The following is a 62366-nucleotide window of genomic DNA, read 5'->3' on the forward strand; positions in this document are numbered from 1 at the left end:
ATATACAGACAAAATAGAACACTATAAACTGTTTAAAACTCAATTTAAAACATTAATAAATTCACTTAAACAGAAAATTACTCAGAGAGCACAAAATTACAACACACACAGCAGCCATATTTCTAGAGAGAAAGCACAGGAAAAACCTAGCTACCAGGAACAGAGCAAGCTTCTTCAGTGTCGATGTTACGGACACGTCACCAAAAAAATTATAAATTACAAGTTTAGAATTCACATTTTATATTTGTTCTCAATAAAACTTTATTTTGAAACTGTTATTTTAATTTTTTATATATCATCTCTATTTAAATAAACCATTTATCTTTTTAATTCTGTCAACCCAGCCTCGGTGACACCATGGAATATGCAACACAATCATTTACGATAAATTCTCAGTCAAAAAGTTGTCCGTAATCGATGACTCTAATATTTACTATAAAGTTTTATAGATCTCGAATTGAAGATTCGATTCCAATCGAGAAAAAATGTAATATTACAAATACCCCCCTCTTGACATAAAAAAATTTTACTGTTTGAAAATTGTTGAAATTAAATTTGAGAACAGTAACAATTTTTTCTATAAAAACATTACATGTCAACTATAATTGAAAATTATTATAAAAATTCATCAATAGCATTGTTATATGTTTCCAAACAATATTTCAAAGTATCAAAATTACTTTTGATTTAGCTTTATAATTTAAAGGAAAATATCCAACAGAAAGTTTAATATGTAAAGAATAGTTTTTTGAAATTGCACATTAATTTAATAGATAGAAAATTTAATTTTTTATTGCATAAAAAAATTAGTATGTTGAATAAAAAATTTATTATTATTATTTTTTTTAAATGAATTGATGAATTGTTACATTTAATTTTCACATAAAATTTCAATAAATCAAAAAATGTTCATTTCTTTCACTATTGACGCAGTTGATTTATCGATGCACATTTTGGAAAACAGTCCGTTAAGGCACTCAGTATGATTTTCAGTTAAGTGTGACTCCAGTGTGATGACGTTAGTGTTGGGCTGATCCGAATACTCGTAGTGTTGGGCTGATACTTGTAGTCGACTGATGCATATCAAACTCCATACAGGTGACATCTCAGTTAGCATTGCCTCATGCTTGTAGTAGACGGCTGCATACCAAACTCGATACAGAGTCACGTAAATTTTGTATCATATTGTAATTATACAATGTACATTTCAGGCTTGAAATGACAATGTAATTCGTTTTTTGGAAAAGAGATAGACGCTGCATACAGGATTAATTTAGATGAGGATTAATTTAGGTAAGGTTTGGTTTTTTGATATTTTCAGCTTTCAAGGTTTAGAGTTCTGCATACAGGAATAATTTAGGAGAGGATTTTTGAATCAATTCTTTCATGATACTGTGACTGTTATTCTGAATTCAAAGTTGCGAACGTGAACATGGATGGCAATTACCTCCAGGTAATGTAGTAGTGTTGAAGTTTGAGATACAAGGTCAGCAATAAGCGTTGGCATTGTCATTGGCGTATGCTTTGTGTCGGCATTGGCATCAGCATTGGCGCAGGCATTGGCATCGGCGCAGGCATCGGCGTAGATTTTGGCATTGGCATCAGCATTGGCGCAGGCATTGGCATTGGCGCAGGCATTGGCATCGGCGCAGGCATCGGCGTAGATATTGGCGTTGGCATCAGCACAGGCATCGGTGTAGTTATTGGCGTAGATATTGACATCAGAGCAGATATTGGCGTAGTTATTGGTGTAGATATTAGTGTAGATATTGGCATAGTTATTGGCATTGGTATTGGTGTAGGCATCAGCGTAGATATTAGTGTAGATATTGGCGTAGTTATTAGTGTAGGCATCAGCGTAGATATTGGTGTAGATATTGACATCAGAGCAGATATTGGCGTAGTTATTGGTGTAGATATTGGCGTAGATGAGTCACACTAGTTCGAAAATCACCCACACTCTATAATCAATACACTCTTCATGGCGTTCACTTGTTGCCGATTTCGAGATTCACATGATAATTATTTCAATGTTAATGTCTGTGCTGTACCTGTTATCTTAAAATGCTTATAACTAAAAAGAAAATTTTGATTAGGCTATCAATACAATCTAATACACATGAAAATTATTTTTAAGTATATAATCAATATGAAATTGAAATTTGTTAACATCTTATTATACAGTCAGCAATACATAAATTGTGAAATATGGATATATCAATTACAAATTTCAATAGAAAAAAAATAATTTCATTTCCATCTATTCATTGTTCAAATATTTTATAAAGAGCAAATTATTCAATATTATTAATCATTGTTTGTTGGATACTATAGTTTATTTCGACTTTTCAATGTTCTAAACACAAACTACATTTCATGACAAAACTTTACTATCAATCATTAAACAAGAAATCATTCAAAACATCAATAATATTTGCTTCAAAGGCAATCAATATTCATAAGTAAACAGCATCTATGGCAATCAACATTATTAATCATTATTTTGCATCTATGGCAATCAACATTATTAATCAACACAAAAAAATATCTCATTACTGCCTCTCTAAGTCATAACCTCTGTTATTCCTTCTTTAGGCAATAATGGGTTTCCATCTCAAAAAGCAATCACATACCAGCAAAATTCTAATCAGCAAACCCCATTAAAATTTACATACACTCCAGCATCCATTTCAAACGATAATCAATCATATCAAAATTTATAGAACAAACAGTTTTAAAATTTAGAAAAAGACATCAATTACAAAAACTTTAGAGAAATTTTAACCTTTAACTCATTTCAATTAATAATATAACAAGACATTTTTATTCAATGAAAACATTATTATTCAAGTTAACTTTCATTAATACATCACATATATATGGCTACACAATTCATTAATACTTTCAAATTTTGAAGTTTTATTATTATAACAAAAGAATTTATACATAAGATTAAATTTCAGCATGTTCTAAATTGTACCATTTATTTTGTAAATAATTCATAATTTGAAGATTGTATAATAAGTACAAACATTTCAAGATTACAATACAAAGACGATCAAGATGAATAATGGGTAAATAAGTTCCCTAAAAAATACAAACAAGAGAAAAAGAAAATTGGGTAAATAAATTTCCTAAATAATACAAAGAAGAGAAAGATTAATTAGAGCCTATCCTACATGTCAGTACTGAACTTTCATAAGGAAGTATATTTAATAAAATATACTACTATGGAATTTTGTAAATTCCAAGTATGACTCTAATTTGTTATAATTGTGAGCTATCACTCCCACAAAAACAACTGGTGAAGGAAAAAAATGTTGACTATTGTGACTGGGTGGAGAGTTCCTAGATGTCTGTAAGGCAATGTGATAGCAGACTCTAGTATCGGACCACAAAAACAAAAGTATGCAAAAGTTTTTACAAACATTTGATGTTGCAGTCTCAAGGTTTTTATATTGCAAACAAGTAGGTCAGATAATCGAGTCCAGCCATATGTGGTTCACGCCCACACCTCTAAAAGAATCACACCTACTTGTCTACCAAAAATCCAAAGTATTGGACAGCAAAAAAAAATAAAATGCAAAATGGGTTAAAAGCCCAGAAGAAAACTATAACCTAATTACATATGGCTTATGGCACGATATGCAATGAAAGATGAGAACATGGGACATAATTTGCTCTGAAAAACCTAATTACCTAATATGATACCTGAAAAAAAATAGACATAATTAAAATATGTAATACATGATGAAAAAATATACCGCAAGCAAACAATATTTACACTACAATGGATAGATTTTAGAAAAGTTAAGTTTTATCAACAATTTAAAGATTAGGAAAATAAGCTACTATTTTAACTTCTAATATTATTTCAGAAGAATACAATTATGGACTCTTACCATACACTGCGTAGCGATTATGCTATTCTGAATCCCGGCATAACACAGGATTCCTAATCATTGTGTGCTGGGAAATACCCTTTCATCATGACTGTGATTCACAGTCATCATCTTGTAAATAAGCAACTTGAAACAACCTTTGAATACTAACACATCAATGGTGACTTTGTGTTTTGTTTTCTCCAAGAACATAATTTTATTCATGGGTTCATTTGTTTCAACAAAGCCATTTTGCTTACAAAAGTCAGTCATGTTCACTAGATAATGCTTGCATACACCTTTTCAATTTTCAGTTGAAAGTTGAATTCATCAACTTGATTCAAAGCAAGATTCATTTTGTTTACATTGTTCCTAACCTCTACAGAAACCTGTCTCATGTAAACATTCACTTTACTTACTGTTTTCCTAACTATCAATTGGCAATACTACTTTCTTTACTGTTGACTTTCAATAAAGACAACTTCCTACCTACTACATTACTCAATTCTACTATCTCACTACGATTTACTTTTTCAATAACAGTAACTAAGCCTACATTATCTGAAACTTGAACTAATTGATCTTGAATCTCAACACTACTATCATCCTGCTTCAATTTGTTTTCATCTTCATGATTATCACTCAATGTTTCATGTGCATTTTTCAATAGAAGGTTTATACTAACCTGCTCTAGTCTAATGCTAGCAAATTCTTGCTTCATATCATCAAACCTAGCATTTTGATCTTGTTTCAAATTATCAATCTTAGCATTTTGCTTATCAAACAGTTGTGTTAAGGCAGCTATTAACTCATCATCATTTTAATATTTTTCATATTGTATGCCATTTTGCTAGTCTGCACAGATAATATATTCATTAGGACTTGATCTCTCTTGAACCGATTTCCCACTCAGCAGTATACCATTCATAACCTATCAATATATCTATCCTACTAATAATTTTTCATAACCAGGGATTCATGGTGTACCATTTGGGACATATTTATTTTGTAATTCGGTCCCACCACAGGGGTAACATTTGCCATGCTACCAATTTTTCCTAAATCGGTTGGATAGCATTTCACACCTATTAACCTAAGGATAGTTGTCGGCTCCAATGTAATAGATTCTTGATAAACTATGAATGGATCTATCACCTATGAATGAGAAATCCAGTTTTCAGAGCAAATGAACTTATAATCTTCAGAAGAATTTTGGCAATATACTACACAAATACACAAAGAACAGTATCTTACAAGCCTAAGCATCTAAAGTCACTACGAGCTAAGTACTTATCCAGTTTATATAGTTGAAAAAACAGTGGCTATTGGCTTGTATACACAATAAACAATATACAGACAAAATAGAACTCTATAAACTGTTTAAAACTCAATTTAAAACATTAATAAATTCACTTAAACAGAAAATACTCAGAGAGCACAAAATTACAACACACACAGCCAGCCATATTTCTAGAGAGAAAGCACAGGAAAAACCTAGCTACCAGGAACAGAGCAAAGCTTCTTCAGTGTCGATGTTACGGACACGTCACCAAAAAAAATTATAAATTACAAGTTTAGAATTCACATTTTATATTTGTTCTCAATAAAACTTTATTTTGAAACTGTTATTTTAATTTTTTATATATCATCTCTATTTAAATAAACCATTTATCTTTTTAATTCTGTCAACCCAGCCTCGGTGACACCATGGAATATGCAACACAATCATTTACGATAAATTCTCAGTCAAAAAGTTGTCCGTAATCGATGACTCTAATATTTACTATAAAGTTTTATAGATCTCGAATTGAAGATTCGATTCCAATCGAGAAAAAATGTAATATTACAAATACCCCCCTCTTGACATAAAAAAATTTTACTGTTTGAAAATTGTTGAAATTAAATTGAGAACAGTAACAATTTTTTCTATAAAAACATTACATGTCAACTATAATTGAAAATTATTATAAAAATTCATCAATAGCATTTGTTATATGTTTCCAAACAATATTTCAAAGTATCAAAATTACTTTTGATTTAGCTTTATAATTTAAAGGAAAATATCCAACAGAAAGTTTAATATGTAAAGAATAGTTTTTTTGAAATTGCACATTAATTTAATAGATAGAAAATTTAATTTTTTATTGCATAAAAAAATTAGTATGTTGAATAAAAAATTTATTATTATTATTTTTTTTAAATGAATTGATGAATTGTTACATTTAATTTTCACATAAAATTTCAATAAATCAAAAAATGTTCATTTCTTTCACTATTGACGCAGTTGATTTTATCGATGCACATTTTGGAAAACAGTCCGTTAAGGCACTCAGTATGATTTTCAGTTAAGTGTGACTCCAGTGTGATGACGTTAGTGTTGGGCTGATCCGAATACTCGTAGTGTTGGGCTGATACTTGTAGTCGACTGATGCATATCAAACTCCATACAGGTGACATCTCAGTTAGCATTGCCTCATGCTTGTAGTAGACGGCTGCATACCAAACTCGATACAGAGTCACGTAAATTTGTATCATATTTGTAATTATACAATGTACATTTCAGGCTTGAAATGACAATGTAATTCGTTTTTTGGAAAAGAGATAGACGCTGCATACAGGATTAATTTAGATGAGGATTAATTTAGGTAAGGTTTGGTTTTTTGATATTTTCAGCTTTCAAGGTTTAGAGTTCTGCATACAGGAATAATTTAGGAGAGGATTTTTGAATCAATTCTTTCATGATACTGTGACTGTTATTCTGAATTCAAAGTTGCGAACGTGAACATGGATGGCAATTACCTCCAGGTAATGTAGTAGTGTTGAAGTTTGAGATACAAGGTCAGCAATAAGCGTTGGCATTGTCATTGGCGTATGCTTTGGTGTCGGCATTGGCATCAGCATTGGCGCAGGCATTGGCATCGGCGCAGGCATCGGCGTAGATTTTGGCATTGGCATCAGCATTGGCGCAGGCATTGGCATTGGCGCAGGCATTGGCATCGGCGCAGGCATCGGCGTAGATATTGGCGTTGGCATCAGCACAGGCATCGGTGTAGTTATTGGCGTAGATATTGACATCAGAGCAGATATTGGCGTAGTTATTGGTGTAGATATTAGTGTAGATATTGGCATAGTTATTGGCATTGGTATTGGTGTAGGCATCAGCGTAGATATTAGTGTAGATATTGGCGTAGTTATTAGTGTAGGCATCAGCGTAGATATTGGTGTAGATATTGACATCAGAGCAGATATTGGCGTAGTTATTGGTGTAGATATTGGCGTAGATGAGTCACACTAGTTCGAAAATCACCCACACTCTATAATCAATAACACTCTTCATGGCGTTCACTTGTTGCCGATTTCGAGATTCACATGATAATTATTTCAATGTTAATGTCTGTGCTGTACCTGTTATCTTAAAATGCTTATAAACTAAAAAGAAAATTTTGATTAGGCTATCAATACAATCTAATACACATGAAAATTATTTTTAAGTATATAATCAATATGAAATTGAAATTTGTTAACATCTTATTATACAGTCAGCAATACATAAATTGTGAAATATGGATATATCAATTACAAATTTCAATAGAAAAAAAATAATTTCATTTCCATCTATTCATTGTTCAAATATTTTATAAAGAGCAAATTATTCAATATTATTAATCATTGTTTGTTGGATACTATAGTTTATTTCGACTTTTCAATGTTCTAAACACAAACTACATTTCATGACAAAACTTTACTATCAATCATTAAACAAGAAATCATTCAAAACATCAATAATATTTTGCTTCAAAGGCAATCAATATTCATAAGTAAACAGCATCTATGGCAATCAACATTATTAATCATTATTTTGCATCTATGGCAATCAACATTATTAATCAACACAAAAAAATATCTCATTACTGCCTCTCTAAGTCATAACCTCTGTTATTCCTTCTTTAGGCAATAATGGGTTTCCATCTCAAAAAGCAATCACATACCAGCAAAATTCTAATCAGCAAACCCCATTAAAATTCTACATACACTCCAGCATCCATTTCAAACGATAATCAATCATATCAAAATTTATAGAACAAACAGTTTTAAAATTTAGAAAAAGACATCAATTACAAAAACTTTAGAGAAATTTTAACCTTTAACTCATTTCAATTAATAATATAACAAGACATTTTATTCAATGAAAACATTATTATTCAAGTTAACTTTCATTAATACATCACATATATATGGCTACACAATTCATTAATACTTTCAAATTTTGAAGTTTTATTATTATAACAAAAGAATTTATACATAAGATTAAATTTCAGCATGTTCTAAATTGTACCATTTATTTTGTAAATAATTCATAATTTGAAGATTGTATAATAAGTACAAACATTTCAAGATTACAATACAAAGACGATCAAGATGAATAATGGGTAAATAAGTTCCCTAAAAAATACAAACAAGAGAAAAAGAAAATTGGGTAAATAAATTTCCTAAATAATACAAAGAAGAGAAAGATTAATTAGAGCCTATCCTACATGTCAGTACTGAACTTTCATAAGGAAGTATATTTAATAAAATATACTACTATGGAATTTTGTAAATTCCAAGTATGACTCTAATTTGTTATAATTGTGAGCTATCACTCCCACAAAAACAACTGGTGAAGGAAAAAAATGTTGACTATTGTGACTGGGTGGAGAGTTCCTAGATGTCTGTAAGGCAATGTGATAGCAGACTCTAGTATCGGACCACAAAAACAAAAGTATGCAAAAGTTTTTACAAACATTTGATGTTGCAGTCTCAAGGTTTTTATATTGCAAACAAGTAGGTCAGATAATCGAGTCCAGCCATATGTGGTTCACGCCCACACCTCTAAAAGAATCACACCTACTTGTCTACCAAAAATCCAAAGTATTGGACAGCAAAAAAAAATAAAATGCAAAATGGGTTAAAAGCCCAGAAGAAAACTATAACCTAATTACATATGGCTTATGGCACGATATGCAATGAAAGATGAGAACATGGGACATAATTTGCTCTGAAAAACCTAATTACCTAATATGATACCTGAAAAAAAATAGACATAATTAAAATATGTAATACATGATGAAAAAATATACCGCAAGCAAACAATTATTTACACTACAATGGATAGATTTTAGAAAAGTTAAGTTTTATCAACAATTTAAAGATTAGGAAAATAAGCTACTATTTTAACTTCTAATATTATTTCAGAAGAATACAATTATGGACTCTTACCATACACTGCGTAGCGATTATGCTATTCTGAATCCCGGCATAACACAGGATTCCTAATCATTGTGTGCTGGGAAATACCCTTTCATCATGACTGTGATTCACAGTCATCATCTTGTAAATAAGCAACTTGAAACAACCTTTGAATACTAACACATCAATGGTGACTTTGTGTTTTGTTTTCTCCAAGAACATAATTTTATTCATGGGTTCATTTGTTTCAACAAAGCCATTTTGCTTACAAAAGTCAGTCATGTTCACTAGATAATGCTTTGCATACACCTTTTCAATTTTCAGTTGAAAGTTGAATTCATCAACTTGATTCAAAGCAAGATTCATTTTGTTTACATTGTTCCTAACCTCTACAGAAACCTGTCTCATGTAAACATTCACTTTACTTACTGTTTTCCTAACTATCAATTTGGCAATACTACTTTCTTTACTGTTGACTTTCAATAAAGACAACTTCCTACCTACTACATTACTCAATTCTACTATCTCACTACGATTTACTTTTTCAATAACAGTAACTAAGCCTACATTATCTGAAACTTGAACTAATTGATCTTGAATCTCAACACTACTATCATCCTGCTTCAATTTGTTTTCATCTTCATGATTATCACTCAATGTTTCATGTGCATTTTTCAATAGAAGGTTTATACTAACCTGCTCTAGTCTAATGCTAGCAAATTCTTGCTTCATATCATCAAACCTAGCATTTTGATCTTGTTTCAAATTATCAATCTTAGCATTTTGCTTATCAAACAGTTGTGTTAAGGCAGCTATTAACTCATCATCATTTTTAATATTTTTCATATTGTATGCCATTTTGCTAGTCTGCACAGATAATATATTCATTAGGACTTGATCTCTCTTGAACCGATTTCCCACTCAGCAGTATACCATTCATAACCTATCAATATATCTATCCTACTAATAATTTTTCATAACCAGGGATTTCATGGTGTACCATTTGGGACATATTTATTTTGTAATTCGGTCCCACCACAGGGGTAACATTTGCCATGCTACCAATTTTTCCTAAATCGGTTGGATAGCATTTCACACCTATTAACCTAAGGATAGTTGTCGGCTCCAATGTAATAGATTCTTGATAAACTATGAATGGATCTATCACCTATGAATGAGAAATCCAGTTTTCAGAGCAAATGAACTTATAATCTTCAGAAGAATTTTGGCAATATACTACACAAATACACAAAGAACAGTATCTTACAAGCCTAAGCATCTAAAGTCACTACGAGCTAAGTACTTATCCAGTTTATATAGTTGAAAAAACAGTGGCTATTGGCTTGTATACACAATAAACAATATACAGACAAAATAGAACTCTATAAACTGTTTAAAACTCAATTTAAAACATTAATAAATTCACTTAAACAGAAAATTACTCAGAGAGCACAAAATTACAACACACACAGCCAGCCATATTTCTAGAGAGAAAGCACAGGAAAAACCTAGCTACCAGGAACAGAGCAAAGCTTCTTTAGTGTCGATGTTACGGACACGTCACCAAAAAAAATTATAAATTACAAGTTTAGAATTCACATTTTATATTTGTTCTCAATAAAACTTTATTTTGAAACTGTTATTTTAAATTTTTATATATCATCTCTATTTAAATAAACCATTTATCTTTTTAATTCTGTCAACCCAGCCTCGGTGACACCATGGAATATGCAACACAATCATTTACGATAAATTCTCAGTCAAAAAGTTGTCCATAATCGATGACTCTGATATTTACTATAAAGTTTTATAGATCTCGAATTGAAGATTCGATTCCAATCGAGAAAAAATGTAATATTACAACCTCTAAAAAGCTCCCTCTGCTTTAAAAATATTTTTATTATTTTGAAGAGAGCAATTAATGAACAATTTTTTCAGTCTCATAGATTTAGTATAGGCCTAATGGTGAAGTGCGATGTATTAATTTCGTTTTTCATCTGGTTTAATTTTTCATCTTTTGCTTTATTCACTCATTCCAAATAAAAATATTGTGTTGACCATTCACATTTTCCTGTTAAAATTTTGATTGAATAAAAATATCATCAAAATTCATTGAACATCTATTGAACAAACTTCATTGAATATCTTAAACTAGAGTTATCAAATTGTGATACCTCTGACTCGTATTGAGAATAAGGCACACTTCAATTTAATAAATTCTGTAAGCAGACAACAAAAGCCTGATTTTTATTATCAGCGTGGTTAAATCAAGAAAATTATATATTTTTTTAGAGTATTGGAAAGTAAAAATCTAGATTCATCGCAAGTCAAAACAATAGACGAAATTGATTGTTTCGAGCGCCATAGTGTAAATAATATGCAATGTGGAAAGCAGTAGTCTACTATTACTGTTTACTATGGTGAAGAGAGTCAGCCGCTTCAGTGGAATTTGATTAGTGAAATTGGTTAATTTTACTGAGATAGCTGAAATGTTTGATTCTGTAAGTTATAGCATTAGTAACATTCATCTCAAACTGTCAGTTGGAATGAGAAGCGTGTTATTTATAAGAAATGGGGATAATTCCGATTATTCCAATTCCAATTGTTATATAATTCCAATTCTTATAATCTCAATATAGGCAGAAAAACATTTCTGAACTCATGTTCACAGGAACTATTTTGACCAATATTTGGTGGGGAAAATCAGACAAAGTATATTTCAGATACTTTCTGAAGAACCCGGTACTATTATTATGTTTGTTTCTGTCCATAATGTGAACCTGTTGGATTATGCTAATAATAATACACACTTTTATGAAACTCACATTTATTGAACTTGTAAACCACAACCAATACAATAAACTGAATAAACATTATTAGCACAATCAAAATACATCAATCGCCATTTTCCTGCAAAGTGCAATTTAGAAATACGTTTTACTTCTGGTACCCTTACAAAAACTCTACTGCCATACAATTTCAAATATTCAATACTGGGCTTCTTACCAAATACTATTTCATATGGAGTTTTATTTTCAATTGTGTTTGCTAAAGTTCTATTTTTAAGATAAGCAGCAGTGCAAACTATTTCAGGCCAAAAGCGTTTATGCACTCTAGCTTCTGCTAACAAACATCTTGCCATATCCATGATAGACCTATTATAACGTTCAGCTATTCAGCTATGCCATTCAATTCATGAACATATGGTGGACATACATTTATAACTATGCCTTTCTCTCTAGCTACTTCATACACTTTAGAATTTATATATTCGGTCCCATTGACACATCTTAGTTTCTTAATTTTCTTTCCAGTTAAGTTTTCAATTTCGTTCATGTATCTTACAAAACAATTGTATACTTTACTCTTCGATTTAATAGTATACACCCTACCTAACTCGATTGGAAAATTTTGATCAAGATAGATGAGTATTTTTATATATTTTTAAATTAATAAATAAAATTATGTGTTTGTAATTCAATTGATAAATAAGAAGTTGAAACAGGTGGGAGATATATAAATCTGTTTGCTGCATATGTTCAGAATTTTACGCTGACATATTTCATCAATAATTTATTACTATAACAAGGTTAACAATGGATTTATAAAATTATTGAATTACATATTAAATTTTACAGTTCAAACAATCGAATGTCGATCTAATTGTCCCATTTTTTTGAAATTCACTAATTAACAGCTGAAAGAAAGCGACCTAGTCAAGTGACTTCATTTAATGAAGAAGTTGGAATTTTTGCGGCCTTTTTTCAAAAATCTGGTGTGGCGCACTCACAAATTTCCTTGCCGTTATGAAAATTGATCACCTGACGCTAGTGTTCACGCGCATCTTAAGTCTACTATTCAAAGAGTTGAGCCAGCTGGTGACAGGGCAATAACGCTGGAGACACACATGAAGTCTGCTATCTCTTCATAGTGAATGATTTAATAGAATCAACAATAATTTGCAATTGAATAATCACATTTTCTCGAATTTAAAGCTTATTTTCAATTTTAGGTGAACATTAATTGTAGAGATTTTCATGCTTAATCTACTCCACTTGATTTTTTTTTGTTTAAATTGTATCTGAAGCCTGATAATTGGGAATCTAAAATCGAACTTTGCATTGATGGGGCGGAGCTCCTGAAATTTTTACAGATATGGGACTTGCGGCAGTTGATAGAGCTTATCGATGTCTATATTAGGTATGAATGATCAATATCGTTGGAGCCGTTTCCAAGAAAATCACGAAAAACCCTGTTTTTGACAACATTTTCGCCATTTTAGCCGCCATCTTGAATTGCATTTGATCGAAATTGTTCGTGTCGGATCCTTTTAGTGAAAGGACGGACCTTAAGTTCCAAATTTCGAGTCATTCTGTTAATTTGGAGATGAGACATCGTGTACACAGACGCACATACACTCATACACACACACACACACACACACACACACACACACACACACACACACACACACACACACACACACACACACACACACACACACACACACACACACACACACACACACATACAGACCAATTCCAAAAACCACTTTTTTGGACTCAGGGGACCTTGAAACGTATAGAAATTTAGAAATTGGGGAACCTTAATTTTTTTCGGAAAGCAATACTTTCCTTACCTGTGGTAATAGGGCAAGGAAAGTAAAAACGTATGATGATAATTATAAGGAAACTTGATTTGCTGGAAGAGTTTCTTTTCTAATCAATGCAAGTGATGGGCAGTTGCAGGGTTATGATGGGAGTGATCAGAATGATGATGTCACTCCATCATCGGGGCGCCCCTAACAGCGCCGACACGCACCATTCTCTATGGCCGACGGCATTAGGGCGGTGCGATGAGAGGGGACTCGATGGTTGCCTTAATTTGATGTTATATCATCTAATTCTGGATGAACAGAATTCCGGCTGGACATTTGACCACATTTGCAAGACACCGGAGAAATAACAAAGGTTTCCATTCACAGTGTTGTTGTCTTTTTACGGGCCTCACCCAAACATGTGGCAGATCGTCGGTGACTAGCATTATTTTCAGTACGGTAGCAATTTTTCATTTGTGAATCGGATGGTTCTGATTAACTAGCATTTAACCTGAAATTACTGAACAAAGTATTTTTAGTACAAAATATTCGAATTGATAATTCACCCTCAAAGTGACACCAGCAGAAGGGTACACAAAAATTACAGCAATACAATTTATCTACAATAGCTAAAATTAGGTTAGAGAGACGATAATCTATTCAACGATGGCTAGAGATGCGTATTGATCAGAAAAGATATTTAATCTGCTGTTTTAGCACATTTGGAATTCAGACAATATGAATGTCATCCAACAACAATGTCTGTCGTCGTCGAAGTCAGCAGTTTACTCACAAACCAAAACCCACCTTACAGTCTCACGCGCCACAAACACGCACATTTCACTTTTTATCAGCTGATTCTAAGTATGTAGATGCCTGTTATATCTGTATTTGTGCAGAGACAGTAATATTAAGATACTAGCCGTCAGGCTCGCTTCGCTCGCCATATCCGTCTAGCCAGGGGGCTCCGCCCCCTGGACCCCCGACTGGATCGTCCAAGAATGAGATCAGCAGGCTCGCTTCGCTCGCCTGCATTTTTCATTCGAGATTTTTTGTCATATGTTAGGACAATCCAGTCGGGGGTCCAGACTAAACGTCTGGCTAAACGGATATGGCGAGCCTGACGGCTAGTAATATAATATTCCCAGGATTGAAGTAACAGTGCCCAATCAATTTTTCCGCGATGAATGCATTGAAATCTTCAACTTGGTGCCAACCTAACAAAGTCAACTCAACTTAATGCCAACCTGACAAAATTATTAATTTAGTTGCCAGTTAACAACTGTTTCGAAGAGGTACTCTATCTAGATTATAGTTCTATAGTAACATATGATATATGATATGGAAATTTCAATTATAATTAAGAGATTGGGAGAAGAAGAATATACATGCTAAAACACGAACTTTAAACCCTTAAGAACCACCCTTAGAGTTAAAATATTTCCAAAAGATTTCTTAGTGCGCCTCTAAAGGGCCAACTGAGCATACCTACCAAATTTGAACGTTTTTGGTCCGGTAGATTTTTAGTTCTGCGAGTGAGTGAGTGAGTGAGTGAGTGAGTCAGTCAGTCAGTGAGTGAGTGCCATTTCGCTTTTATATATATAGATAGAAGATATATAATAAGCATCAGCAGACGAAAAGTGAAATGCGTGTTCTTGGAGCGTAAGTCTGTACGCATCTAATGGTAAAATAAAAATAATTGGTATCGAAATTCCAGTGCACACTGGAATTTTTGATAGGTTAGGATTTCTAATTTACTTTTCAAAAAACTATAGTGTATGGTAGAATGACCCGAAAAGCAATGACTTGATGACTATAGTGAGGTTCATGTTGTAATGCCAGCAGCATTCAATTAACATTGGCGTTGCTATCGTTGTCTATCATTCGACAAAGCTGATACTGATGTAGGAATATACTTAATTAACAAAATATTTCATCTCTATTATGAACATTTATTATTCAATCATTGAAAAATAAATTTTCTAGTCAAATAAAATATAGCCTAATTGATTATTTAAAAAAATTCAAAATTCAAATTCAAAAAGTTCTTTATTTCTCATAAAAAACAAAACAATATGATTCACAATCTGCTGTCAGTTCTGCATACCGTACTTTTAAAAGAACTCATACATAAGAATAATATTTTTTTAAATAAAAACTCAAACAAAATAGTTGAAATTAAACCTCAAATAGTTGAAAGTGATCCTCAAAAAATCGTAATCCTAGTTTTGATCATGATTGAGATTCATAACTCATCAGGATTGAATTCATCAGGGAAGATTTGTGGACCGACAGTGCTTTCATTCAGGAATGATCTTCACATGGACCTGAGGTCTGTGTGAGAAGACTAGTTCTTCGAATTGCCAATACGCTCGGAAGATTCTGAGGAATGATTCAGATTTTTATAATTCAAAACATTCATGTGAATAAGGATAGATCTTTTTTAGGGATAGATAATACAGTAAATGTGAGGGGTGTTGATTAATCATTGATACTAGATATTAAAAATTGCAGTTGTTACAATAATGTTACAATATTATGATGATGATAATGATTGTGTTTAATAGCACAATGTCATAGGGTATTGGTACGCAGACCTTTTGTCTGGATGACGATGACTGATCCACAAGAAACAGACGTGGGCCCTAACAGATTGACCGATTAGGGATATTGTAGCCTAATGGTCTCCAGTTATTGGATATAATAATATAAGGAGGATTTAGAGTGAAGAATGAGTAAATTAAGAAAGTAATATGTAGTACAATGTGTAAAGATAATGTAAAAAATTTATAAAACACGAATGAACAGTTGATATACCGGTATCAGCTATCCTCTATAGAAGGCAGTGGCAAGATAGATAATCGGCTTCGCTGTTCTATTTTTCTCCACTACTATTATAACCCTCACTATATAATTATATTGAGCAGAGACAGTGCAGTCATATTTCAGCCAACAAGAGAATACAGCATTACATTTCTACAAAGAGATGTTGTACATTCAATTACTTCGAAACAAAATAAGCCTTAATTCGTACTGAAATTGATACTCTTTTTGAGATATTATGAAACAATTAACATTGATACTCACTCAACTCCTGCATGTGTCTCATTCTTATTTCCATCATATCCATTAACCCTTGATCTACAACAAACTCCAATTCTTCGGATTCATTATCTTCATGAATTTCGGGTTTGACCTATAAATAGAAATAAATTTATATCAATCACAAGAGCGATATTAGTTGATATCAATTATATAGATCTTAGAACGCTTATTATTATTATCAAAACCACATTATTTGATATTTGTAATATCTAAAAATAAAACTAGGAACTGAATACTAATGCAAAACTGTAAGCTGCGTTTACACCGGAGTTATAACAAAAGTCATTAAAATATTATGTTAATAACATTTTCTTTAATAACTAGGAATTTTCTGTTAGAAACACGAGTTATTAACTTTTGTTAAGATAAATTTTTGCCGATTCAGTCAAGTTAATAAGTTTTTTAAAAAAAACTCGTGTTATTAACTCCGGTGTAAACGCAGCTTAAGGAAGTTTTAAGTCTAGCTTGTGTTATATTGTGAATAATTTTTTCGTCATCAACATTTGGCTGGATTCATGTACAGTAATTGGTTAATAAGCTTCATTTTCTACGTCATCTGCAAGAAGTCAAAGCGGAATACTATGGTAACCTCAAGCAGTCAGGTGAGGGAATGCCGATTGGTAGGGCCAACGATAACACAAACATCTCTAAGGCTCCTCATCAACAGAGAGCTCACTTTGATTGACTTTTTGCGGAAGGTGTCGCTGTGTCGAGTATTGATAGCTCACAAAATACGAATTTTTCAATCAATGCTCACAACACAATGGGCGACGCATTATAAACATTGTTGGCAATTTAATGTCCACATTATTATTCAAGCAGTGAGTTGCAACAAGAGCTCAGTAAGAAATTATGAATTAAAATATGAATTGATACATTCATATGTATCTTTCATTTTGTACCTACTATAATCAAAGTTATAGTAGGTACAAAATTACTTTTGACTTGGAGGGACATGCGCAACAGAGATAGGTAGGAAATACAGATCCGCAATGTTACCGTTCTGAACCGGCCAGCGTTCTCTACTTTCTAGTGATTGTTTATGTGCTCATGCTACTCATGGAAAGTTACCTGTCTAAAAGTATTCAGTCGACTGAGACTAATCAACGAATTGGCAACTGAGCTTCTACCTATGACTGTATTCATCACTGTAATTGACCAATCTCCCACCATTTCTCTGCGACGCATATTGCTTCAAATCAAAAATAGTTTTGTAAGGAATAATACTGTGCTGTTCTACTCTAATCAAACCTTTGGACTGAGTACCATAATGATAAATGTCTGAACCAGTAATCAAGTCAATTTTCACTCTGCAAAGACTGTTAAATTGTACACATACAGACTGGGGACCAATGAAAAAAAAATTTAATCGATCTCTTACTATACGGTACCGGTAAGTAATTTTTTTAATATCTCAAGGTAAGTTACCAGTTTCGCAGTACAGAATAAAATACACCGGCTACATGGTACCTAGATAGCCTACTCTACTAAACAACATAAGAGCCAGCTTAGTGTCTTCCTTATTTTCTTTCCTTCTGAAAAGGCTACATTTTATATCAGTATCACAAACATCATAATCAACAATAAAAACTGGATTGATTCTATCAAAATCATATCCAAGTCAGGTTCATTCTAAAGTCCTGAGTAAGCTCATCAGGGGTGCCCACAAGGGGGGGGCATGGCGCAATTTGCGCCATCAACATTTTTGGGGGGGGCATGATTTTTGTATATTTTATGTCAACATTTTGAATTATGATTAAAAAATCAAGGTATTAAATAGAGATATCCTAATGTAGTTAATTTTTCTCACCTTTACAATGTTATATTTTGCTAAGTGTAACTCAATATAAAGCATAAGCACAATTGATAATATTTGTATGCAGGGATTTTAGTAATTTTTAAGCCTATGAGTTTGAAGGTAAATCTTTGACAAAAATAAATTATAACTCCATCATCCACTATTATTCTGATTTCCTTTGCTTCATTTTAATTTTTAATGGTCCTGTGTTTGAGTTTCCTTGCTGTTGCAAGAAATATGCGATATTTTCCTCATTTTCACAGTCTCGCCAGTTTTTCGATATAACAGTAATGCAAGATCAATTTAGGGCAACTCAGCTTATAGAGCATGAAATTTTCTCTCATTTAAGACCAATCGCAAGTTTCTATCATGCATTGTACTCATTTTAGAGACTCTTTAATAACAGTAAAATCGCAAGAAAAATGAGAAAATAAAGATCATCATTCAATTGGCTGTAACTTTTGAACGGTACGTATTGAAAACAGAAGTATATTTCATGGGAGTGAAAAGAGGAGAAAATTCATCACAACCTCGACCACTTTTTGGATTTTGCATCTGAAGTGTTCCACAAGATACGCAACGTTGCATATGCCAGACTGTGAAATGGGGAAAATATCACAAATTTCTCGCACATTCAAAGTTGCGTATCTTGTGGAACACTTCAGATATAAAATCCAAAAAGTAGTCCTGCGCGACCACTCAATTCATTGGAAATTTATTATCTTTAATATTATATAGAGAATGTTTTTTCTCGAAAAATTCAAGGTTCTCGAGATTAAATGGAAAACTTAAAAAAATCCAAAATTTTGGGGTGAAGTCGCCTTCTGGTGTGTCAGCAAATTTCAGATTAGAATTCAGCGACCCAAAATATATATAGGACCATCGAAAAAAATTATTTCGGGGCTGTTTCCTGAAAAACGACCATTTGACTGGACTATAAGTTGTTATCCTATTATAATAGCGAGCAATTTATGTACATCTGTTTATATTTTTCTATTTCTATATCTGGCTATCTGGTTATTTATGTTCAACGGATCTCGGAAACGGCTCTAACGATTTTCACGAAATTCGGAATATAGTAGGTTTATGGTATCAAAATTCGATTGCACTAGGTCTCATCCGTGAGAAAACTCCCTGAAGGACATGAAAAGGATCTTGGAAAAACAGATGATGATTTCGTCTGTGAATAAATCACAGACGAAATATATTTTTCGTAGTGAATAAATCAAAATTCGGGTAAGTAACAGTTTTGGGCTGTGCCTGTTAGTACTTCCCCAATCATTTTAAAGAAATGATTATCAATGAAATAAATCTGTTTATCAATGAATAAATAACGAGCAAAGCTCGGTGCCCCGATATTTGGTATTAATAGATAGAATTACAAAATGTACTTGTTCAGATGATATCTTTATTCCAAAAACCAAACCATTTAAAGATACATTTTGTTCGACTTGTGTTATTTACTCCTGTAATGTTAAAAAGTAAATACTACCAACACACAACATCAGTGACAACCTATTCCAATTCATGATAAATATCGGGGCACCGAGCTCCGCTCTAGAGTACCTACAAAAGCATATACAAATTATTACGAAAGAAGAAATTATAATAAATATTCATAGTTCATACAGAAAGGTTCTATCTAATCACAGTGGATTGAGATTAATTCGCAGAGGAATACAAAAATTTCTCTCACAAAAGCATGTTAAATTTTAATCCTGATTCATGTCACGTGAACCAAATCACAGAAGACCATCTCAAAAAGATAGCTTATCTGATTGGTTCTACTGGAATTAATCAGGATTAAAATTTAACCGGCTTTTGTACAACTGTCACTAAGTACCTGATTGAATTATGTACAAAAGTTCAACAGCTGAGTCATATAATTACCCTACATAGGGGAGGTTTCACACAGATTAGGGAATGTGATCAAGAAAGAAGGACTACAAGTATCTTTTAAAACGGCACCTTTACTCAACTCACTGTTGAATTCTTCCAAAGACAACTTCAACGACTGGGAGAAGAGTGGAGTGTATAAGCTGAAATGTAGTGATTGTGATGCCAAATATGTGGGCCAAACAGGTAGATCTTTCCAAACAAGGATTACAGAACACTTAACTGCTAGGAGGTTAGGTAACAGTAATTCAAAATTTGCAGAACACCTCTTAGACACTGGCCACAACTTCAATCCAGCTAATGATGTAGAGCTCATCCACTTCTGCCAGAAAAGTAAACTACTGGATGTATTAGAGGCCATTGAAATCCACAAATTGGAAAAGGATAACTCAGTCACAAGCCTGAATGAACAAACCGAATTCGTAAATTGTAGCATAAGTAGAATAGTTGAAAACCACCTATAAGTTAGATTTACAATTGCTTAACATTATCCTACAGTTTTTAAATTTGGAGAGCTTTAACTTCAGTTTATCATCCCATTATAGTCAAGAATAATCTTTCACTGATTGAAAGATGATACAATAGTAATATTTTTGTTCTTTTCAAAAACTAGTTTAGAATAATCATGTTTGAATTTTCCCAATAGTAATTATTAGCCCTGTATAGAGTATAATTATACAGTATTTTGTTCAAGTATAATGAGCACCAACACATTTTAACATCAATCTCATGAGAGTTAATTTAGGTTTTGGCTGCAGCCCAACTTTATATTATTTTTCCAATATTTCTGCTCGTTGGAGGTCAGTATGAATAGGCACACATAACCATTAGCCAAAAACTCGATAAAACTTTGAACGATTAGAGTAGTCTTGATCAAACAAACCTTGTTTTAATGGTATAGGCTACTTCCAATTTTATTCTCAAGTTCCTCATTTTTGTAAGTAATGAGCTATTGTAACCTATATGGCCATTCTGTATATTTTCCATCTTATTTCTCAAGGTTTTCTGGTACATAATATAGTATAACCAATATAGGACTGTTGTATTGAATTTTAGGACATTGGTATTCAACTTATTTTTATCATTGAAATTTGTGTTATACTTTATTTTGCTGTAATTTTTAAAGGTTTGAAATATAACCTTTCAAGTAAATTTTTTCTCAAATAGCCTATAGATTGTCAAGCCAAATACCTCAAGTCAGAGACAGAGTAACAGACCAGCTGTAGCTGTACAGAGTGGTAAAAAAAAAAAAAAAAAAAAAAAAAAAAAAAATAATAATAATAATAATAATATCCCCTTTTTCTAAAGTAAATTTAATTTTTTACCTAGAAAATAATTACTAAGGTGTATATATTTTGATATCATGTATAATATTCATTAATTTCATTACTTTAGTTATTGCCACCCAATTATTTAGGAGCTCTAGACTGCTAAGATTAGGTTAAGAATGTTTCTGTATCCTCATTCCTCAGTACAGCTGATGATGCGTTGGTTAACTACGTGAAACCATGGTTCTGTTTTAAAGTTTTTAATAAATTTTCAGTGAAATTTGACAATATCTTTGTTTTCTTATTAGCTGAGTCATAATTTTGTCTCAGTCCCACACACATGCACTCGCTCACTCACTTCCATCATCAACAGACGCCGAAATTATCAGATGTTTTTCCAAGGATGAATAAATTCTTTTAATGTCCTTCAGCGAGTTTCCCCAGGGATGAGACCTGGTGTAATCGAATTTTCATATTATAAACCTACTATGTTCTGAATTTCGTGAGAATCGTTAGAGCCGTTTTCGAGATCCGGTGAAATACAAACATATAAACATCTAAAAATTTAAACATCAAAACAGAAATTGCTCGTTTAATAGTATAAGATTTAGAATACAGTACCTAAACTTGCCGACATTATATATTGTATGAATAAAATCGTTCCAAATTTGTATGAATGTTTACCAAGATTGCTATGCAATATTCTTTTGCAATAAAGAATTATCAATGATATTATTATTCAACTTTTTATAAGTAACCTTAACATTTGAAAAGCAAAGCCTCCCTTACTTATCTTTTAATATCCTATTAAAATATGTGTCATGTAGTTTTTCCTGATAGTTCTTCATGTAGGTAGTTCTTTCTAGTCCTCCCGAACAAGAACGGGTGCACTGCTAGTCCCAAAAATAATATCAAAAAATACTTTATTTCTATTTTAAAGAGATAAGAAACGATGGTATATATTTTTACAATATTATGAAAACAGAAAGAATTCCTCACAAGACCAAAGGTAAATAATGTCCTTTGGAAGATTAGAATGTAGAGGTGCGTACAGATATACGCGCCGCGAACATGAGCAATTCACTTTCAATCAGCTGATTATATCTGTATTTTTACAGAAACGGTAAAATACAGATATAAAAAGCTTGGCATCAGCTGATTAAAAGTGAATTGCTCATGTTCGCGGCGCGTATATCTGTAAGCACCTTAAGATGTGAATTTTATTGTCATACACTGACTAATGTTAAAAACTAAAGAGTTGGGAGTTGGGGTACTTTGGGGGGGGGGTCATTACACATGGATGGGGGGGGCATAACACTTGAATTGGGGGGGGGGGCATGCGCCATTGGCCTTGGGGGGGCTGGGCACCCCTGAAGCTCATGTCCTTATAAAATCAATCATGTAATAGGTACAAGGACTAAAAGTTTTCACTTACATTCTATAGTGTGATGAGTAAACTTGTAACATTCAACATCTTGTTCGAAGAGAGTAAAATAAGGGTCATCTTTTATGTCAAAAATTATTTATTTTTTAAAGATGCAATTGATGTTGTTTTCTATAACAAATACTCAACTTTTAAAAAATAGTCTACCTGACAACCGAAAACCGATATCATCAAATAATCAAATAACCGCTCAAAAAAAAAATATATATAACCTAAATACTTATCAGCCTGAGAAGTGAGAAGAAAACAAAAGTCCGTACATTCTCAACGGCTTCAACATCAATATTTTATCATAACATAAATATTGTCTTATCTTGCATGAATTATTTTATTGAAAATTATTATATATAATATTCCACAAAATATTGTGAATTATTTTATTATTGTTAATCATTTAGTATGTTGGTCACACTTTCATAGATGTATCACGTGACTTGTCAAAAGACCATTATTTTTATAGAATAGACACGCTAAGAAGTCTAGCATCTGAAGCCATCATCTACTGCCATATCTCCAAATCGTGACGTCATCATCGGATAGAAAACTTTCAGATTGTGTTTATTTCAGAAGGATGTGAATTATTATTCATTAAAATAAAAAACTCCAGCTGTGCTCCCGCTGAAATAGACACAATCTGCTATAGTGTGGTCCACCTTATAATGGCAGTGATTAAAGATAGAATAGCGATGCCGATTCTCTGCATTAACTAATTATATCTCCACACTGTCAAAAACATAATTGTCATCATTGTGGACCTAGAAAAGGATAGTACCACCGTCTTTGTCGAATGATGGACAAGGATAGCAAAACCAAAGTTGATCAAATACTGTCATTATAACGTGGACCTCACTATTATCATAGATGAAGGATAAGTAAGAGATTTATTAGAGACTTATTAGACTATATTATTCTTGTCTCTGCTATTATATTGAAAACAATGTAAACAAACTCTACAGAAAAGTTTTCTTTCTGATGCTGACGTCACGATTTGGAGATATGGCAGTAGATGTTGGCTTCATCGACTTTCAGTATGAATATACATAGATAGGCCTTGTCTATTCTATAACTGGTCTAAGGGTTTTTCGATGCCTTAGACCTGTTATAGAATGGACACGGCCAATTGTATATTCATAGTTCATACTAAAAGTCGATGAAGCCAAAATCTACTGCCAAATCCACCCATCTTGACGTCACAACAGTGACGTCACACATCGTTTAGACATTGTTAAACAATGCATTTTTGTTAAACATAGCTTGTTTTCCATAGCAGATTGTTATTTATTTATGTAATTATTATGAAAATGAAAATTGTAATCTCCTGCGCAGCATATAATTGCACTGAAATTTTTAGGAGAAAAGTGGAATATCTTTTCATGTGTAAGTTGAAATTTATACACATAAATATTGTAAGTTGTAACTGTAATATTATCCTTGGTTATGATGTAAGTGAACTCATTGCAGCATGACAATAAATAAGTTTTGTAGGCTACCATACCTTATTATTTTCAAAACTCATTATAACTTACTTTGGAAAATACTTACTTTGGATACTTTGGAAAAGCTATTAAATTCTGAATTTTGGCCTTCGGGAGCTCTTGTGCTCCGATTCATACCCTACAGAAACCGTGTTAATTCCCGTGTTTTTCTAGGAAATCAAGCATCAACCACTACTCAGGTTTATAAATGATAATACTCAAAAGAATACAAAACTAATCGTGGGTCACTGGAATGCCCAGAGCGTGAGAAACAAACAGGGCTTACTTTCATTGTTTGTAGAAAATGAAAAACTTGACATTTTATGTTTGAATGAACATTTTTTGAGTTATTCTGAAATTGATTTCTATATGAAAATATCAGACCTAGTTCTTGCTTCAATTTTTTGTAGATGTGTGACGTGATGTGGGGGATGTGCCCTCTATGTTCGAATTGACCTTGACTTCAATGTTATTGATGTAACCCCTTTTTGTTGCGAACTTGACCTTGAAGTGGTTGCCATTTCAGTGCCTAAATTAGTTGTTATAATTGTGTCTTTGTATCACTCACCTAGTGGGAATTTTGTGCATTTTTGTAAACTTTTTGAACGGCTATTGATATTTTTAACCAAGAAATATGATTCTGAAACTCTGATTGCTGGTGATTTCAATGTTGATTTTATCAGTGATGCTCCAAAAACTCGATCTGTTATTGAATTGCTAAAATGTTATGGAATGTATATCACCTGCACTGAGCCTACAAGAGGAAGAGCTTGCCTTGACAACATTGCAGTTAGCCTTCAGTCTGGAATTTGCAGCACAAATGTGATAGAGTTGCATGGGGATGACCACTCTGCTTTGAGGACTGCTTGCATCCTCCCGAAAGCGGCTGAGGCACGTGTCGCACGTGTCGCATGAATCCACCCTTGAAAGTTTAAGAGGTGTCTTGTCCAGTACATCCTGGAATGATATTTTCCTCTCCTCAGGTGGTACTGAGTTGTTTGCAGCTTTTTTTCAATATTTTCGTGACAGATTCGATTTCTTTTTCCCTGAGACTGTCAGGCCTCACTGCCCCCAGGCACTAAGGAGGAGACCTAGACATCTGGATGGCCACAGGGAGGCTGTATACTGATGATCTGGCCAGACTTAAGGGACTCATGCTCGCCCTCAAGAACCGATGTGAGGATGGTGATGCTGACAGCTCTGCTAGATATAGAAACTTCAAACAATTCTACAAGAGGAGGATCGAGCTGGCTAAGAGGTTGACAACTGAGCGACAGATTGAGGATGCACCTAACCAATGCAAAGCTGCCTGGCTCTCTGCATCTGTCAATGAGTGCTTGAGGTCTGGAAATTTTTCTGATTTCTTGAAAACATCAAGAACTGTCCCAGTCTTCAAGAAGAGTGATCGTGAGAACCTTCGTAGCTTCAGGCCAATCTCCATAACTCCTGTCTTTGGCAAGGTGATTGAGGCAGTGATAAAGCCTCAGCTGGAGGCTTTTTTGAGGAGAATGGTTCTCCAACATGCAGTTTGGTTTCCGAGTTGGGAGATCAACAGTGGGTGCAGTCGACCATGTGGCTGAGCGGATTGATGCTGCCTTTGAGGATGGTGAGTCTCTTGCTCTTGCTGTTTGTGATCTGAGCCGAGCCTTTGACCGCGTGGACCATGGCATTCTTCTTAGAAAGCTGAGCTTTTATGGTCTTAGAGACTCTGCCCTCTCCATCTTGGGCTCTTACCTTTTGGGAAGGACTCAGCCGTTCCGGTAACTTTTGGTGTTCCTCAGGAATCGGTGCTGGGGCCTACACTGTTCCTTGTCATGATAAATGGCCTCGACGACCACAGTTCCTCTCTGATGTTCGCGGATGATGCATCTCCACTGTCATCAGGTGCTGAGCTTCAGTGGGTTTTAGAGGCATCTGCGGAGCATCTTCGATCTGCCACTTCTTGGTTCCTGGCTAATCGATTCCAGCTGAATGAGGACAAGACCCAAAGGATCATCTGCAGCTTGTCATGTGAGTCGCGTGACCCTCAGAATCCAGTGAAGCTGCTGGGTTTTGTCTTGGACAGCAAACTAAGCTGGAACAGTCATATACAGCAAGTAACCAGTGGACTCTCCCGCATTTGCTTTCTGCTGCTCAAGATGAGGGGCCTGGTGACTGAGAAGTACCTGATAATGATGTATCACGCGCTCTTCCATTGCCACATTACCTATGGCTTGCTTGGGGTCATTCAGCGGGGGCTGCTGATGTGCTGAGACTGCAAAAGAGGGCTATAAGAATTATAACAGGCAGCGATCATCTTGCCCACTGCAAGCCCATCTTTGCTCGCCTTGGTGTACTGACTGTCTTCAGCCATTACATCCTCCTGTGCTTGGTGTATGTCAAGAAGATACAGCATACTCTAGCTGCCCGTAGTGACATCCACCGCCACAACACCTGGCGCAGTGAGCTGTTGGATATCCCAGGAGACGCCTCCACCGATCACAGGCCAGTTACTGGATTTTAGCTCTGAAATTCTACAACAAGCTGCCTAATAGTGTGAAGCAATTGGATGAGGGCGCCTTCAGGAGAACCGTCCGGAAGCTACTGTGTGTAAAGGCATACTACAGTGTGAACAAATTTATGGGTGATGATTTGAATTTTTATTGAGAGCGTGAGCGCTGGATCACTGCCATCTGAACTGTTACAGTTTTTTTCATGTGTTTTGATTTTTTGATGCCATCGATCCCGCAATTGTGGGTAATGGATGAAGCTGAAGGTATTATGGTAACTTTGAAGCTGATATCACATAACACATTATAACAACCGATATCGTTTTTGCCCATAGCTAGAAATAACCTAAAAACACCATGAATCTGAAATAGACATAATCTGAAAGTTTTCCATACGATGCGTGACGTCACTGTTGTGATGTCAAGAAGGGTGGATTTGGCAGTAGATGTTGGCTTCAGAGGCTAGACTTCCCAGCGTGTCTATTCTATAACTGGTCTAAGGTCGATGCTATGGTGGTTGTTCCCCTTCTTACAGCGCATCAGCACACTGCATTGCCAACTGCCCACTGTAACCTAAAACCTAACCTAAAAAAGCAAACAACTTTCCAGTAAGCCAGTAACTTGAAAATTATACAACATAACTTAGTACATACAACTTACTATTAGATAATTCTATAATGATGCTTTAAAATTTTGTTTCAAAAATCATTGAAGCAGGCTATTAGTATTTTTATATGAACAACTTGCTTTGAGAAATGGGATCGTGTCAGGTAAGTAACAAGCACTGTAATGTGATCGTTAGTTGTTTCTGAGTAATAGATAAATTACTAATAGAATTATTATCTATTTTTAGTAGGTACTTTTCCTTGGTAATTGAAAACATTTAAGTGAATACACATAAAAAATGTACATTTTAAGAAAGGGTTATGTTTTTAGAACTTACTTACTTGTTACTTGTCCAGTCTTCTTCCGCAGAAGGGACGGATTCAAGGATCCAAAGGTTCAAAAAACCCCACACTTCAATCGGAGCTTATTGTGCGTCCTAAGTATGTTAGTACGTTAGTCCTTTACAAGATCCAGGAGTTTTTCCCTATAGATACTAAAATCCCATTCATCACCCGGTTGCTTGCAGCCAAACAGAGCCCTTCTCCTTGCCTCTAGTCTCTTGCAATCCAGAGTGATATGCTTGGAAGTCTCTTCAGACTGATTGGACATCGTGTCCTACGTGAGTTCTACTCCTGGTCTTTTTTGTAGGTCCTTCCGTTGAGGGAGGGGTCGCCAAATTGCCTCTAGGGCGCCTGGTACCTGGACACCCTCGACTCAGCATTTTAATCCACATTTGTGCCTGGAGTTTCAATAATCTCTGGTCTCTTGTTTTTTTTTCTTTTTACCTCTCCAAAACTTTGCAGAGTCAAAAGCCTCACCTCCCGCAAGAAGATTTGCCTGAATGACCGCCCTTCTTTGAGCAGTGGTGAGGTTTGGTCTCTACACCCGCAAACTGCTCTATTGCATCCTCAGGCATTTCTGCAGATTCTTGCTTTTCTGGACTTCTGAGAAGCTCATCCTCCCTCTGCAGTTGGGATGGTTTTATTCAGCTTAAGTAATATAACATGTCGTGATCAGTAGAAGCCTTCTCAATGTTCATAGCCTCTACATAAGAGTGCAACAGATCCTTTTGTGTTCCTGAAGCACCCATTTTAGATTCAGGAACCTGCCCTGATGGAGCAGATCCCGATGAGTCTGAAGACAAGGCAATTTTTGAAGTTCCCTTGGGGTTTGGTTTGCTCATGTGGTTCCCATGAACAGCTAGGGAAGTGGAGTCGACCCAGTTAGAACCCCGCAAGGCTAAATACTACAGGAGGGCGCCTGGTATCCTGCAGGCACCGTTAGAGCCACCAAATAAAAGCACCACCCATCAGCACAGTCCACATCGCACTTTGGGTTGGCCAAAGAAGAAGTTAGAATATGGCTAAGGAAGGCCGACAGATAGAAAAACAAAGAAAGAATGACACAACGCTCAGACAATGGAAAAGTGCCATTCTAGAAATTAAAAGTTCCAAAGCATATTAAGGTGTAGAAGAAGGGCTTTGGAAAGGGGGTCCCTTTTAGTCGCCTCCTTCGACAAGCAGGAATACTGTGGGTGTATTCTGGTTTTCAGCAAATTCTTAAGTACGATGTTTGACTCAACGCTCCCCCAACACACAAGGGGCAAGAAAGAGTTAATTAACTATTTATGTACATCAATTTATGGATATGGTAACTCTAAATCTTCCAAACATGATTTAATTTAATATGTCTAAAATTTGTTTTCGCCCCACTTGGATGTAATGAGCTGATTTTCGTGCGTCATATGGAGGCCGGAAATGATTGTTTTCTGACCAGGCCGGTAAAATTTTTACGGCCCTAGGGCTGTAAAATAACCTTGAAGTCAGCTGATTCTGATTTGATGTGAACATGTTTACAAAATAGTTTATGAAACGGAATCAGTTTATGATTCTAGAATTGAATAAAGTATTCTGCAATAAGATACTATCATTTTATTTGGATGAATGAAATACAAATAAGATATATTATAAACTATTCAAATTCAATTTTCAGAGTAGGATAGGACTTCTAACCTCAACTTCCGATAACAAGCATTGTTGACATCCAGATCGTCCAAATTTCAAGTGCGCTGAAACAGTTGATCCAAAAAAAATTTCATTATTTGTTTTTATTATTCAAGAATCAAAACATTCATAATATTATTATCTTATTGATTTGAACGAATAAAAAAGTAGTATAAACTCTCCCTCATTAAAATATAATTGAACATAATCTTTCAGGTTCTTTAGACAAATTACTAGCTTAAGTACTGCGTTTACTACTAAACCTGGTGGATAATTTTGGAACTACTTAAAACAACCTATTTTTACGGACATGTTATTCATTATAAAAATTGGGAACAGAATAGTTTGGGCCACGCTTGTTGTTCTTTCCCGATCATATTTATATGATATGTGATTGTATTCACTGAAAATGAAAAAAAAAATACTTGGAGAATTTCCTGATATTCAGATTACCTTAGATTTGCTAGAGCTATGACCTTCTAGTTTTGCTTTCGGAAGTGCCTAATAAACAATTATTCTCATATATTTATTGTTTTATTATTTTTTTGTGGCGAAAAATAGCGTTCGCACCACGGGCAAAAATGTTTTTCCGGCTCTCAATCTTTTCTAGTCCTCGGCCTATGGCCTCGGACTTGAAAATCGATTTCGAGCCGGAAAAGTCTCATTTTCGGCCCTAGGTGCGAAATATACTATTACATATTTATAAATAGTAATCACTAAAGTGGTAGTTACTTTACTTTACTTTATCCGGCTCTACAGTCCTGGGTGGACTTTGGCCTCCTCAACATAGCGCCTCCATTCGTCTCTATCCTGTGCACTCCGTCGCCAGTTTGCCACGCCCAGCACACGGAGGTCTCCAATCGCGTCGTTCAGCCATCTTGTCCGTGGTCAACCTCTCTTTCTCGTTCCAAGCATTCTTTCTTCCAGGAGTCTTGATGGTACCCTCTCGTTACTCATTCTGGCTAAGTGTCCAAGCCATTCAATCCTTCTGGCTCTTATGAAACCCACCATATTTCCTGCTCCAATGGACTGGTCTATCTCACTATTAAATCTGGCTTTTCACACTCCTCCATCACATGTTGGTCTCCAGATTCTTCTGTACATTTTTTTTTCAAATGACCTAAATGCTTCTTCATCTTTGTTCAAGATGTTTCAGCCCCATAGGTTACAACTGGTCTCACTAGCGTCATGAACATTTTCACAATTTTTTTTTCTGGATATTAGCTTGCTTTTAAATATTTTTTGATTAGCAAAGTATGCTCTATTGCCCATCATTGTTTGATTGTGTATTTTTTGACTGGTCTTATTGTCTGCTGTCATGGTTACCCCAAGGTATTTGAACTCTCTGACGCCTTCTATAACACAGTCATCGGCTATTTCCAGATTACACACTTGCCTTCTGGCTTGATTTGCAGTCATTCTCATATATTTAGTTTTATTGATATTAACTTCAAGACTCTCTTGCCTCTTCCCTCATTTTGCTGAAAATTTCTTTGAGGCTATCTTGATTTCTTTAGACTAGGACAACATCATCTGCATAAGCTAATACTTGGTTTGTTCTGTTGACTATAGTTCCGCTTGTGCCGAGGTTCTGGAGCACCATCTAAACTAAAAAAACTAAAATGTTTATTTCGCCAAAATTACATAATAGTTACAAAACATGAATGATTTGGCACAGCCAGCAAAGTTAAACTTGTGCGCTAGCTGTGAGTTCATAAAGCAAACAGTACGAAGTAGCCTATAGCAATACTGAAAAATGGAAAAAATTATATACCTATGTAATAAATATTATAGTAATGCTTCTTATAAATAATACCTTATAATAATACTTCTTATAATCTCTAGAACCAAATTGAATAGTGCTGCAGAGCATCGCCTTGTCCAGTAGTAACACTGAACATTCAGCTAGTTTTGTTACCTATCTTAATTTGGATAGGTAACAAAACTAGCCGAATGTTCAGTGTTACTACAGCGGTTGTGCTGGACATTGTTAGCTTTATGAGACTAGTCAATTTTCTCGGTATTCCATTTTCATGTAATATTCTCATCATTCTCTCTCCCCTGATGCTATCGAATGCCTGGCGGAAATCAACAAAAAACAGATGTGGATCTGTATCACAACTTAAAAATGTATCACACTGTAAAACATTTTTCCATCATCTGCTTCATGGTAAAGATTTGATCGATTGTACTTCTTCCTTATCTGAAACCACATTGCTCTCCCATTATTTGTTCCACATACACACCTAGACGCTTCAGAAGCCATGCAGATAAAATATTTTATGAAGTACTTAGCAGAGTTATTCCCCTGAAGTTGTTGCATACCATTTTATCACCTTTTTTGAAAATAGAACATATCGTTCCAATTCTCCATTCTTCAGGCATTCTTTCTTGTTCCCAAAACCAACCATAAAATCAAGGTATGCATGGCTCTTCTCATCTTTTTTCCTCCATACTTTTAGTAACTCAGCTCTTATTTAGTCCCCTCCTGGAGCTTCATTATTTTTGAGCTTTTTTATAACTTCTCCCACTTCAGCATATGTTGGAAGCTGAATCAGGGGCTCAGCACTGTCATATATTATAGGGTCTTCTTCATCTTCAACTTGATTCAATAAACTGCTAAAGTGGTCAGCCCATCTATCCATTATCTCGCTATCTTCACCAAGCACTCTTCCATTCAAGTCCTTACATGCAATCAAGTTTGGTTGGAAACCTTTTCTCATCCTTTTCACTGCTTGGTAGAATTTCTCACTTTCGTTTCGCTCGTTCATTTCCTCCATATTTCAATGAGATTTCTCATCTCTCTTTTTTCTTCTACAAAGCTTGTTGGCTGTTGTCTTCCGACTCTCCATGTACTTAGCACGATTTCTCCTTGTTTCCCTTTGCATCATCGACTGGCTATCGTCATTTTTCTGGTTTACAGCTGCCTTGCACTCATCATCCATGAAAAATTCCATGTTTCTTCCCCTACCTCTCTCCCCAAGGCTTTCTTTGGTGACCTCATTTACTGTTCTTTTTTAATCATCCCACATCTCCTCTATATTCCTGTCATCACCCTCGAATTTAATCAGGCTTTCAGGGATAAGTTTTTCAAGTTCTTTTTCATATATATCTGTCCTCTCTCTATTTCTCAATTTTTCTATGTCCAGCATGCACCTTCTTAGCCCTCTTTCGTATCCGACTCTTGATAGTCTCTCCCTCAGCTTCACCGAGGCAAGGAAGTGATCAGAGTCACAATTTGGACCTCTCTGGGATCTCACATTTATGATTGACGAGGCATGTCTTTTATATATCAACACATGATCAATTTGATTGACTGTTTCTGATGAGGGTGAGGTCCAGGTACCATATGAATATTTTTCCTTGGAAAACATGTACTGCTGATGATCATATTGTTTGCTATTGCAAATTTACTCAATTTCAAACCGTTCTCATTTGTTGCATCATGTATGGTGTTCTTGGCTGCCACTGTTTTCAGAAAAACTTCTTTCCCAATCTGGGCATTCAAGTCTCCTATCGCTATCAGCATGTCATATTTGGGTACCATTCTGCATTCCCTCTCTAGAGCTTCATAGAAACTATCTTTTTCGTTTTCTTCCCCCTCCTCAGTTGGTGCATACACAAAAATTATTGATATATTCCTAAATTTGCCTTTGATTCTTATTCGACACAGTCTGCTGCGTGCAGGGTAGAAATGTAGTATAGATGATTTGAGCTGTTTTCCAATCATGAAGCCTACTCCACCTTGCCCTGTTCTGTCTTCTGGCCCACTATTCAACACTGAGAAATCTTTTTTTATATTTTTCCACTTCCGTGCCATCGTATTTCCTGGAGAGCAATCAACTCTATCTTGAACTTTGTCATTTCATTAGCTATCTCCATCATCCTTCCAGCTCACATTCCATGTGGTAATTAGTCTACTTATTTACCTACTTCCAGTATCTTAACCATGGTCCAAGGTCCGGGGAATTGTATATTTGATACTTTGTATTGGTATGATAAATATTGATAATGCCAGATATTGAAAACTGTGAAGCCAGGACTGAGGTACAAAGGAGGATAAGTGGTCGCTCATCTAAAACTGCGACAGGGAAGCTAGCTGTCTGGTACAGCTAACTATTCTTAAGGTAGTATGCAGTCTGAAAACTGTGTGATGCTGGCGGGCAGTTTGAAAACTGAGAGCCCTGGATTGAGGTACAAAGGAGGATAATATCTGCTAGTCTGAAAACTGTGTAGGGTAGAAAATAGCTATCTCAAAACCGCTTAAGGAAGAAGGAATAGGGTTCCGCTAGTCTATAAACTGCATAGGGCAGGGAATAGCAATCTGGAAACTGCTTGAGGATACGAGGTATAGGGTTCAGGTTACCGGAATACGATCGGGGATCCTAAGCGAGGTCGAAGTCGCCGCGAAGAGAAAGGGACAGACTTTAGATGGCTCAAGAACTACAATCGTGTTCGAAGTCGTGCAATGTCTATCAAGCTTGAAATTCTTTTCACGAGCCTACTGGACATAGGCTATAATAAAAGTCTTTGCTTGCAGAACTCTTGATCCTGGATGCCATTCCAAGATTTCCGTAGGTGTCACTCTGCGCCAAGTCGGGGTAACTGCCGGTGGCTCCCTATATTCCCTCAGCAGTTGTAATGTATCGGAGTGAGATTAGTTAAGGAAGTCAATTAGATTCAATCATTCTCATCACACTATTCTGTATCTTGAATTACTTTTCATAATATTATAAGAGATAATGTATAAGTAGGCTAAACATGAACATTCTTTAAGAGCTTTTGTTAATTTTGCAGGTTTTCTCGTGGGCTAGAGCTGTACTCAATCCTCATTATCTCGCTTTGCTACCTGAGAGTTTGGATCGAATATCTCTTCTCAAAGACGTGGCAGAAAGCCTCAAACTTACTGCCGATTTAAGCTCAGACAAGGATTCCCCTGCCTTGCAGGGAGAATGGGATGATATAATTCAAGCTCAGGTAAATTTGAAATCATATTTAGGCATCAGTTCTACTAGAAGTCACTAGCCTTCTGTAATACAAACTTTATAGAATAGAATAGATATGGAGGTTTTATTATTTATTCAATAATTATTTAGAAGGATTTTTGCAGACGAACAAAAAATCTGAGTTTCAAGCTCTCGAGACTACTACTAATTATGATTTAATTCATGTTGCCGGTTGAGTGATTGGAGCTTGCACATAGTAGTAAAACTAATTTGGACGTTATATGTTTTATATCAGGTATGTTGATTAATCATTTCATAATGGAATAAAAACACAATATGTTTTATTTTCTAATAATTTTATTCATTCAAAACTTGCCATGAGCAAGTTTTGAGGATTGAAACTTAAGTTTTTTGTGAAAATGATACTACTGTACCTTATACAGAGAAGACAACATATTGTGCTTTTTATTTTATAAGAATATTAGTTCTTGAAGTATATCACAAAAATTAAATTTATTTCGATGAATTCAGATTTTTAGTTTTCAGATTTACGAGACAGATTTACTTTTGTTAATTGTAGCCTAATTGATAAGTTGACATGGAAATATCTAGCAACCCCATTTGTTGTTGTTTTATTATCATTTTACTACTGAATAGGAAAGTGTAGTTATTTGTGTTTTGTTGTGTCTTGTAAGTGTTTTTGTATCCTTCCAGTAATCAATCTTTATTCAATTTTTGTGTTGCTTTGAAGGTGATGTTGTGGTAGATATTGAATAAAGTCGACTTGATATTGTCAAAACCTCTGGTTTATTAAAACAATTTGAGATACTGGTTTCGGATGTTACAGCATTATAAATCTCCAGTAAACAAGTTTCGAGTTTCAACGTAAACAGGACTTCCTATATAGGAGTTCCAGACGTAAACAGGTTTACTAGAGATTGCTAATGGTGTAACAACAGAAACTAGTATCTCAAATTGATTAATAAATCAGTGGTATTAAGAATATCAAGTCTTTATCATTCAATGTAATTTTCATTCCTTCACTTATTCAATTTTGATATATATTTATATTTTTTATGCAGATGAAACTACTGGGACTTGTATCCGAATCTCGAATCAGCGCTGATGAAAATGCGGAAGAAGCTGACCATTATGAAATTCCCATTGGTGTGGAAGAACAACCGGAGAAAGACAGAGTTGGCAACAGTGAAATCGACGCTCTGAAGGTTGGCACCACTGTCGTATTCGAGGAACGTGTAAACGGCGATATTATCAATAAGGCCAGCAACGTCAAAAAAGCTGAGACAATATTCGTTGAAAACTGGAAAAATAGTGATTCTGCTAACTGTCCTATTACAACAAAAACCGGTGAAATTGAAGTGTGCAAGCGCAATGTGTTTGTGATTGCTGACGATTTAGACCAATTGGATTTGCTGTCGCAAAACTGTGAAACTACGCAAGCGCGGATTGGTGATGAGGATGAATCAATCACAACATATGTTGATGGCACTCAACAACAGTTGATCTTTGTGACTGGCTCCATACTTGAGACTGATGATAAGGTAAGTTGGAGGACTAGAAGGTTGAATTTGAATCAACTCTTAAATTATTTTTCGATACAGAGTAGCGCAGAGAACAAGAACTTTTGAAATATTATCATTTCCACGAATAAATTCATGAAACAAGTAATTTCCTTAGGAAAGGCAGTTCAGGTTAACAGTCAAAGTGTCCAAAAGCTCCTTCATTTTATCAATGGCATCAGAAAGATGTGCTTCCATCCGGCGTATCATGAAAATTCCCGGTCGGGGCAACTACCACCTAAATGTACTAAATTTGTAAATCTAGGTGGTAGTGTCTGGGCACAGTTTTTTGGACAGTTTCACTCAACGTATTGTCTTCTACTATTCAGTTCTTTGGTCAATATTTGCAGTAGAAGAAGTCCTTAGTTCTCTTAATATAGCTTTCATTGGATTTCGAATTAATTATTGGAATGAATGTTCAGAAAATCTTGAATAATAGCACTATTTTTTTAATGTTTTCCTTTAGTTCATGCAGTTCGTAAACGGTGCTCCTTGCCTTTAAAATATTCCCTTCAAAGTTCATGTTGTATCAAGTTGATAATACAATTGACCAAAATATTCTACCTGCGGCAGTTGATACCAACATTTTTATAAAATGCTCTCAGCTAGGTTTTTACTCTCATTTAACGTTTAACTATGAAGTAAATTGAACTAGATAAGAAAAAAACAGCAACCACTCCGTATATAATTTCAAGTTGTGTGTGTGTGTGTGCGTGTGAATGTGAGCAAGAATGATTATAAATTGACATATTCATTCATTTCAATATAATATCATATTCAATTATTATGTTCTTCATGATATAATATTTAAATTTGTATATTATTATTTTATTTTATATTCAAGTGCCCCACACAGGGTAGCTCATAGGGAACACATATTAGAAATTAGGAAACAATATTGTATTTGCTTTTTGGGATGTATTTGATTGTTTATTTTTTTAATAGAGATTTTGAATTTTTGGGAAAAAATAAATTTTCCAAAGTGTTATAAATAAAATTATGACATGAATCAATTTACATACCGTAGCTGTTCCAATTCAAACTTTGATTTGAAGTTCTCAGATTGAAGTTCATAATTGAGCTATTCACACGATTTTTCTGGCTCTTCTGCAGATTGCTCATGTTTTCTCAATTTTTCATTCCTTATTGCCATTTCTAGTGAAATGAAAATATAAAATATGGATTCTACCATATTTACTTTTATTCAACCTATGATCTTTTTTGTTGTGAGCATGTAAATGTTTGTTTTTTCTACTAAACTGATTTGGTTGCAGGCTTCTGAAGATGCTTGCTTGAAAGTGGAAGATGAAATCTACATGAATATTGTTCTGGATCCAGGCGAAGACAACTCGAAAGCGTCAGGCGATGATAGTTCGACAGAAACTTCCAACTCAAAAGACAAAGACAACCCGTTGAACAAGTTGTGCCAATTGCTGCGAATCGATGATGAAGACGACGTGGTAGATAGAAGGAGTGACGAATTGGAGAAGAGAAGAAAATACGAAAGCAATCTGCCCTACAAGTATTTCTGTACGCAGTGTTCGTTCAAGTCGAAGCGTGAGAATCATTATCAAAAACATTTAAAGCTACACGAAAAACATGTTTCTTTGTACAGTTGCAGCAAGTGTCCATACAGGACGATTCGTCTCGGCATGTTGAAAAGACATGAGATGCAACATAACCAGGATAAATTGGTCAATTGTAAACTGTGCTCGTATAAAACTGATAACTCGAAGCTGCTGATCAAACATATTGAAAGTAAGCATACAGGCCACAGACTGAGGTGTGCCGAATGTGGATTCAAAACTGGGTCACAGCGCGATCTCAACAACCACAAACGAATTCATGCTCCTGTCAAACAAAAAGAGTACTGGGATTGCGATCAGGTTGGTAAGTTGGTTGGTTACGTTCACAACTAATGTGAAATATTTTTGATTTATTCAGAGAGTAAACGTTTTTTTGCTCTCGTGATTCATTTGAGACCAGCACCAGACAGTCTTGTTTTCTAAGAGTTAATTTTTTCCTGTATAATAATTTATAATTTTATATATAATACTGTATAATATATATACAGGGTGTCCCACGAAAGGTGTAACAGCCGAAGACCATGGATTCTGTATTGAATTTGCAACAAAAAATGTCCAGTAAAATTTTCTTATATCGACCTTAGTTTTCGAAATATATCGATTTTTCGATATTTTTGAAAAAATCAATAACCAGAAAATTATCAGTCAAAATCTAATTCCAAGGACATTGGAAAGAGGAAGAAATTTCCAATAAGATTCATATAATTTATTCCTTTATTTCAAGTTTTTGAACTTTTTATTAGCGTTCAAAGTTGAAAAAAGTACATTCGTCGAGTTCAAAGCCAATTTCAAACAGTTTGAACACTCAAAAGTTCAAAAACGTCAATTAAGGGAACAAATTATATGAATCTTATTGGAAATTCCTTCCTCTTTACAAACATGTTCTTGGGATTAGATTTTGACCAATAGTTTTCTGGTTATTACATTTTTTCAAAAATATCGAAAAATCTATATATCTCTAAGACTAAGGTCGATATCAGAGAATTTTACGGGACATTTTTATTGCAAATTCAATGTGGAATCCATGGTCTTCGGCTGTTACACCTTTCGTGGGACACCCTGTATAATAATTTCATATTGAACGCTTAGATGATCAAAGTTCAAAGCTTTTGGCTTTTGAATAATTGGATATTCCTTTGTCTCGATGTACTACGATTTATATTAAAAACATAAGAGTCGTTTGGTCTCAAATATATCAAGAAACACAATTCATTCAAAATTTAGTTACCTACAACCCTATTTAACTCTTCTACATAATCGCTGCTAATAATGTAGTTAATACTGATCAAATCTTAATACATTTTATTCTCCAAGAAAATCAATTTTTCATGATTTAGTAAATTTTCATAACTGAGATGAAATACATTGAGAGTTGAATAGTATACACAATTTGGCACCTGGAGCTGGAAAGGGATAGAGCTTTGTCCAATTAGAGATGAGCAATCAATGTTAATCAAATGCTCATTTTATAACGTGAATCTCGCTGTAGGAGAAATGTTATTTGTATTATTATGCATAATACTCTTATGTATTATGCAAAGTATCTATGCTTCACTCAATAATATACTCCACATTAACCTTCGAACGCTTTTCCACAGTCAACTTTAACTTCGGTACTACAAAGTGCCACTTTGCGCACTAGACTATTACACAATAAACGTGAGTCAAAAAGTGAGTCAGCTGTACTTTTAGGAGTAAGTTTGTTTTTCTGGTTCGTGTTAAAAAATTTCTCTAATAAGTGAATATTCTCTATTTTAAAAATAATTGAGTGTTTATTATTATTATTTTGGTATTTGGAAAATCTAAATTCAAAAGAATGGTTTGTATGAATATTTTTGGAGTGAAAATTTTATGGAAATCTAGAAGACATAACCTCATTTTGGACTTTTAATGCTACCTAAATTTGGGAGAAAAATAGTACAAGGTATTCTTAGTTTTTATCTCCCGATCTGTGCTCCATTGTAAAAAGAATAAATAAAATAAAACTGAACACAAATAACTATTATAAGATTCATACACACAATAATTCATTAGATAAGTTATCGTCTCCAATAACATGCCTGTGCCTTTGTTGACAGTGCGCCTATAGAACTCAGAACAAAAGTCACCTGACCAGACACAGAAACGACATGCATGGCGAGGCGCGACCGTTCCTCTGCCATCACTGCGGCAAATCGTTCAAGCGACTCGACACACTCAAGCAGCACAAGGTCGTCCACGGCGACGGCGACTCGTCGAAGACGCACGTCTGCTCCTATTGCAGTAAAGTATGCCGCACCTCGGCTCACATGAAAGAGCACATGGTCAGTAGGTTCGCCATACAAGTCCCTCTCGAGTTTGTTCTTGTCTTACTTCTCTTTAATGTATTGGATTGCATTTTGAGTAAATTACTCATGTATTGAAGGATGGAGCATACGCCTTAGAACGCAATTCAGGGGCCTATTGCATGAGAAAATATCAACTAATAAGATTAGTAGTCAGCTGGTTATTGGAATGGGAAATTACTGAAATATTAGCTTGTATTGTCTCATGCAACAGGGCCCTAGCGGTGTTTTTTCAACGTTGTTTGGATCAAATCTTAGGTTAACACGACTGTTTTGACTAGCAACCAAATACTAGACCAAGTACGATAAGCTGGATTACTTAAAGCCATATGCACCATCTCGGATTAAACGGATAGAGATTGATAAGCTGTTGGTTTAAACCAGGTAACGCATTTTCAATGAAAAACTGGATCTTTATGTAAGGCCCGCCGCAAAATAGACCCACGCTAATCCACGGAAAGCAACACACGCCATGGGATGTTTGTAAACCATTGCTATAGAATCATTCATAATCAATCAGCTGACAAGTGAATTATTAATTGCATGTATTATTATCATCACACAGATGTCTGGAGAAGCATAGCAATGGTTTTCAAAACATCCCAAGGCGTGGGTCGCTTTTCATGGATAAGCGTGGGTCTACTTTGTGGCGGGCCTTGAACTGGATCAGCGTTCAACGTAGATGTTGCATAAATGGGCCTAAGCCTTGATAAGCTCAGTTTCAGTCTAAATATTGTGTTCGTCCCAATTATCATTGTCCTTCTTCTCGTTTCTTATTAAAAGTGATGAATATTTTTCCATCTATACGGAACTGATCCCTCTTGAACATCCAAGTTGATGCAACATTCAACTAACTTACTTAGTAACCAATGTTAAATACTCGAGTTATTTTCAAGTTGATACGAAATTAACTTTCTTTTCAATTCCAGACTGCTCATTCAACACAGAGGCCGATTCTATGTGAGCTGTGTGGTGCTACATTCAAGACACGTTCAGTCCATTACCGTCATGTGAAGAAGATGCATTCGGATGTATCCTTCCAGTGCACCATTTGCAAACAACCGTTTTGTAACAAATCAGCATTGGTGAAACATGCCAAAACACACAGGTATAATAATATCATACAATCATTAGTTTTTAGGAAGAATAGAACTATACAGAATTTGATATGATATTCTGTATAATTATATTATCATTGTACAGAATACTTTTATACAGTAGGTTATTATATATTCATAGTGTTATTAGTTCTCAGTCAGAATAAAACCGAGAACAAATTTATCTTGCAGCGTTCCAAACTGTCATTCCGATTACACAGTATGAATATTATTGCCACTGTCATTAAGTAACTCGTCGCAAGACTGCATTTACACCATCCAACCACCAACACTCTTTTATGTATCTTAAGAGTCTTCCAGAATGTAATGGATTTATGGTTTTCAATCATCAATGAAATATTCTCAAAAGTCAAGATTATCGTCAAGATTATCTCCTAAAGTCTAGAGTACTTGAGAAACTAACTCTTAATCAACCAGTGGTGTCTACAAGAAGTGTAACGATTTATGAAAAATGTAAGTTAATAGGGAAAATGATCAAATTTTCCAATTTCAATTATATTCTGTAGAACTCAAGGTGTTTTAATTTTAAGAAGTCATGTTTTAGCTGAATCAGCTCTTTGAATCCATGATTCTGGTATTGATAGGAGAGACGTATTGAGTAACTATTTACCAAACTACCGTAAGAAATCACTCATTACTTTCTGGAATAAAAGAGTCAGTAACTTTTTGGTCTGTGAGGCCGGGAGACATTGCTGTGTCCGGCTTGCAAAAATTGAGCTTCAAATTGAAAATTCAAAATCCACTCATCACCCAATGCACAATGAACACTTTGAGGTTTACAGCTCTAGCAATAGCTCTGAGAGCAATATACAGGGTGATTATAACAGGACTTTACAACTTTGAAAGCACATAAATATTTATATAAATTTCTTACATAATTGAGAAAGGTGTCATTTTGATACAAAACACTTCAAGTTTAATGTATGGGTTCGATGTGACAGCCGTTGGTAATGCGACATACATCCCACCGATAATCGATTTCTTGCCACACTCGTACCAGCATATCAGGCGAAACTTGTGCAACCGCAGCGATCCAAATGTGATCCGATTTCGGAGTTCATCAAGATTGTCTAGTAGAGGCGGAACTTAAACCTTATCCTTAATAAACCCCACAGGAAGAAATCCATCGATGTAAAATCCGGTGAGCGAGGTGGCCAAGCAATTGGCCCTGCATGCTAAATCCAGCGAAGTTGAAAGCAATTGTCTAGAAAATCCCGAACTTTTCCGTCAAAATGAGCTGGTGCACCGTCATGCTGATAGTAAAAGGGCACTTGCTCATCTTGTTCAGCATAACGGTGCACCACCTCATTTCCGCGGAGAAGTTTGGGATTTTCTAGACATTAGAAAATTAGCTGGTAAGAGTGTGGCAAGAATGATTAGAAGTGCCATCTTTAAATAATTGTATTAATATTTCTCTTGGTAAACACTGTTCGATGCATGGCACTAAACAATAATATTTTCTTTGTTCTTGATTAGCTCAATACTGACTCATGAGTTTAAACGCTAGGTTGGTTCAATCAATAAATTGATTCTTATTAGAGTCGATCATAACTTGACAAGAGTACGAAACTCTACATCTTTATTAATTTTGTTGATTCATAAATAAAACTCCCTCTGGATTATACGAGTATTTATAATTTGAATACCTTCTATATGTTGCAGGTCAGGAGCCAGTTCATTGGTTATTAAAAAAGAAGATAGTTGATATGTTTCAATAAAAATTATTTTATTTAAAAATGGGTCTTCAACTCCTTCTACCTTTCTTACATTAATAATATTAAGCATTGTCATATAATTTTAATAGATTTGTGAAAATAATATGATAACAGAAATTGTGGTACTAATCAAGATGCAAATTAAAAATCCAGAAGAACGCCATCATAAAGGTAAAGCTACAAATCTTGAGCTGCGTACACATATACGCGCCTCCAACCCGCACCGAGCACGCTCCGCCCTCGTACCGCTATCGTTCCTCCATCGCACCGCAGTCGCTCCGCCCCCGCTCTGCAGTCGCACCCATCATGAACATTACGGAAGATGTTAGCTCTTCTCGCGTTCCCCGGTCGATCCACTCTTGCTCCCCGGTCGGTCATCAATCGCTCTGCTGGAGTGAAGTTCGGTTGCGGAGCAGAGCGAAAGTCTGTACGCACCTTTATGCATGCCTCCTGGAATTGTTGAAATTCAACAGTCAGTTGCTTCGATTCATGTCGTACCGTATAGCCCATTCCATTATGAGTGCAATAATTAGTACCTAGGCATGATAATTATATAGTAATGTTTAGGTCTACAAGAGTAACGCTCTGATCAAAAAACCAATCCTAAAATTTTATGATAATGGTAATGGCGTGAGAATGTAATAAAAATAAAATGATAGTTTACAATAGTACAGAACCGATACTAACTGTCTAGTCAAGTCCATTTTTATCTACTAAACATGTCAGTTGTAAGTTTTTTACTTTTACTATGTGAGAGTAAAATATTAGTTAATATGATTATTGACAAACAGTTGAAGTTGGGATGAAAACTTCAGAATAAGTATTGTGATTGATTTGGAAAACCAGCTGAAAAAAATTGTTATTACATAATCTGGTTTACCTGAATGAATGTGTGATGCTACTGGTCTGAGGCAACATGGTCTTGACTAATTTTTCATGCCTGTTGAAGCCTTCCAGAAATTCAAAAGAGGTGGAGAGCAAAGGAATTATTGTACAGAAACTACCAATTTTTCAGACTAAAATACAGTCTAAGTGCCGGTTGCACAAAAACTGGTTTAATTTTAAACGTGATTAATTTCACGAGAACCAACCAGAGAAGCCGTCTTTTCTTAAAGGCCTTCTCTGATTGGTTCTCGTGAAATTAATTACGCTTAAAATTTAACCGGTTTTTTGCAACCGGGTGTTGGCCTATTCATAATTAGTTTCTCATTCTATCAAACGGAGGAATATTAACAGAAATAATCAATAGTGTATTCATTTTGTTTACAGAAATGCATGAAATAATTCTTCCAATTTTTTTTGTCTTGATTTTTGTAATAAAAGTTTGAAGCCTTGATTTTTGAATAATAGCAATTTTGATTGGAATAGACAAAGACCATCAAATTTTGATGCATCCCATTATTTTATTATTATTTAAGCCTTGCATCCATACCCATACCTATCTTTGATGCATCCCATTTATTATTATTTAAGCCTTGCTTCCATACACCATCCCAATCTTTATTTGTAATGCCCATAATATATTATAAACTCCAGACTCTGGCATGCTTGGGTAAACATGTGTTGGATATAAAGATGATGAGTGAACCTACAGGTTTTCGGACCACCGAGAAGCGATTTTCAAACTTATAAATGATGTTAATTTAACCAAGTCGACTTCTCAAGGGGTACGTTACTAGTCGGCCTACCTATTAATAAGTAGTCGGATTACCTATTAAGTAGGCCTATGCTACTTCAATATATCTTCATTTTATATCAAGATATCTTCATTCCTTCAGTTTGTAGTCAAGCATGAATTTAATATAATGTTAGGCCTACTAACTGTATAGGCTGACCTCATAAAGTTAAATGATTTTTGATCATGAATGAATCACGTCATAATAATTGGACGAAGTTTCTCTTAGCTAGTCAAGATACCCAAAATTCATCTGTGGCATGTAGCTAATTAAAAATATATATTTAAATATTTATTCAACATTTATTTAAAATAGAACATCCTTGCCATTTCTGAATATGTTGAAATAAAGCTCTGCTCAAATTCAAAATTGAACTGTTTACCGCCAAAATAGGACAATCATTCCCTTGCACTAAATTGTTTATTCAATAGAATTAAGGACATCACATTCATTTAAAAATATATCATTCTATTTGAAATGTTATAATTTTATTCAAATAGTACAATTTTGATTATTTATGATGGAATGTTCGGAAAAGTATTCCAAGTTTCAAAAGCACCGGCATCATCTAAAGCTAAACTGATTGCTCTAGTCAAAATGGCTGATACACTTTCTTTTAACTTTGAAATAATATCATAATTATCTAGTATTTTTATACTATCCACTGTCACAAAAGAAATTGGAAAGAATAATAAATATCTCAATAATTGTATTTTAATCCTGATAATGAAATTATAATGAAAAATTCCAAGTTTTATCTTGAAATCCTACAGCACATTTGACTTGCGTAGTAATTTCAATGTAAAATAGATCCTAAATATTTTTCAATATCACCCTTTGAATTTATTTTTAAACTTGCAATCGTCTTCTAAACTGAATTTTTTCATTTACATGAGATAGTAAGCTGGTTATCTAGACTGGGATAACCATTATAATTTTTTTGCTAAATCATTTGAAATAACGATGCTAGCCAGTCTCGTGTGCCGCCAACTCAGCCTGAAGCCTCTTCCTCCTCTTGCGGTTCAGGTTCATTCACTTGCAAACCAAGCGGCGAGAGTGTCTCCTCAGGTGTGTCAACGATCAATATTTAGAGAATATTCCAAGAAAATGGCCCGATCAAAGGTTTTCTTTGACATGACTGTGGATGATTCTCCCGTTGGAAGAATCGTCATCGAAGTAAGTTGTATTTATTATATCATACTCTTAAAACGTTTAGTTTAGCCGGGTTACCGGATCCAGTAGTTGTAGTGCAATGGCGTGGCCTTGAAATAATTTTTGTTCCATTTCATTTTTCTAATAGCCTATTTATATTCCCACCTACACTAGATTCTGTAAAATATTTTGATTAATTTGAAAATGTACTCTGCATCATTTTTATTAGTTTTAAAATCAACTTAGCCAATGCTTTAATTTAAATCAATATCTTGTTGCTTCCCACATGTAGCCTACGCTACCTAATAACTTTCCTAAAACGGACTGTATTGTAGGTATTGCAAATTAAAGTATAGAGTTTGTACAGCTGTTAAAATTAGTTATTTATTTCTTATAATAAAAGTTTATAACTAGGCCTACGATAAAACTAACTTGATGTAAAGTGAATCTGAACATGTGGTTTTCAAGCACACTATAATTAGGCACTTCCAATGATGTTCTTTTTAAAAAGTTAACAATTTTTTCAAATCAAAATACTCTAATTTTATTTAATAAAAATTCTTGAATAACCACTTTCTATTCAAGTTGATAAACTTGTTTTATGTTTTGTTAATATTATTCTGATGACAATGCCGGTAACCTAGTAAACGTCCCTTGGTAGACAATTATTGTAAAATCGATTTTGTGTGTAGCTAAGCCACGATATTAATTAGATGAATAGGCTACAAGTAGGCTAAGGCTAACCACTTAGGTATTTTTAGTAAGTTTTGGTCTGCTTTGGTATCTATTGATCTTTTTTTAACATAGCTACACTTCAAGCTGAATAATTACATGAAATACGATATCAGTAACTTCAGCTAAGTGATTTAAACAATGGTCATGATAAAGATGTATAAATATTCATATCTAAAGCACCAACTTGGTGTGTTTAATTTATTTTTCAAATATCTATAGCCTACTTAATATATTTCTTTCCTGTTTTTAAAAATTATGGTGTATCTAACATATTATTTTGAGTTATTTCTATTTTCAAGTTTTTCATCAGACAAGTTGTGTAATAATAATAAATTTATGTAATGGTACATAGGATCTGAGTGCTTTCCTAATCACGTTTACCAATTATAATATTTTATATTGGAAATGCTCACTTGACTAGTTCAGTTTACTGAGTATATAATATAATGAGTTAGGTACTACTGTACCGTATGTAAACCTAACTACATAACTGTGTTGAAATGCTTAGAAGCCAGTGTAGGGAAATATATGTAGAAACTGCCTGAACCCTGTTGCATGAGATAATACAAGCTATGAGAAAATTAAAATATTGTAATTTCTTAATTTAATAACCAGCCTACTACTTATACTATAGGTATTTTCTCATGCAATAGGCCCCTGGTGCAGTAATCCAATAGGAATAATGTTGACTAATAGTATAGAGAAAAGAAAAAAGAGATATGTCATGGTATTAGGCGTTTATGTTCCAAATCCAACTGTTAACGCGAGACAATAGTCCTAGTAAACTAGCTCTTTTTTGTGACGCTGGTAGTCTTTTATACTGTGCCGTTGTTTTACCTCTCTCACCTTGCCAAAACAGTAGCCTAATAAGGATCTGGTCTGAAACGGTCGAGACGCGGGCTATGAAGGATTTGAGTAGATACATTTATACTGTAAATATTTCTAGCCTTCATGACAGGAAATGGTTGTTAGATTAACTTGCAGATGGTAATATTGTTGAGATGATATACAGGGACCGGGAGACATTATAGCACAGTGGGCCAGACAGGTAGCCTACAGGAACTAGGAGACCTGTATATTACACTCGGCCAAGCCTACTTTTCGCAAAATTTAAATTACACAATAATATTATTGTCCCATATTGTGATATCCGTGTACAATAGTAATTTCCAAAGAGAAGGTTGTCAAATTATTGATTCCAATAGTTCCACCTTGTAAGTAATAGCTGTTCACAATGTTTTAGTAAGTAGTTCTCTTACTAGGCCTAATTAAAAACCACATCAACTTTTATTGATAAATATTAAATTTTAAACTTCAATGACATAACTTATGCCTTTTCTATGAAGAATCATAACTTTTCTAACGAGAAGCTATTCTATTTATATTGCTTGTATGGAAGATCGGTTTCCAAATAAGCTGAAAAAACTTCCATTAATGTTGTTACCCTAGGCTATCGTATTTGCAAATACAGTAGTAGGCCTGTAATTTATTCCAATATTTCCTTATTTTTGTTTTCTATATCTAGTCTTTTTAGTAGGATGTCGTGCTATCTAACAATGAAAAATGGAGTATATTGGAAGTAGAATTCAATGTGTATGTTTGAAGGTCATTTGATCATCTACCTTAACCAAAGACAAGATACCTGTCAGTCTTATAGGTATGAATTATTCTAAAGTGAGACAAAGTGCTTTCTTTCAACTAGAAAACCTGTTTAGAACTTAACAGATTACAATCTATTACATAACATTCAATGAATTTAGTAAAACAGAGAATTTTTAAGTGACAATAACCTTGTCTTATTTTACTTTTGAAATTGATAGTTTAAAACATTCAAACGTTGAGCCACTATCAACTAGGTTGTTCTTTACTATAGGAGCGCATCCAATTCATAGTGTGCTTGATTCTAATTTTTTGAATTACATAACGAATTTTATATGCAGGGTGTTTCAGATGTAGTGTCGAACTTTTTAGGGTATTGCTCCTGGATGATAGGATACTACAAATATGTCGTATTTGAAGTGTCCAAAATTCAGCGGTTATCCTTATATCAGCCATATTTTGTCTTTTTCACTTAGTTATTCTTATCTCAAGAACGAAATGTTCCATTGATCTGAAATTTGGCATGAATATATTAAATTTATGCTATAAATATAAAGACTCAACTTTAAAAAATAAAATTGAAAATTTTCTATGTAAATTTTCAAGTTGGCGGCCATTTTAAATTGTTGATGGAAAATTTCACGAAAACCGTTAACTTTACAGAAAATTTAAAAGATACAAAAAATTTAGCAAATTTTATAAAAATTGAAATGTTACCTTATTTATCAAGATTGGTCTAAGAATAGGCTAACAGAGAAATTAATTCTTTTCGTACTGCATGCATGACCACTTTCCACCATTTAAACATCAATATTAAGTTTTTAATTTCAATTGTATTTAAGATGAAGTTAACCTCGGTATGGCTCCATATGTCCATACAGCTGATTTTACAATGTTTTTTATATGATCTTGTTTGTCTTGTACATGCATGCAGTACGAAAAGAATCAATTTCTCTGTTATTCTTCGACCAATCTTAATAAATAAAGTATCCTTGAAATCTTGATAAAATTTGCTAGCCTAACTTTTTTGTCTCTTGTAAATTTTCTGTAAAGTGAACGGCTTTTGTGAAATTTGCCATCAAAAATTTGAAATGGCCGCCATTTAGAAAATTCACATAGAACATTTTTTAATGTTCAGTCTCTCTTTATAGCATAAATATTCATGTCAAATTTCAGATCAATACAACATTTCGTTCTTGAGATAAAAATTCCTAAGTGAAAAATCTGGTGTGGCGCACTCACACAACTTTCCTTGCCGTTATGAAAATTCATCACCTGACGCTAGTGTTCCCGCACATACTAGTTTACTATTCAAAGATCTGAACCAGCTGGTGACAAGACAATAACGCTGGATACACACGAGATCTGCTATCTCTTCATAGTGAATGATTCAATAGAATCAAACAGTTGCAATTGAATAATCACATTTTCTCAAATTTCAAGCTTATTTTCAATTTTAGGTGAAATGTTACTAGACATTAATTAAAGAGATTTTCATGCTCAATCTTTTCCACTCGAAATTTTTCGTTTGAATTATATCTGAGACCTGATAATTGGAAATCTAAAATCAAACTTTGCATAGATGGGGCGGAGCTCCTGAAATTTTTAAAGATAATGGGACTAGTGGCAGTTGATATTATAGCTTATCAATGACTATTTTAGGTATGAATTTGATCAAAATCGTTGAAGCCATTTTCGAGAAAATCGCGAAAAACCCTGTTTTTGACAACATTTTCGCCATTCTAGCCTCCATATTGAATTGTATTTGATTGAAATTGTTCGTGTCGGATCCTTATAGTGTAAGGATCTTATGTTCCAAATTTAAAGTCATTCCGTTAATTGGGAGATGAGATATCGTGTACACAGACGCACATACACTCATACACACACACACACACACACACACACACACACACACACACACACACACACACCACACACACACACACACACCAATACCCAAAAACCACTTTTTTGGACTCTGGGAACCTTGAAACGTATAGAAATTTAGAAATTTGGGTACCTTAATTTTTTTCGGAAAGCAATACTTTCCTTACCTATGGTAATAGGGAAAGGAAAGTAAAAAACAAAATGGCAGATATAAGGATAACCGCTGAATCTTGAACACTTCAAATACGACATTTGTAGTCTCCTATCATCCAGGAACAATATCATTATATGTTCGATGCTACTTCTGAAACACCATGTATATTTATGAAATCTAGTATTTCTATACTGAGGTCAACGTGTTGAAGGCAGTATTCAATATTGGCATTGCTATCCTTGTATATTATTCTACAAAACAGTTCTAAGCACTATCCAAATAGCTCCCCAATGTTGCCAGATCGTTTTTTAACAATGTGGAAATATAAATAACAAAATGTTTAATCTCAATTCTGAGAATTTATTACCTATTTAATAATTGAAATACGGCTATATATTTTCTTGACGATTAAAATGTAATTGATGTTTTTAAACAAGAATGAACAGTAAGGGCTAAGCCACATGGAGCGTTTTTCAGGCGTTTTTGAACTGGCGGCAGGGTAGGAAGCTCGCCGATTGGCTGATTATCAGCTGATGGGTTGGCGTTCGGGAATAATCGCTAATCGGAGAGCTTCATGCTCTGCAGACTTGTCCGCCGCCAGTGCAAGAACGCCTGAAAACGCTTCATGTGGCTTGGCCCTTCATATCAAATTAGATATACCAGTATCAGCTATCCTCTATAATAGGAAACGCTTCATGTGGGTTGACCTTCAATATTATCAAATTTAGAAGTTAGTGGCAAGGCAGAGTCGGCAACACTGTTCTTCTGTCTTTCTTCACTTATAACATGGATCTTACTATAGTTTCTGTTGAATATGAATATATATAATATTAGAAAATGTTCCATTATTTCCTTTATTCCTTATAAGGTGTAACAGCCGAAGACTTTAGATTCTACATGAAATTTGCAACAATAAATGTCCAGTAAAATTTTCTTATATCGAACTTGGTTTTAGAGGACTATCGATTTTCTGATATTTTAGAAAAACGTTAATATCTAGAAAACTATCAGTCAAAATTCAATTCCAAGGATATGTTCGAAAGAGGAATACATTTCCAATAAGATTCATATAATTTGTTCCTTTGTAAGTGTAGTATTGATTTATTGAATGTGATGTTGTAGCTGAGACCGGATGTGGTTCCGAAGACGGCGGAGAACTTCCGCGCTCTGTGCACCGGCGAGAAGGGCTTTGGCTACAAGGGCTGCACCTTCCACCGCATCATCCCCAACTTCATGTGCCAGGGCGGCGACTTCACCAAGCACAATGGCACCGGCGGCAAGTCCATCTACGGCAACAAGTTCGAGGACGAGAACTTCACGCTCAAGCACACTGGACCAGGTAGGCACCTATCTATCGTGACATTAATTTGAAAATGATGGGACGACAGAGTTGCCAGTTCTCATATTTCAACCATCTTCTATAGTAAATGATTCAAGTAATCCCAGTGTATATGATATAATTGTTTATGAATTAATTAATTTATTTGATCATTTTTACTTTCCTTGCCCTATTACCATAAGTAAGGAAAGTATTGCTTTCCGAAAAAAGTTAAGGTACCCCAATTTCTAAATTTATATACGTTTCAAGGTCCCCTGAGTCCATAAGATGAGAATGACTTGAAATTTGGAACTTAAGGTCCTTACACTATAAGGATCCGACACGAACAATTTCGATCAAATGCAATTCAAGATGGCGGCTAAAATGGAGAAAATGTTGTCAAAAACCGGGTTTTTTGCGATTTTCTCGAAAACGGCTCCAACGATTTTGATTAAATTTATACCTAGAATAGTCATTGATAAGCTCTATCAACTGCCACAAGTCTCATATCTGTAAAAATTTCAGGAGCTCCGCCCCATCTATGCAAAGTTCGATTTTAGATTCCCAATTATCAGGCTTCAGATACAATTTGAACAAGAAATTTCGAGTGGACAAGATTCAGCATGAAAATCTCTACAATTTATTTCCAGTAACATTTTTACCTAAAATTGAAAATAAGCTCGAAGTTCGAGAAAATGTAATTATCCAATTGCAAAATGTTGGCAACTGTTATTAAATTTAATGATTCACTATGAAGAGATAGCAGAACTCGTATGTCTCCAGCGTTATTGTCCTGTTACCAGCTGGCTCAGATCTTTGTTTAAAAGTAGACTTGAGATGCGCGTGTACACTAGCGTCAGGTGATCAATTTTCATAACGGCAAGGAAAGTTCTGTGAGTGCGCCACACCAGATTTTTAACATAAATGATCTGTATATGTATTTTTAGTATATGATATAATTGGTTATTAATTTATTTATTTTATCATTTTTAACATAACACAACTTCCAGTAGAGTACCACAGGCTTAAGCCTGAAACGGTTCCAATTCTAATTTTTACAACAGTCCAAATTTAGCTTGGTTGACTTATGTCACTTTCACATTTTTGAATTACAAACTGGAATTCAAAATAATTAATACAAACAAAAACCATATATATTTATTATAATTATGGTGATTAATTATATTTTATTCACCCAGAACATTATATTATTTTTCCATGATTTTATAATAAATTTTTGTACGGTAATTGAGAAAGAATACTTTGTTAGATAAAATTAATAAAAACAATATAAAAATTGTGTAGTACCCTTTATTTTTAAAAACAAAATAGTTCAACGACTACTTTCAACCCTAACTTAGACCATTTTCAAGTTGAAATGTAGAAAATGATTTTATTTTCTACAATTTTATTTTATTTATTATATTTATACAATTTTATTTTCATGATTTTATTTTTAAAAATAAAGGGTATTACAATATTTTTATATTGTTTTTATTAATTTGATCTAAAAAAGTATTCTTTCTCAATTACCGTACAAAAATGTATTATAAAATCATGGAAAAATAAAATAAAATAATTTTCTACATTTCAACTTGAAAATGACCTAAGTTAGGGTCGAAACTAGTCGTTGAACTATTCTAAAGTTTTTGAAAATAAAGGGTACTACAAGATTTTTATATTGGTTTATATCAATTTGTTCAAAAGTAGCCCATGTAAGTGAAGTGTTTTTGTTAGATCATTATATTTTTCATAAACGATTTGGCTAAGGTACGGAGATAGAAAAGGATGGAGTTATCTGCTTTAACTATCACAAACCAAAGTTATCAGGTGCTGACTTGAATCTCACTATTAAGTCGTGTATAAATGCTGGATTTCTACATATCAGTGAAACAGAGCAGTGACATTGACGGTGATCTTTAGTGGGAATAGTCCAATTGGAACTCGTGTGAATTATAATTTTCACTGATATGTTGAAATTTAGTTCAAGTAATCTTTTAACTCCTTAGGGGGACTAGTATTGACACATTTAGAGATAACGTGGGTGAAATCTCTTTGAGTCTGCCATTGATATACCAGCAGTTGGAAATGAGAGGATTTTTCAGGACTAATCCTTATGCACGAATAAAATTGAAAGTTTTAAATGAAAACCCAGTCTAATTTCCACTTTCAAACATGTAACCAAAGAGGAATGCAAGCTAATTAGGTTGGTTAGTAATTTTAAAATCAACCCGTTGTGATGATTGGTGATGCCTGAGCAAAATTAACCAATGTGATAAATTTGGTCAGTGTTGAATTTGATGTTTCAACTACATAATGTATTAATGTTTTAAATTTATAAGCTGCGATGCAGCCATTCCTCTAATAATGGTAATATGAACCTATCTATATATGCCAATGTCTTTGATAGGCTAGTTTTTTTGTGGCCATGTTTGCAATTATGAGACTGATGTTTGTGTTTTTGTGCTAGGTGTGATGTCGATGGCGAATGCCGGGCCGAACAGCAACGGCAGTCAGTTCTTCATCACAACAGTGAAGACGCCCTGGCTGGATAACAAACACGTGGTCTTTGGCGCCGTCGTCGAGGGCATGGATGTCGTCAAGAAGCTCGAGTCCTACGGATCGCAAAGTGGAAAGACCACCAGCAAAATTGTCATCGGCAACTGCGGTCAACTCTAGATCAATCAAACAATTTTATTTCTCACGTGAAAAACAAACCTTGTCAATCATATTTTTACTTGATGTAACACTATCGATCAAAATAATTTCATACTCCATTCCAACTTATTTTATAGATTGGCTGTAAGTAAAGTGCGCTAGACAAATAGACAGGTATTAATAGTTCTTGTAAACTAGACTGAAGAATTTCAAATTGTTGTTGGCTGTTGTCATCTGAATTAGTTGCTGTAATGCTGGTCATTCGCTGCCAAATTTAGTGATTATTAGCTAGCTGTATAAGAGCTCACATGTGTGTGGTAATATTTTTGTGCAAGGTTAGTCGTTTATTTTTCACTAGAGTAATATCAATATTGTTTCTACTTGATGCTCTCTCTGAGTTGAAGAGACCACAAAAACTTACGTGTTATGGTGATCGATCAAAGTAACAATGCATTTAGCGTTAAATCCCTTAGCTCTTTTTTTAGGCCGTTTTCTTGTTATTATCTAATATAATTTTTGTGAAATAAATATTTGAAGTAATGTGGCAAGGAGCGAGCTGTGTTCTTATTTTGTTGAAACCTTGATTTGCTGGTATTTTAGAAAAACTCAGTAATGACCAGAAATAACAAAGAAAAGGATGTCTGTAGTATAATATGATCTAAACTGTGCTCCACCTTACATTCCTGTGTTCCATTTGTACATTGCAACTGCTCTAAAACGGCTAATTTGAAAAGTAAACCATTCCAGTATGGTGCCTGTGAATTAAAAGTTGTGAGAAAATAATATTTATTCACATTCCATAATGCACAAATCATATACCGGTATATGATTAGAAAGGGACCAATAGGCTAGCCCAAACTGCTTCCTTTCCAAATTTTAATAGATGTCCAAAAAGAAGGTTAAGCTGCTTCACTTTCAAATTTCGAGTCCAGAAATATGCGAAACAAAATTTAGAATAATAATAATAACAATATCATTGAATTGCACTGTCATAAAATTAGAATGTCTTGCTGATCTTCCTATATCCACATGACGAACACGCAGTAGGTCTACTCTATTCATAAACTGGTAAAAATCCAAACGGGAAACGTAATATTGTTGAGATCATGATTTTTACAATATTTCAAATTACAATTTCTTCACAATATGCTTAGGCCACACTCTTGCTGAGTCGCTTGCCGCAAACACGCAGTGGTTGACGAGAGTATGGATGGGATATATTGTGCATGCTCGTCTCCACAAAATCGAAGTGAAGGCAAGAGCTGGAATAATAGCAATCCAGTCCACTCGTGCGCAGTTTCCACACCGACTGTCAACTGACATCGTCACAGCAGTCAGAATGTCCTCCGATTGGCAGAGAATCGGGTGTTTGCCGATATTCGATACGTGTAGAAAAGACCTTTGGCAAGTTTTTTTTAGTCAAACGAATGCGTGCATATGCATGAACTACTCTATTATCTTACTATCAATATATACTTCGACTATGTACTTTTACTATCATTACCTATGATACCATGTATTAACTTCTCTAATAAAATATAATCGTTATCTCATCAGTATTTCGTTTCCCGTTTAGATTTTCACCAGTTTATGAATAGAGTGGACCTACTGCGCGTCCGCTATGTTTGTCGCAATGTTTTGCAGTAATCGGTAGGCCAGCCAACCTGACGCTTTCTTCACTAGCCGACTTTTTTATTATGACAATCGTATTTAAATTATTAGCAGCTATAAGAACTTCTAGTATAACATATCAGACTTGGTTAGCTTAATAGTAAGTTGAGGAAATTATTATATATTAAAGCACAGTCATTCACGATCCGACTAGTGGCCCAACTTGTTGAACCACTAGTAGAACTTCTGTTCGTTTTCCACACGCTCCAAATTGTTCTCAAACTTCAGTCTAGTCGATGGAAAACAAAGGTGTGTTAGATGTTGGACCTTGGCCCGCCTGTAGATCCAACTCGTCCGACTAGACTTCCTGCATCCATTCATGGTCCGACGTCGGACAACTATAGTCCATAAAAAATTATTTTCAACTTGGAGGAATATGCGGCGGAAAGAAATGGAGGGGATAAGCCAATTACAGTGATGAATAGAAGAAGTGCAGTTGCCAATTTGTCGATTAGACTCAGTCGACTGAGAGCTTCTAGGGAAGAAACTTTGCATGTTAAGCATGAGCACATAAACTGTCACTAGAAATTAGAGACCGCTGGCCGGTTCAGAACGGCAACATCGCTCCTCTGTATTCTTACCTTTCTCTGCTGCACAAGTCAAAAGTAATCTTCTACGGACTATGGTCTGATGATAGTGAATGGCCTGCTATTTAGCATTAGTGAGAAATATATATAAAAATGCATATATGCATTCATAGGTCAAGGTCAATAATAATTTTACACAATATGTTATAGACTAAGTAAGTTATGGAGCCACTGACAAGCCTCTTCTCCAGCAGCAAGAACTTGAGTTAGCCCTCCATGATATGAGTATTGTGGACACTTATATCAGGTGTTGCATTGATTGAATTTGACCAAATTGGCACAGAGGTGTATCCCCATGCTGTTGTCACCTTTCCCACCTGCCACACCACTCTACATCTCAGCTGGGTGCCAGGGACAATGTCATTGGAGTCACCCACAAGACTTCTGTTCCTAGCCTCTCCCTGCAACCATCTCAGTCTCCATAACTCATTTGCACTTCTTATTTCTTCCTGCTAATCAAGTATTGAGTATCTTCTTGACTTGAGGCGCCTTGGTGGAGGGTTAGGCAAATCTCTAGAGACTGGGAGACACCCATGCATTTGTTGCAACTGGGAAATGAATCTGTCTTATCTTATTAAGCCTTCTGAAATCTGGAGGCATATGATATTACTAAGCACAAAGGCAGCCACTCAGTCTCTGTTGGACTCAATGTCCTAATAATCTTACTCATAGTTTCATTGAAAACCGTATCAATTCTCTCAACGTGTCTGCTACGAGCCTAGACAGAAGAGCATGCAGTAGGCTACTCCCCTGTGCTGTATAGAAGTGCCAGACTTGACGTTCGAATATCCTTCATGTCACATCCCCAGGTTTTTCCCGCAAGTTTGCTGACAGTTTTGGACGGGGTTGGCTTCAAGAACCACTGCTGGAAGTATTCTGCCATTATCTCTAAATCCTTATTCAACACAATTTGGAGCTGTTCAGAAGTTCGTCCTTGAAAAAAAACCCAATGTCATTGTCATCGGCATAGATGAGCTTGCGTGATTGAGTAACATCACAAAGGAACTACTTTCTTCTCTGTGGTAACATGCAGGTCTGCAGTGATTTAACATTGAACAAAATGGGTGAAATGACCGATCCTTGAGGTGAATCATTTTGTAATCTTCTAATAGTGCTAAGTTTACCATAAAGAGACACTCTGCATGTACGGTCTCTCAATATAGCCCCAAAGAAATTGATGGTTGCCTTGCATTTCAGGATCCTTGCTAACTTCAGAGAAGACCAGATGTCCACACCGTGTCACATGCTGCACTAAGGTCAAGAAATACGGCTCCTGATTTCAGGGAGAAATTAGTTTAGGGTAGGAAATTGGCATAATTCAGGATTTTAATTGGCAATATGCTATTTTATTATTTTAGAATATTTTCTAATCAGAAATAATATGTGTTGTCATTGTAGTTGACAAAATGCAAACTGGAGCGCTGAAGGTTGACCCTTGTTTGGATTTTTAGTCTCTCGTTAAAATGTTTAGGTTATGTTTATTTGTTTATCTCTAGATTTCTATTCAAAACTTTCGTTTTCAGTCTTCAACGCTTCCACACTCATGTGGATTTGAGTTTTGATAAAATTATTTAATGGATTAATGTTTTTAGTTTTTTTATAATATAGCCTTCCTGCGGTTTATAAACTATTCAGAATGAAACATAGTTTTACTGATGGCTGGTAAGTTTATTTTTAGAGGTTGCTTGTAAAAAAATTAATAGGTAGGGTACCTATTAATTTATTTACAGCCCTTTTTGAATTTTATTTCATTTATTGAAATTAAAAATCAGAATATACTATAATATGAATGGGAGAGAAAAATATAATATTTGAATATATCCATTCAATGATATAAATCAATATAAAAACATAATATTAACATATTGCACTCAGTGAACTCTGTACTAACTGGAACGGGCTGTTCAATGCTAAGCTACAACCAAAAGTGTGTAAGGCGGAGTGAGTGAGACAGACATACCGTGTGGGATTCCCTCTCTCTCGTACTCATACATCTAAGCAGGTTGTTGCAGCTCTTGAGTACGATTTTTCATTTTTAAAGTTGAAAAACGGATTTGAATGAGTATAGGGCTGTCAGTATAAGATCACAACCTTTTCTCTTAAATATTGTGATGTATTTGTCGTAGAATGCGTGGAATTGAATAAAAATACGACCGAAAAATGGTGATGTATTGTGTTGCATTTGGATGCAAGAATGGGCATGTTAGAGGAAAGGAAATACCATTTCACAGGTAAGTCAAACATTTCAAACATTTTTAGTCATTTTTTTGAAGAAACTTTTTTGTTTTACATACATTTCCAATACTTATTTTTATATTGATCAGTTTATTTGACCAAAAATAAAACAAGAAATTTGGTTATATTCCTAGTATACTGTGATATAGTGAGGTCCACGTTATAATGGCAGTGGATAAAGATAGAAGAATAGCGATGGCGATTCTTTGCATTAATTAATTATATTTCTACACTGTCAAAAACATAATTGGCATCGTTGTGGACCTAGAAAAGGATAGTACCACCGGCTTTGTCGTATGATAGACAAGGATAGCAAAACTAAAGTTGATCAAATACTGTCATTATAATGTGAACCTCACTATAGTTTCTATGTTGATTGAAAATTTAGGCCTACTTTATAGCATCTAAAATGAAGAAACATAGTTGAAGAACAAATTAATCCTTATTCAAAAAAGAATAAATAATATCTGATGTGAATGTTTCCCTACAAAAACCAGAAACGTAAATTAATTGTTTTGGGTAAGTTACAGTATGTAGGCTATAACTTAAGTGGGGCACATCTGGTATTTCTCAAGATAATATATACTCACACTATTCCTTGATCATCTGACAATATTTTTTTAAATTAGTTATGTTGAACTGAATTATAAATACATTAATGGATTTGGTATTTTTATTTGATAGGGGCACATCAGGTACCGTATTAGGTTTGGTTAGGTTAGGGATGAGCATGCTGAAAATACCAAAAAGTCTTCTCAGATGACTGGTAACTCACTTTTCAAAATACCAAAACATAGGTACCATTCACAAACGTTTACAATATTTTTTATTTTGTTTCAGTTTTCCCTTCAAAAGACCAAAACTACTTAAGCTTTGGATTGAAGCTATCAGAAGAAAGAATTGGAAACCATCAAAAAGTAGTAGAATTTGTGGTGCTCATTTTCTATCTACAGATTATTTACAAAAGCCAGGATCGACTCAGAAACTTCTGAAACCAGATGCTATACCTAGCGTGTTCTCATTTACATCTCATCTATTGAAGAAGGTGACCCAGCCAAGAAGGAGAATTATGAAACAAGTAAGATCAATATTCCACTTTCATGCTATTTGCTTTTGTATAGTATATTATTGAGTGGCATTAGTTGAGTGGATTATTTGCTGACTTCTCAATATTCAGAGGAATTTAATCTCGTCCTAAACAAGATATTTTTTCTGGCCAATCTTGTGTGATTCAAACATTTTAAGACATTGGTTCCAACTGTCTAAAATTCAGCAGCCTGGTATTTGTCTTTTAGCTGAAACGTTTTTTTTTCTTCAGGGCCACTTTTGGTATAAATAATAAAAATATTAATCGAGTATTAAATCTAAAAGTATTAATTTTGAAAATGGCATTAATAGCCGAAACATATAGTGACAAAATAATTTATAAGGGTGCTCAGATTAATATTTTTATTTATAGGCCTACCATATTCAATCATATTTATGACTTATAAGAAAATGTAAATATACAGACAGCAATAATATGCTGCAGTCCTGCAGAGTTGGCTTAATATTCATATATTCTATAAATTTTGCTCATTCAGCATTAAATCTTCAATTCACTTTCATTTTATGTCCAATATCCTTGTTTATTCCAGGAAGCGCCGCCATCAACTTCTATCAAAGAAGAGATTTCTATAGATCTGCCTCCATGTTCAAGCCAGCAAATAATGGATATTGATCTGCTATCAATATCAAGGCAGGAAATGATGGATACAGATCAAGGAACATCAAGTCAACAAAATAAGAACGATTCTTCGACACAGACACCTTCTTATTTTGATAGAACATATTATTTAATGAATCGAAAAGTTAAAACTTTGAGGCAAAAAATTAGGAGAAGGGACGCCAAGATCTCGGCAATGAAAGATGCCATACGAAGAATCAAATCGTTCAATTTACAATTATAATATTTATTTAGCAATTTTACTGTTTGTTTATCACATGGTCATAATTATAATACATTCAATATACATGTTTCTTCATAGATTTCTTTTCATCATTTCTGAAACTCCCACACTGATTTTAAATGTTATCAGAATACCTAAAGTGAGGTCCACGTTATAATGGCAGTGGATTAAGATAGAGGAACAGCGTTGCCTATTCTCTGTATCAATCAATTATATTTCTACATTGTCAAAAACAAATTTGGCATCGGTGCGGAGCTAGAATAGGATAGTACTACCTGCTTTGTTGAATGATAGACAAGGATAGCAACATCAAAGTTAATCAAATACTGTCATTATAATGTGAACCTCACTATAGTTTCTATGTTGATTGAAAATTTAGGCCTACTTTATAGCATCTAAAATGAAGAAACATAGTTGAAGAACAAATTAATCCTTATTCAAAAAAGAATAAATAATATCTGATGCAGAAATTGTGAATGTTTCCCTACAAAAACCAGAAACGTAAATTAATTGTTTTGGGTAAGTTACAGTATGTAGGCTATAACTTAAGTGGGGCACATCTGGTATTTCTCAAGATAATATATACTCACACTATTCCTTGATCATCTGACAATATTTTTTTAAATTAGTTATGTTGAACTGAATTATAAATACATTAATGGATTTGGTATTTATTTGATAGGGGCACATCAGGTACCGTATTAGGTTTGGTTAGGTTAGGGATGAGCATGCTGAAAATACCAAAAAGTCTTCTCAGATGACTGGTAACTCACTTTTCAAAATACCAAAACATAGGTACCATTCACAAACGTTTACAATATTTTTTATTTTGTTTCAGTTTTCCCTTCAAAAGACCAAAACTACTTAAGCTTTGGATTGAAGCTATTAGAAGAAAGAATTGGAAACCATCAAATAATGGATATTGATCTGCTATCAATATCAAGGCAGGAAATGATGGATACAGAACATCAAGTCAACAAAATAAGAACGATTCTTCGACACAGACACCTTCTTATTTTGATAGAACATATTATTTAATGAATCGAAAAGTTAAAACTTTGAGGCAAAAAATTAGGAGAAGGGACGCCAAGATCTCGGCAATGAAAGATGCCATACGAAGAATCAAATCGTTCAATTTACAATTATAATATTTATTTAGCAAATTTTACTGTTTGTTTATCACATGGTCATAATTATAATACATTCAATATACATGTTTCTTCATAGATTTCTTTTCATCATTTCTGAAACTCCCACACTGATTTTAAATGTTATCAGAATACCTAAAGTGAGGTCCACGTTATAATGGCAGTGGATTAAGATAGAGGAACAGCGTTGCCTATTCTCTGTATCAATCAATTATATTTCTACATTGTCAAAAACAAATTTGGCATCGTTGCGGAGCTAGAATAGGATAGTACTACCTGCTTTGTTGAATGATAGACAAGGATAGCAACATCAAAGTTAATCAAATACTGTCATTATAACGTGGGTCTCACTATAGTATATTGCTATCATTACATATTTAATAATCCTGTATTATTGAATCATCATGATTCAACATAATTTATTTTATTTACCTACTTTTATTGTGAAAAATATGAGATTGTTATCAGCTGAATTGTAATTAATTTTTGAAACCTTTCAATTTCAAATTGTTCATTTTACTCTGGTAATTATGT

The 62366-nt window shown here is 34.4% G+C and overlaps 3 protein-coding genes across 4 annotated transcripts; all 3 read left to right on the plus strand.

Moving 5' to 3' along the window:
- The first annotated feature begins 27730 nt into the window (after positions 1–27730).
- LOC111052435 (zinc finger protein 660) lies at positions 27731–43096 on the plus strand. The gene is made up of 7 exons (XM_039421733.1): positions 27731–27952; positions 34589–34768; positions 35820–36299; positions 37592–38203; positions 39982–40206; positions 41157–41335; positions 43008–43096. The coding sequence occupies exons 1-7, from the start codon at positions 27938–27940 to the stop codon at positions 43048–43050; spliced, it is 1734 nt and encodes a 577-aa protein (XP_039277667.1). The 5' UTR covers positions 27731–27937; the 3' UTR covers positions 43051–43096.
- A 2120-nt stretch (positions 43097–45216) lies between these two features.
- On the plus strand, positions 45217–54794 carry LOC111052439 (peptidyl-prolyl cis-trans isomerase). The gene is made up of 3 exons (XM_022339098.2): positions 45217–45912; positions 51389–51605; positions 54055–54794. The coding sequence occupies exons 1-3, from the start codon at positions 45700–45702 to the stop codon at positions 54261–54263; spliced, it is 639 nt and encodes a 212-aa protein (XP_022194790.1). The 5' UTR covers positions 45217–45699; the 3' UTR covers positions 54264–54794.
- A 3171-nt stretch (positions 54795–57965) lies between these two features.
- Positions 57966–61912, plus strand: LOC111052437 (THAP domain-containing protein 1). 2 transcript variants are annotated; one of them, XM_039421734.1, is made up of 5 exons: positions 57966–58162; positions 58627–58731; positions 59576–59813; positions 60373–60503; positions 61652–61912. In XM_039421734.1, the coding sequence occupies exons 2-5, from the start codon at positions 58661–58663 to the stop codon at positions 61830–61832; spliced, it is 621 nt and encodes a 206-aa protein (XP_039277668.1). In that variant the 5' UTR covers positions 57966–58162; positions 58627–58660; the 3' UTR covers positions 61833–61912. The 2 variants fall into 2 exon arrangements, with proteins under 2 accessions (XP_039277668.1, XP_022194788.2); XM_022339096.2 differs by lacking the exons at positions 58627–58731; positions 61652–61912 and having other exon boundaries at positions 60373–61020.
- Positions 61913–62366: the final 454 nt, after the last annotated feature.

The sequence above is a fragment of the Nilaparvata lugens genome, chromosome 2, assembly GCF_014356525.2.
Source record: "Nilaparvata lugens isolate BPH chromosome 2, ASM1435652v1, whole genome shotgun sequence".
NCBI lineage: Eukaryota > Metazoa > Arthropoda > Insecta > Hemiptera > Delphacidae > Nilaparvata > Nilaparvata lugens.

Coding starts and splice junctions, on each gene's coding strand:
- LOC111052435 (XM_039421733.1), top strand. Junction 40,207..41,156: donor CTCACATGAAAGAGCACATG/GTCAGTAGGTTC, acceptor TTTCAATTCCAG/ACTGCTCATTCAACACAGAG. Junction 41,336..43,007: donor AAACATGCCAAAACACACAG/GTATAATAATAT, acceptor TATATGTTGCAG/GTCAGGAGCCAGTTCATTGG.
- LOC111052439 (XM_022339098.2), top strand. CDS start 45,700: ATGCTAGCCAGTCTCGTGTGCCGCCAACTCAGCCTGAAGCCTCTTCCT. Junction 45,913..51,388: donor TTGGAAGAATCGTCATCGAA/GTAAGTTGTATT, acceptor GTGATGTTGTAG/CTGAGACCGGATGTGGTTCC. Junction 51,606..54,054: donor GCTCAAGCACACTGGACCAG/GTAGGCACCTAT, acceptor TTTTTGTGCTAG/GTGTGATGTCGATGGCGAAT.
- LOC111052437 (XM_039421734.1), top strand. CDS start 58,661: ATGGTGATGTATTGTGTTGCATTTGGATGCAAGAATGGGCATGTTAGA. Junction 58,732..59,575: donor AAGGAAATACCATTTCACAG/GTAAGTCAAACA, acceptor ATTTTGTTTCAG/TTTTCCCTTCAAAAGACCAA. Junction 60,504..61,651: donor ATGGATACAGATCAAGGAAC/ATCAAGTCAACA, acceptor TGGATACAGAAC/ATCAAGTCAACAAAATAAGA.